A 72089-nucleotide genomic window follows, 5' to 3' on the forward strand; every position below is an offset into this window, starting at 1 on the left:
AACTACATATAAATTATCCTTCTATTAGTTACACCATTAGATATAACATGAAACAACACGAAGAAGCCCAAAATGTTACTACAAATGAAATTTAGGCATGTCTTGAGTGTATTATGATTTTTAAAAGTAACTATAACATTAACTATGGAACTCTCATTTTTCATTCATTTTGCTACTTATATCTCTACCCTCTGGTTCATATATACTTTTTAAGTGCAAACATGTTAAATTAAGTAATTGAAGGCATCGTGGGCATATAAATAACAATTGGGACCTTCTTAAATAGAAAGTAGAGTTTACTTTTGTTTTGGATCACTACTATTCATTGGATATATTTTTCTATAATTTAGAGCTTGTTACATTTACCCTTCACTTGCTATATGAGAATTTTTCAATTTTTTCCCAGGTCTTGTCGGATTGTCAAAACAATGGTGAACTTTTGAACTATGTTGCACTTTTCACATGGTTCATGAACTCATCAACCATATGTGATTTAAAACTTAACCACTTCCTCCTTCATCCATTTCGTTTTATTTGTCTAGTATTTTGATAAGTTTGGCAACCTATTAACACACCGACACCCACTAATGGCAAAAATGGTAGAAATGGTTGTCACCGGCCTAAAAATACAAATCTGGAACAATGTCAAGTTGTTTGTTCTACAAGATGTACGTGTAATTTGAGGAGTGAGAGAATTTTGGCCTATAAGATAACTAGGCAATTTAAAACGTTGGTAAATTGAGCTCATATGATTACAAGTCGATTCAATGTCCCACCAAAATATGTTTTCATACATACATTTTTTAAAGATTAGTAAATTGGTTTGAATTTTTAAAAAAACGTCACCATGAATTTTTTTAAATAAAGTCAAAACAAATTTAACCGTTGTACCAAAACATTAATTAATTCCCAACAAATAATTGTTAAAACCATAGAACATTCATGAAAATAATCTAAAAATAAAAAGTGATGTCGTGCATATAGTTTGTATACCAATATATGTATAGAGATATTTATAGTTAATTATACAAAATTTTATAGGGGATTTTCAAGACCCACATAAAACCTTGAATTTATAGTCTCTATTTTAAAATTTGGTGAGGCACTCTTACAACTTTAACACATTCTATCTATGTAATTGTAATTTTATTTTTGTATGAAAATATACGGTCATTAAAAATATCAAGGCTAAATCTCTTTAATATTAAATAGAAAATTACTAATCTAGAGGTCTAAATTCATGTTGGAGGTGATGATTAAACCCTCGACGAACTTAAAGCATCACCTGCAATCAAAAAATCATACCATGCAAAAGGGAATTAGTTGATTTTATATAAATCCTAACATTTATTGAATAAAACCCTCATTATACAGAAAAGGATAAATCTGTAGATAAGGGTATAATTAGATCAATGATATTTGTCCCAATCCTATGACTTGAGAGACAAGGGATAGAATGTCCTAAGATATATTTGGCATGCTAGTGTGGACTGGGCCTATTAAGATCTAATTAAGTGATCTACCTTTATACACCAACATGTGGATCACACACATGAAATAAATTTATTAAAAACTTACCAAGGTTGTTCATCCTATTATTTTTATGTGGATCCGTCGATTTCAGATCCCCAAAATTTAAACCTAAAGTTTTAGCAAGGGAACAAGTATGACCATTTACAAAATATTTGATAGCGAATCTTGTAGTCTTAGATATATGGCCTTGAGATCAAACTAAATATTTGATAAGTCAACCAAAACATATAATTAGTTGATTTGGTTAATTGATGTGTTGATATCATTGTTAACGTGTATGTGTTAGAATAATAGAAATAATTGTCAAATTGTTTGAATTGATTTATTATTCTATATATTAGTCTCGAGGTTAAGAAACTCTTGTTATTCTCATTTTTCCTTTAAGTCATTTTGGTTCTATTCATGGTGGGATCTTAGATACAAACATATTCATGTGGTCAACTAAATTAACTAATCCTTTAAGCATCATTTTCTTAACCTTGAGACTAATATATAGAAGCGTGAGCTCATTCAAATTCACTAGTTATCTATGCTATTCTATATGCATAATTTAACCATGATATCAACACATCAGTTAACTAAATCGATTATAGATTTGGCCTAAGACAATGTGGCCCAGAAATCCCAAAAGCCTATTATAAATGAAATCTATGCATGGATTGATTATTAGGTTTTGTAAATGTAACTGTGAATTCAGTTTTTAGACTTTTCTTTTTCAGCCATTATCAGTACTTAAGTTTGTGCCCTTTTGATTAAAATATTCTTTCAAGGTGCAAACACGTTACATCGAGTAATAGTAGGAGTTGTAGGCATATTAATCACATTTTGGGAATTTTTAGAGGGCAAGTAAATTTTCCTTTTGTGTTTGCATGCTACTATTCATTAGATGCTGTTTTCTATAATTTAGAACTCATTAAATTTGCCCTTTAATTGTTATATCATATTTTTCTTTTTTTACAAACCATTAAGATCACACCATGAGTTGGACCAAAATGATTCATAGGAAGATTGAGCATAACAAGTTTTTTTGTTAACCTTTGCACTAACACTTAGAAGCGTGAACTTTAATTAAAATAAATTGTCAATTGTTTATGTCATTCTCCACGTATAACTTAACCATGATATCAACACCTCAATCAACTAAATCAACTAATTCAATTTAATATTATAATAAAGCATATGCACATCAACAAAATCGACTCATCAATTAAATATTATTATCTTAACCTTAAGACCAATATATAAAAACTTGAACTAATTCAAACCCATATATTGTCTATACTATTGTATACGTATAACTTAATCATGATATCAACACATCAATTAACTACATCAACTATAAATCTAGCGTGACACAAAATGGGGAAGCCCAAAATGACTACTACAGATGACATCTACATGTGGCATGAGTGAATTGGGCAATCCTCGTTATTTTACTATTTGTGGTAGAATTGCTCATTTTTAGTAGCACTTCTTAAGTCTATATTAAAGAAAAGGAGAGACATTTTTTTGTCATTATTGCATCTATATAAGACAATAAAAAGATTGGTAAAATGCAAATTTACAGATATGAGGTATGATATCACTTTACACCTAGAAAAGAAATGTAATTACATGTACCCTCTACAAAGTAGGTCAAGAAACATAAATTTTAACTAGCCAATATAGGTGAATCAAACGTAGATAAAAGTAAGGTGAATGTATTTTAAAAAATGTTTAGCCCTTGCTAATTATGATTTTTATTTCAGACAGATATTTTTAACATTATGAATAAAAAGAACTATTTTTAAAAACATTATATGCCTGCCTTGAGACAAAGTTGGAAGAAATTAAAGGTGGAAGGAGACCAAATTTATGATTGGCACAAGTCGCCTATCCTAGCTCCTGGACACGGTCCTCTCTAAAGCCTTAACACAAGGATCTCCCTCGACAAGAAATATAAACATATCGCTCGTGCGACCTAAAGTTTGGATGGAAATTTTGATTCCCATATGATCAATTAAACAACAGCTTATGCACATTTCGAGAGGAGACATGCGATCCGCAAATTGCAGGCGATTACAAATACAAATGTTGATTAAACATAAACTTTGTAACCTAAATTGGTTGGCCACATGATGTTTAGCTGTGATGCTTACAGTGGTTGAGACCACGGGACAGGCATATCATTAGATTAGAAGCTACAGCACATGGCAAGCATGGGACACCAAAGGAAGCAAGCAGTGGCAGGGGACAAGATACTCGTTTTGAGAAATTAGATGCCTCTGGCCGGGATTCTCTCTTTGTGTCTCCCTCTGTGCCCAGTCATGGTGAGTTGTATAAATCATGCTAATAGCCAGGCACAAGGCTAACACAGAAGCAGCAGCAGCATCAACCTTGAAGGAAACAATACACAACAGAATGAGTATGAGCATTACAGTACCTTCTCTCTCTCGTCTCTCCTCTCTTGGGGTGGCCATGGCTCTGCACTCTCCTCGCAAGCATCACCATAATCGCTCAAAGAGCATGCCCTCCAGGCTGCAATTGCAGGGGCACCCAATTCGCACAGACGAGGTGGAAAGATTGGAGGAGTCTTGTTCTTCTTCCTCATGTTTTGGAACAGATTGGCTTGGCCGAGCATTGGAGATGTTGCTGAATTGCTATTCCGATTTGTCAAACACAAAGATGGACATGGGGAGCAAATGGATGAACGCACATCTGGATGACATACTCCATCTGCTTGAGGTGTTCAACTTGTTGAGGGACAGCATTTCAGAAATCAGAAAGCAGCACGCATGTGTGCAGGTAGCCATTCGCGGCCTTGGCCTTGCTCTCACTCCCTCTGTCTATGCCCTGGAAAGGGCACGCACCACTCTCGCCATTTGGTTGAGTAAGAAGAAGGACACGCAGAGCCAGCTGGAGAAATGCATGTCCATTTTGAGGCGAATGGCAGAGAAGCTCAACGTGGAGAATAAAGCAGGAGTAGCACAGGCTGCCATCAACATCAACCATGCCAAGGCCATCACCATCTTGGTCTGCTCTACCCTTGTCACCGGTCTTTCCTTCAAGACATCCCACATGAGGCTGCCATCTCTTTCTCTTCCGGCGCATTTAACTTCTCTGCAACAAAAGCTCAAGGAGGCATTTGAGATGAGAAAGAGGTCGCCATCATCATCATCATCACCAAGGTCCCTGCACGAATTAGAGGCAGCAGATATTGCACTGGGAAATCTCAACAATCTTCTTAACTCCAAGTCCAAATTGCAGCTTCCGCTTCATATCTCTCCCTCCACGTTGGCTCTCAATGGCTTGGAGACTGCTCTTCCCCTCCTTGAACACAAAATCAACCAGCTATTCAAGTTTCACATCTCTGCCAGGGTTGAAATCTTGAATACACTTTCTTCTCAGTGACTTACTGCCCAAGGAATTATTAACGAGGCGCCCAAGTAGGCCTTTTAAACAGTTTGGGGACTCCAAAATGCATGTAACATATGTGTATTAATACTGCTACGAGGATCAAGGTCGAATTGATCTTCTTCAATACAGAAAAAAAGAAAGTTAATCACAATTTTCCTCTCACTGCGTTTGATAATCATTGCCTGTTTCTTTACAGCTGCATCAATTCACTGTTCAATTAATTTGATTTGCAATAGTTTATTTATTTATTTTCATGTTTGTATGTATTACGTTTCTGTTTGATAAAGAATGTCACTTGAATCCCATGACCATGCATATTCTAAAAGTAATGCAGCACAAGACTATGTATACGTGTGAAAATCTTCTGAATAATCTGGTCTAGTTCGTTCTTCCGGGTTCCTTCAAATTTCGCATGTTACACCAAAATTCTCCCTTCGTCTCGCCCTCGGGCAGCCTCCGGCGTTTTACAAGGCCAAAGATGTGTTTTCCTTAATCAATGTGGCATTCGGCAGCGAGCATGCTTTGAAAGTATGTATAAAAATCTGTTTTCAAGGTTTCTGATGAACTGCATTCGGTAGCGAGCATGCACATGAGAATTGGATCTGGTTTTATGTTTATGTAGATCTGACTTATATGCTCTTACAAATAAATAATGTTGTATAATGTATTAAATATATTAAAAAAATCATGGATATGTGTTTTCCAGTATGATGGATTATTATGGTACAATGACATTTGTGCATTATGTGAAAGTGCAATCCATGGAACAACTATAGATGAATGGGTGAGGAAGAGAATAATCGATAAAGAGGAAGCTAACTAACCAAATATAATCAATTGAAATCAAATGCACATGGATAACAAATATCATTAATGGTTCACAATAGATATAGATATGGGAAGGATAGGGATACTTTCAATTCAAATACTAAACTATATTGGAGTGATCACTTATTTTGATATAGCATGATATATTACATGCTCAAGGGTATGAAAAAAAAAGGTGATATTGTATCGCATGCATAGGAATAACTAGAAAAGAAAAAGTTTAATTAAGCATTTCACAAGGTCTCAAAATGGCATTCTGGCTACATTGTTGGATAACCAATAGAGAGAAGGAATTTTCCATCATAACACAAGGTTGCATGGAGGCTTTAAACAATAAAATGTAGGAGAACCAAACAAATATTCCACACATCAGAATGATAAAATCATCTGCCCATATTGACTACCCAAGACATGTTATAATATAAATAGTGGCCATAGTTTAGTGAACTAGGAAGAAATAAAAATAAAAACAAACAAAATTCAAAAGAAATAATCAATTAACACACACTAGAAGTTCCTTTACCAAAACACTGATGATAGGATAATTCTTTACATGCGAGAGATGATCTATCTTGAAAAGGTAAATGAATGGAAGATATCTAATGTGAAAGGATTTCCCGATGTCGGTTATCATAGTTACTCAAGGATCATGTATAGGAGCAACTTAGGTCATACAAGATTTAAATATCTATCAAGTGCAAGTGGATCCTACGACGAACTGACACCTATACAGAATACAATATAGTGATGTACAAATATATTAATAGAGGATATATATGACTATGTACATTATGGCTAAATTGAACTGATCCCAACCTCATCTATGAGACATTCATCTTCTTTTTGGGACAAAGGGAGTGGTTTATGGTGATACCACTTTGATGAAGCATCCAACTTCTGAAAGTACAATATTTAGGTCCCTGTAAATTTTTGAATCTCTGAAATGGGTGAGAAGATGAAGCTTTATGTTGAGTACTGAATGACCAAGAGGAGAAGAAAGGGTGTGAGGGGAATGAGTTGAGGGCTTGAATGGACAGGACCAAAAGCTTTTTATTAGAAAATTAATTGGATAAGAGGTCTTTACTTTTAAACGTGGTTCTTGTAAATAGGTTCTCACTGTGTTAACTATCCGAAGTTCAACAAAAACTAGTTTTCCCCATAGAATACATTATTTAACTCTATTATTTTTCTTCAATTCACTCACTTTCGATTTTTGAATATAGCTTTCAATGAATAAGGCATAGAATGATTTGAGATCAATGATAATAATTGGCTCATCTAAGGAATTCCCTTCTAGAATGGATTTTTGATATGCACCTAAACCATATTTAGTGGTGATGATATAAGAGCCTAGATGATTAGGATCAAACTTTCCTCTTTTTCCATTTCCTTAAGATTTATTTGACTCACCTTGAGTAATATATGACCAATTTGGAATTCTTTTAGACTTATTTTATTGTTATAGCTTTTAAAAATATGACTTTGATAGGGTTTTAATGGTTAAAAATATTAAGGCACCATCGTTGATGAGCTCTAGTTTATGAAAGCATGCAACTCAAAATTCCTCATCATTAAATAAATTTTACAATATAATTGTATAGCTAGGGAAGCTCAACTTCAATTGTAAAGATAACTTCCACAATTAATACTAGAAAGTATGGAGTAGTGCAGTTGGGTCCATTTATAATGTTATGGATATAAATTATCTTATATCACCACTAGAGGTGCTAGATGGGTCTATATATTATTCTCTTTAATGTACATGAGCAAGGCATCCCCAATGGAAATTTTCTCAAGGATGAAGGGGTTCCACAATACGTTTCTCTTTGAGGCATATACCTTTTCTTTCGTATTCAATGTCCTTAGTAATATCTAGAGGAATGGGATATTTTTATTTGAAGCATTCAAGGAGAGTGTCCAAATCACCTGTCTCAAGCAACGCATCTATACTTTTACTCAATATGTTGAACCTCAACTATTCGTAGTGACCGAAAGATAGGCCCATATTTCCGTGTTCAAGCTAATTGTTTGCACATGTGCCCATTGTAAGGGTCAGCCATTCGTGTGAGGAGAATGGGGAATTGTGCTAACAAATAAAATCATACTTTATCCTAAAACAATCATCCTCAATAAAACCACGATTTTTTCAAACATTAATCATACACGCTCAAGTAAAATATCAAGCATGCCTAGCTGCGTAACAGAAGTTGAAGCAACATAAATCACCCAGTGTAACACAATGCACAACATGATGCTAAATGATGAAATCTGACTATAACTCATCTATGACTAGCATTGTGCAATAAATACGATGCATAATCAATAGGTCTTAATGATGAATTAAATCTAATATTCATACATAAAGCATCAAAGTAGTGAAGTTGAAATATTGTAATAATATAAACATATAAAAGAACAGAAAAATCAATCCATAATCTAGATGTCCAAATAAAGATTCGTCAAGAATACATCTATCATCATACAATAAATCCTATAAAATTATCCATATTATACAATCAAAAAATATTGTTAGTACAACAAGGCCTTATCGAAGAGTTTCATAGAATGGATATGTAATTTCATACAAGTGACCCACAATTTCACACTCCCCTTAGAAATTTCTTTTTTTTTCTTTCCTCTAATCATTTTAAGACCATTTATAGACTTTAATTTACCCACAACTTGAGTGAATGCGTCCTATTCTATTTTAAATATTCATCATTTTATTATGCACATAATCCCTCATCAAAACCTAAAATTACGATCAAATCTAATATCATAAGATTTGATTCTTGCATCCCCATTTTGGATAACCTATTTTTTCTTTCACCTTATTCCTACCAAAATCTCTCAAAATTGTAACCATTTTAAGTTTTAGCCTTGATAATGCAACATCTCATCTTGGTTTTCTTATTTGATCGCTTTGTTGGATTTTTATAAAAAATTAACCATTCAAATCATATATAAGCTAGTATATTTTCCCATTATGATACATGATTTAAATGATAAGTAAGATTTACTAAATTGATCACTCAACTTTTCAAATGTTAAGCATTATCTAAAATCTCAATGTTTCAACACTGATTATTCACCATTATTGCTAGATGATTTAAGCTTCAAGGAAAGTTGGACAATAATAGGGATTACAAAATGATGATTAGAATGCATTGCTCCTAGAGGATTTGGTATGATTCTATGTTGCTCTCACAGTTCTTATTTTTTATCTTCTGAGTTAAAATTTACAATCACATTTTTATAATTCCTTGTTTTAAGTTTGTTTTAATTAGGTTTTTCAGCTGACGAAAACACTCAATCTACTAATTCTAAATCTGAACATTTATTGTAGTTACATAAATTCATGAAAGGGGTAACCAAAGAATTAGTCAGGCATAAAAGTTGTCTACATTCAACTATAGGAACACCTCTATGTCTCTATTCCATTTCAACTACCATTAGTTGCTTCTTGTGTATCTATATTTTCCTTCGTTACTTTATATTTTAATTTTTACATGTTTATAGACCTAATTAAATCATGTATTAGTTATTCAATCCATCTTCTTTGGAACAAAGTTATAGAAATGGGGTTTTCTTGGCTCCCTTGGAATAGTTAGCCAGATTAAACACCTTTGGTTATTTTGATTTCCTGTGTTTTATGGAAGAGAAGTTGCTTCACTGTAAATTACAAGCTAGTTTCATTCATTTCTTTTCTATATCAAATATTTGGTTAACCCCAATGCCTTTTACATGTCTTCTAATAATAAATGGTATGAAATATGATTTACACGCACTATTTATATCTTATATGGTGTTTACATAATTACTTAATTAATTGAATGCCTTACAAGTTCATTAGGTTACATATTTTCAAACATTGGTTAAAACAAGTTTTTCTTCTCTTAGATTACCAAACCAAAACTTTTAAAATAAATTTTGTGTCCCCTAAATATAAATACACATCTTGTCATCACTTTCTTCTAGTTTTGTTTATTATACTATCTTTTATCACCACGTATGTAACAGAAAGTAACCTTATAAAAAAATGGTGGATCCCTTTTAATAATGTTTTTATTGATTTTATGAGTCATTTAGTAGTAATGATTTTGATATTTTAAATGATTCCCTCAATAGATTCGTCTCAATTGATTCATCCTCTACATCTCCAAAACCATCCCTTTGTCAATAATTAATCAACATGATTTATGTCGCTAGTTCTAATGATGGACCTAAGAAACCTAAGATTGTTAGGTACAATCACATTGTCTATTATGAGATGAACTATAAATTTACTCACACCTATCCATCTCATGGTCGATACTAAAACATCAAATTTTATTCTAGGTAAGCTGTCGATTCAATTTTTATTATCATTTTCATAGATTGAGAAATTATGTTTTGTTAGAATACAATTTAGTAATTCACCTAGATCATATAAGTTAGGTTGATATATTCTATTTATTCAAATAAATTTTTTAATTAATTAAATCGAATAATAACCTGAACCCCTTCATAGTTGACAACTGGTGGAAAACAAGCATCTCACGAGAGATGAAACAACCCAGCATTATGGGCCGACAACTGAAAAAACCAAAACCAGATAAAAACCAAAAGGAATTAAAAAATAAAAAACACAGACCTCGAGAAACAACGACTAATTTCCTATTAGACTAGGGCCTTTCACAGCCTACCACTCATGACTAAAAACAGTTAGCTACTCCCAAAAAGAAAAAAAGCTAACTTTACTTATCACCTTGGCAAGATTAGTATCTAGGGAATCAACGTTAACCTTAATGTTTCTAGTAGATTTATCCAATGCACAAGCATCAACCTCAATAGAACTATTGTGCTTGGCATGCTTCCTTCCAAGTTCCTATTACAACACCTGCAACGATACAACAATCTTGTTTGCCATTTTGCTTTTGACAGAAACATTTTTCTCTATTTTTTTCATCAAAACATCTTGCTTAGCCTCGAGATTAGATACAGACATCTCCATGCACTAGCTTCAGTCATACGAGTGTTAACATCACATTGATATATAATTAAACATGTGTACATTAAATAGTCATTTATTGTATCTAACTAGCCACTTTTTATAACTTATTTAATTAAATCACATTTTTACACAAGTATCAATTAAACCATTGTAGTATTTATTAAGAAATCTCATTAGCTTATTAATTCATTCACAATTATGTTCAATTTGAGATAAATGTTCATTTTATTGTTTTCCTTAGATCTTTGTCCCATTTAATTAAAGTAGTATAATAGATGTGTTGGCATTAAATGACAAAGTGGCATCTACTTCAAATATTTCTAAACGTAATAAACATCATGATTTTCTACAAATAATTATTCAATACAAGATATATACATATATAGGAAAATCACCACTCAAGTATATTGCGATATACAATAAAAATAATATTTTTCATCACCCTATGGATGGTGGCTATATAACCTTCTGGTGCTAGTGGTGCCCGTGTGATGGAGGAATGTATATGTGACGTTAAAAAAATTGATTAACTCCCAAAGCTACTTTGTGTGTGTATTCATTGAACAAGGCCTCTGAGATACATTGCCTTGACACTAGCACTCATGTATAGAGAGCTATAGGTGATATCTCTCATCTTGTTTGCACTCCACCTTAGTCTATAGGGACTCCAAGTGAGCATAGTCTACCACAGACTCATTATACGCTTGTCTAAGTTTTGTGACAAGCTCAAAGATGTCCATGTTTCATCTTTAACCACTCAGAGGCATATAGTTATCCCTTATTGATCATTGAAATATCTTAATATTTCACCATTTTTTTGGCACATTAGAAGCCTCTAAGTACCTGAACTTTGACTGAATATTTATAAGATCTTTTAAAAATGAAAATAATAATATCTCACGAATCAAAAATATTATTGAAGTAATCTCTTCACCATTAGTTTCTTTTCAGCATTCTAGAGGTCCATGTAAGATTTTGTGTCCATACATGCAAAAAAGCCACCTTATTTAAAATAGTAGCCCTACCATTTTTACCCCTTACTGAAAAGAAATAATTTTTTTATGTGATACAAGATTGCTCTTACATATTGTATTCATCAGAATAAACTTTTTTAGTATCATAAAATAAAAATATCCATAGATAGGTCCTTGGTGCAAGGCCTAATGAGGTGCCCATATATAAACAAATAAATCTAACAACTTATGTAAACGAGAAAAACTTATGAATCAAAACCACACTCCAAAAGAGAGAGAAATGTAAACTATCTTGCATATTTTAGAGATTAAACGACTGAACATGACCCCTCCATATGTTTATTTATCAAAAATATATAGTATATCTCCTTACATGAGAAATATTGTGATGCAATGACCCCTCCACATAAATAAGTAGCTCATATTCCAATGATGAGAGCTTACAGACATAAAATGATCAGCTACATATAAATAATATGTATCCCCTTATTAGGAAATACATCCATTAAAGATTATAAAAGTCATCCCTATGATCTACATATATAAGAAATTCAAATCCAAATGTATGTTTTTAATGCCACTTTAATTTCCTTGTGTTGGATAAATATGTAACCTCAAAAATATAAAGTATATGACTAATCAAAGCAGTAAACCAAGAGAAGGTAAAATCAAAACTAAATCTAGAGACAATAAATACGTGATGATACAACTACCATCAAAATGATAACTCAAATACTCTAGTGTATCGTTGAAATATACAATATAAAAGTCCACAAATAAATATGATGTTTGATAGATAGGCATTTAACTTAGCTATATTTGGAAGATAAAAAATGTTGTATTCTACTAAATTAATAGGATACATAGATGTAGCGACACGTTTCTCGTTAGGAGAAATGTAAGATGATTATATGATCCTTATAAGAGGATAAGAACCGAGGGAGAAGTTGTTGTGTTATCAAAATATGCAAGACTTGCAATATATTTAATATCCTCTAGAACATGATTGGAAAGGGGTGTACTATTAACATCATTAATTGGTATGATGAATTCTGTGGTATAATATGTTAGGACCCAAAATTGTACCTCCACAAGAATATTAACATAGTTTATCTCCCCTAAAATGCCAAGGTATTATCTTCAAGAAGGTTTAAAATGAGATCTCATCAACAATTTGAGAATGGTCGAAGACCTAGAACAAGAGCTAGTTTGTTTATACTTTTATTCTATACTTTTATTCAATATGTTGATCCTCAACTATTCTTAGTAACCAAAAGATAGGCCCATATTTCCGTGTTCAAGATAATTGTTTGCACATGTGCCTAGTGTAAGGGTTAGTCATTTAGGTGAGGAGAATGAGGAATTGTGTTAACAAATAAAAACATACTTTATCCTAAGACAATCATCCTCAATAAAACCATGATTATTTGAAACATTATCCATACACGTTCAAGTAAAGTATCAAGCATGCCTTGCTACGTAATAGAAGTCGAAGCAACATAAATCACCCAACGTAACACAATGCACAACATGATAATAAATGATGAAATCTGACTATAACTCATCTATGACTAGCATTGTGCAATAAATATGATGCATAATCAGCAGCTCACAATGATGAATTAAATCTAATATTCATACATAAAGCATCAAAGTAGTGAAGTTGAAACATTGTTAAAATATAAACATATTAAAGAACAAAAAAATTAATCCATAATCTAGATGTCCAAATAAAGATTCATCAAGAATAGATTACAATAAATCACATAAAATTATCCATGTTATAATATAAAAAAATATTGGTAGTACAACAAGGCCTTATCGAAGAGTTTCATAGAATGGATTTGTAATGTCATACAAGTGAGCCACAATTTCACACTCCCCTTAGAAATTTCTTTTTTTTCTTTCCTCTAATCATTTTAAGACCATTTATAGACTTTAATTTACCCACAACTTGAGTGAATGCGTCCTATTCTATTTTAAATATTCATCATTTTATTATGCACATAATCCCTCATCAAAACCTAAAATTACGATCAAATCTAATATCATAAGATTTGATTCTTGCATCCCCATTTTGGATAACCTATTTTTCCTTTCTCCTTATTCCTACTAAAATCACTCAAAATTGTAACCATTTTAAGTTTTAGCCTTGATAATGCAACATCTCGTCTTGGTTTTGTTATTTGATCACTTTGTTTGATTTTTATAAAAAAAATAACCATTTAGTTCATATATAAGCTAGTATATTTTCCCATTGTGATACATGATTTGAATGATAAGTAATATTTAACAAATTGATCACTCAACTTTTCAAATGTTAAGCATTATCTAAAATCTCAATGTTTCAATAGTGATTATTCACCATTATTGCAAGATGGTTGAAGCTTCAAGGAAAGTTGGACAATAATAGGGATTATAAAATGGTGATTATAATGCATCTCCCCTAGAGGATTTGGTATGATTCTATGTTGCTCTCATAGTTCTTATTTTTTATCTTCTGAGTTGAAATTTACAATCACATTTTTATAATTTATTGTTTTAAGATTATTTTAATTAGGTTTTTCAATTGACGAAAACACTCAATCTACTAATTCTAAATCTGAACATTTATTGTATGTACATAAATTCATGAAAGGGGTGCCTGAAGAATTAGTCAGGCATAAAAACAGTCAACATTCAACTATAGGAACACCTCTATGTCTCTATTCCATTTTATCTACCATTAGTTTCTTCTTGTGTGTCTATACTTTCCTTCGTTACTTTATATTTTCATTTTTACATTTTTATAGACCTAATTAAATCATGTATTAGTCATTCAATCAGTCTTCTTTGGAACAAAGTTATAGAAATGGGGTTTTCTTGGCTCCCTTTGAATAGTTAGCTAGATTAAACACCTTTGGTTATTTTGATTTCGAGTGTTTTATGGAAGAGAAGTTGCTTCATGGTAAATTACAAGCTAGTTTCATCCATTTCTTTTCTATATCAAATATTTGGTTAACCCTAATTCCTTTTACATGTTTTCTAATAATAAATGGTACAAAAATATGATTTACACGCACTGTTTATGTCTTATATGGTGTTTACATAATTAATTAATTAATTGAATGCCTTACAAGTTCAGTAGGTTACATATTTTCAAACATTGGTTAAATCGAGTTTTTCTTCTCTTACATTACCAAACCAAAACTTTTAAAATATATTTTGTGTCCCCTAAATAGAAATACACATCTTGTCATCATTTTCTTCTACTTCTCTTTAATATACTATCTTCTATCAACACGTATCTTACAAAAAGCAACCTTATAAAAAAATGGTGGATCACTTTTAATAATGTTTTTATTCATTTTATGAGTCATTTAGTAGTAATGATTTTGATGTGTTAAATTAATCCCTCGATAGATTCATCTCAATTGATTCATACTGTACATCTCCAAAACCATCCCTTTGTCAATAATTAATCAACATGATTTATGTCGCTAGTTCTAATGATGGACCTAAGAAACCTAAGATTGTTAGGTACAATCACATTGTCTATTATGATAGGAACTATAAATTTACTCACACCTATCCATCTCATGGTCTATACTAAAACATCAAATTTTATTCTATGTAAACTGTGGGTTCATTTTTTATTATCATTTTCATAGATTGAGAAATTATGTTTCGTCAGAATACAATTTAGTAATTCAGATATCATATAAGTTAGATTGATATATTGTATTTAGTCAAATAAATTTTTTAATTAATTAAATCGAGAAATAACCTAAACCCCTACATAGTTGACAACCAGTGGAAAACAAGCATCTCACGAGTGATGAAACGAATTCGCATTATGGGTCGACGACTGGAAAAACCGAAAACTAGATAAAAACTAGAAGGAATAAAAAAATAAAAAACACAGATCCCAAGAAACACCAACTAATTTCCTAATACACTAGGGCCTTTCACAGGCTACCACTCATGACTGAAAAATAGTTAGCTACTCCCAAAAAGAAAAAAAAAAAAATTTACTTATCACCTTGGCAAGATTAGTATCTAGGGAATCAACGTTAACCTTAATGTTTCTAGTAGATTTATCCAATGCACCAGCATCAACCTCAATAGAACTCTTGCGCTTGGCATGCTTCCTTTCAATCTCCTATTTCAAAACCTGCATGAATACAACAATCTTATTTGCCATTTCCCTTTTGAATGAAACATTTTTGTCTTTTCTTTTCATCAAAACATCTTACTTAGCCTTGAGATCAGATACAAACATCCCCATACACTAGCTTCAGTCATACGAGTGTTACCATCACTTTGATATATAATTAAATATGTGTACATTAAATAGTCATTTATTTTATCTAACTGGCCGCTTTTTATAGCTTATTTAATTAAATCACATTTTTATAGATATTTGTCCCATTTAATCAAAGTAGTATAACACATATGTTGGCCTTAAATGACAAAGTGGTATCTACTTCAAATATTTCTAAACGCAATAAACATCATGATTTTCTACAAATAATTATTCAATACAAGATATATACATATATAGGAAAATCACCACTTGAATATATTGCGATATACAATAAAAATAATATTTTTCATCACCCTATGGATGGTGGCTATATAACCTTCTAGTGCTAGTGGCGCTTCTGTGATGGAGGATTGTATATGTGATGTTAAGAAAATTCAGTAATTCGTAGAGCTACTTCATGTGTGTATTCATTGAACAAGGCCTCTGAGATACATTTCCTCGACCCTAGAACTCATGTATAAAGAGCTATAGGTGATATCTCTCAGCTTGCATGAACTCCACCTCAATCTATAGGGACTCCAAGTGAGAGTTGTCTACCACACACTCATTATACGCTTATCTAAGTTTTGTGACAAGCTCAAAGATGTCCATGTCTCATCTTTAACCACTCTAAGGCATATAGCTAGCCCTTATTAATCATTGAATATATCTTGATATTTCACTAATTTTTTGGCACATCAGAAGCCTCCAAGTACCTAAAATTTGACTGAATATTTATAAGATCTTTTAAAAATGAAAATAATAATATCTCATGAATCAAAAATATTATTGAAGTAATCTCTTCACCATTAGTTTCTTTTCAACATTCTGGAGGTCAGTGTAAGAATTTGTGTCCATACATGCACAAAAGGCAGCTTGCTTAAAATAGTAGCCCTACCATTTTTAGCCCTTACTGAAAAGAAATAATTTTTTTTTGTGATACAAGATTGCTCTTATATATTGTATTCTTCAGAATAAACTTATTTATTATGATAAAATAAAAATATCCATAGATAGGTCCTTGGTGCAAGGCCTAATGAGGTGACCATATATAAACAAATAAATCTCACAACTTAGGTAAACGAGAAAACCTTACGAATCAAAACCATAATCCGAAAGAGAGAAAAATGTAAACTATCTTGCATATTTGAGGGATTAAAGGAGTGAACATGACCCCTCAATTTGTATATCTATCAAAAATATATAGTATATCTCCTTACATGAGAAATATTGCAAGGCAATGACCCCTCCACATAAATAAGTAGCTCATATTCCAATGATGAGAGCATATAGACATAAAATGATCAGCTACATATCAATAATATGTATCCCCTTATTAGGAAATACATCCATTAAAGATTGTAAAAGTCATCCCTGTGAACTAGATGAATAAGAAATTCAAATCCAAATGTATGTTTTTAATGCCACTTTAATTTCGTTGTATTCGATAAATATGTAACCTCAAAAATAGAAAGTATATGCCCAGTCAAAGATGTAAACCAAGAGAGGGTAAAATAGAAACTAAATCTAGAGACAATAAATACGTGATGATACAACTACCATCAAAATGATAACTCAAATACTGTAGTGTATCTTTAAAATATACAATATAAGACTCCACAAATACATATGATGCTTGATAGATAGGCATTTAACTTCGCTATATTTGGAAGATAAAAAATGTTGTATTCTACTAAATCAATAGGATACATAGATGTAGCGACTCGTTTATCATTATGAGAAATGTAAGATGATTATATGATCCTTATAAGAGGATAAGATCCGGGGGAGAAGTCTTTGTGTTATCAAAATATGCAAGACTTGCAATATATTTAATATCTTCTAAAACATGATTGGAAAGGGGTGTACTATTAACATCATTAATTGGTATGACGAATTCCATGGTATGATATGTTAGGACCCAAAATTCTACCTCCACAACCTTATTAACATAGTTTATCTCCCCTAAAATGCCAAGGTATTAGCTTCGAGAAGGTTTAAAAGGGCATCTCATCAACAATTTGAGAATTATCGAAGACCTAGAACAAGAGCTAGTAATCACTCATACTCTTCAAACACGTCTCACAAATGGGAATGAGTTCTTAGAGGTCTACTTATTAGGTTTTTACATAAAAAATAATGTATTATGGCTATAATAATCTATAACTACACCTAGGTATACACTTGTCCTATAATTATCAATGGGTGAAGATAAAATAGCTACTTATAGTGTCATAAATTGTACTGCTTAATTGTGAGTCCAGTTTAATATTCCCCTTACAACTCATTTAGTGTCGAATCACCTACACATTTTTAGGACCATTGTTAGGATTGCTAGGATAATCGACAACATCAAGTAGTTATCAAATGTTCACTAATTATGATCCATCAATATGAATGGTTAAAGGAATGATGGAGGATGATTTAATACATAAGTATGATTTAACTTCCTTGAAACTTTGAAAAACTCATGGAGATATATAGTTACAATAATGTACATTGTGAATCCTTTACTACACTATTCAAAAGTGTAGTTCTTCATTTATAGCTTAGAATTTAAAACTTGGTTGCGTAGAATGCTGCACAAAAATTTCCAAACCAAGAAATTAGTTCAACGACCAACCCTTTTGATGGAAAATGCAGTAGTTTATATAAATATATAACCATGCCCTAGAGTCTAATAACTTGCAAGACATTCACTATTGTAAAAAAAAAAAATATTTTGGCAACCCAAAGGACCATACTCATTGTCCTTGATTCTTTGGCAATGTCATCCCAAAAATTCATGAACTGCCTATAAAATATCCTTCTCTTAGTAACACCACTAGATATAGCATGGAACAACACGAAGAAGCCCAAAATGTTACTACAAATGAAATTTAGGCATGTATTGAGTGTATTATGATATTTAATAGTAACTATAACATTAACTATGGAACTCTCATTTTTCATTCATTTTTCTCCTATTATCTCTACCCTCTGGTTAATATATACATTTTAAGTGCAAACATGTTAAATTAAGTAATTGAAGGCATCGTGGGCATATAAATTACAATTGGGACCTTCTTAAATAGAAAGTAGAGTTTACTTTTGCTTTGGATCACTACTATTCATTGGATATATTTTTCTACAATTTAGAGCTTGTTACATTTACCCTTCACTTGCTATATGAGAGTTTTTCAATTTTTTCCCAGGTCTTGTCGGATTGTCAAAACAATGGTGAACTTTTGAACTATGTTGCACTTTTCACATGGTTCATGAACTCATCAAACGTATGTGATTTAAAATTTAACCACTTCCTCCTTCATCCATTTTTGTTTTATTTTTCTAGTATTTTGATAAGTTTTGCAACCTATTAACACACCGACCCCCACTAATGCCAAAAATGGTGAAAATGTTTATCACCAACCTAAAAATACAAATCTGGAACAATGTCAAGTTGTTTGTTCTACTTGAGATGTACGTGTAATTTGAGGAGTGAGAGAATCCTGGCCTATAAGATAAGCCCCATAGGGCAATTTAAAACATTGGCAAATTGAGCTCATATGATTACAAGTCGATTCAATGTCCCACCAAAATATGTTTTCATGCATACATTATTTATAAATTAGTAAATTGGATTGAATTTTGAAAAAATGTCACCATGAAAATTTTTAAATAAAGTCAAAGCAAAATTAACCATCGTACCAAAACATTAATTAATTCCCAACAAATAATTATTAAAACCATAGAACATTCATTAAAATAATCTTAAAATATAAAGCGATGTCGTGCATATAATTTGTATACCAATATATGTATAGAGATATTTAAAGTTAGTTATAAAAAATTTTATAGGGTATTTTCAAGACCCACATAAAACCTTGAATTTATAGTCTCTATTTTAAAATTTGGTGAGGCACTCTTACACCTTTAACACATCCTATCTATGTAATTGTAATTTTATTTTTGTACGAAAATATACGGTCATTAAAAATGCATGTCCATTTTGAGGTGCCCATATATAAACAAATAAATGTCACAACTGAGGTAAACGAGAAAATCTTACGAATCAAAACCACACTCCAAAAGAGAGAAAAATGAAAACTATATTACATATTTCAGGCATTAATTGACTGAACATGACCCCTCAATGTGTTTATTTATCAAAAATATATAGTATATCTCCTGACATGAGAAATATTGCGAGGCAATGACCCCTCCACATAAATAAGTAGCTCATATTCCAATGATGAGAGCTTACAGACATAAAATGATCAGCTACATATAAATAATTTGTGTCCCTTTATTAGCAAATACATCCATTAAAGATTGTAAAAGTCATCCCTGTGATCTACATGAATAAGAAATTCAAATCCAAATGTATGTTTTTAATGCCACTTTAATTTCTTTGTGTTGGATAAATGTGTAACCTCAAAAATATAAAGTATATGCCCAATCAAAGAAGTAAACCAAGAGAGGGTAAAATCGAAACTAAATCTAGAGACAATAAATACGTGATGATACAACTACCATGAAAATGATAACTCAAGTACTCTAGTGTGTCTTTGAAATATACAATATAAGATTTCACAAATAAATACGATTCTTGATACATAGGCATTTAACTTCGCTATATTTGGAAGATAAAAATTGTTGTATTCTACTAAATCAATAGGTTACATAGATGTAGTGACACGTTTCTCATTAGGGGAAATGTAAGGCAATTATATGATTCTTATAAGAGGTTAAGAAACAAGGGAGAAGTTGTTGTGTTATCAAAATATGCAAGACTTGCAATCTATTTAATATCCTCTAGCACATGATTGGAAAGGGGTGTACTATGTTACATTAATTGGTATGACGAAATCCACAGTATGATATGTTAGGACCCAAAATTGTACATCCACAATCTTATTAACATAGTTTATCTCCCCTAAAATGCTAAGGTATTATCTTCAAGAAGGTTTAAAATGGGATCTCATAAATAATTTGAGAATTGTCGAAGACCTAGAAAAAGAGCTAGTAATCACTCATACTCTTCAAACACGTCTCACAAATGGGAATGAGTTCTTAGAGGTCTACTTATTAGGTTTTTACATAAAAAATAATGTATTATGGCTATAATAATCTATAACTACACCTAGATATACACTTGTCCTATAATTATCAATGGGTCAAGATAAACTAGCTACATATAGCGTCATAAATTGTACTGCTTACTTGTGAGTCCAATTTCATATTCCCCTTAGCACTCATTTAGTGTCCACTCACCTACACATTTTTAGGACCATTGTTAGGATTGCTAGTATAATCGCCAACATCAAGTCATAATCAAATGTTCACTAATTATGATCCATCATTATGAAAGGTTAAAGGAATGATGGAGGATGATTTAATACATTAGTATGATTTAACTTTCTTCAAACTTTAAAAAATTCATGGAGATATATAGTTACAGTAATGTACATTATGAATCCTTTACTACACTATTCAAAAGTGTATTCCTCCATTTATATCTTAGAATTTAAAACTTGGTTCCATAGAATGTTGGACAAACATTATGAAATCAAGATATTAATTCAATGACCAACCCTTTTGACAAAAAATGCAGTAGTTTATATAAATATATAAAAATGCAGTAGTTTATATAAATATATAACCATGCAGTGAAAATATAAAATATTTGGAGAACGCAAAGAACCCTACTCACTGTCCTTGATTCTTTGGCATTGGCATCCCAAAATTTCATGAACTACCTATAAATTATCCTTCTATTAGTTACACCATTAGATATAGCATGAAACAACACGAAGAAGCCCAAAATGTTACTACAAATACAATTTAGGCATCTCTTGAGTGTATTATGATTTTTAAAAGTAACTATAACATTAACTATGGAACTCTCATTCTTCATTCATTTTGCTACTTATATCTCTACCCTCTGGTTCATATATACTTTTTAAGTGCAAACATGTTAGATTAAGTAATTGAAGGAATCGTGGGCATATAAATAACAATTGGGACCTTCTTAAATAGAAAGTAGAGTTTACTTTTGTTTTGGATCACTACTATTCATTGGATATATTTTTCTACAATTTAGAGCTTGTTACATTCACCCTTCACTTGCTAAATAAGAGTTTTTCAATTTTTTCCTAGGTCTTGTCGGATTGTCAAAACAATGGTGAACTTTTGAACTATGTTGCACTTTTCACATGGTTCATGAACTCATCAACCGTATGTGATTTAAAACTTAACCACTTCCTCCTTCATCCATTTTCATTTTATTTGTCTAGTATTTTGATAAGTTTGGCAACCTATTAACACACCGACACCAACTAACGCCAAAAATCATGGAAATGGTTGTCACCGGCCTAAAAATACAATGTCAAGCTGTTTATTCTACAAGATGTACGTGTAATTTGAGGAGTGAGAGAAATTTGGCCTATAAGATAATTGGGCAATTTAAAACATTGGCAAATTGAGCTCACATGATTACAAGTCGATTCAATGTCCCACCAAAATATGTTTTCATACATACATTATTTAAACAATAGTAAATTGGTTTGAATTTTAAAAAAAACGTCACCATGAAATTTTTTAAATAAATTCAAAACAAAATTAACCGTCATACCAAAACATTAATTAATTCCCAACAAATAATTGTTAAAACCATAGAACATTCATGAAAATAATATAAAAATATAAAGTGATGTCGTGGATATAGTTTGTATACCAATATATGTATAGAGATATTTATAGTAAATTATACAAAAATTTTTAGGGGATTTTCAAGATCCACATAAAACCTTGAATTTATCATCTATATTTTAAAATTTGGTGAGGCAGTCTTACACCTTTAACACATTCTATCTATTTAATTGTAATTTTATTTTTGTACGAAAATATACGGTCATTACAAATATCAAGGCTAAATCTATTTAATATTAAGTAGAAAATTACTAATCTAGAGGTCTAAATTCATGTTGGAGGTGATGATTAAACCCTCGACGAACTTAAAGCGTCACCTGCAATCAAAAAATCATACCATGCATAAGGGAATTAGTTGATTTTATATAAATCCTAACATTTATAGAATAAAACCCTCATTATACTGAAAAGGATGAATCTGTAGATAAGGGTATAATTAGATCAATGATATGTGTCCCAATCCTATGACTTGAGAGACAAGCGATAGAATGGCCTAAGATATATTTGGCATGCTAGTGTGGACTGGGCCTATTAAGATCTAATTAAGTGATCTACCTTTATACACCAACATGTGGATCACACGCATGAAATAAATTTTAAAAAAACTTACCAAGGTTGTTTATCCTATTATTTTTATGTGGATTCGTGGATTTGGGATCCCCAAAATTTAAACCTAATGTTGTAGCACGGGAACAAGTATGACCCTTTACAAAAAATTTGATAGCGAATCTTGTAGTCTTAGATATATGGCCTTGAGATCAAACTAAATATTTCATAAGTCAACCAAAACATATAATTAGTTGATTTGGTTAATTGATGTGTTGATATCATGGTTAATGTGTATGTGTTAGAATAATAGAAATAATTGTCAAATTGTTTGAATTGATTTATTATTCTATATATTAGTCTCAAGGTTAAGAAACTCTTGTTATTCTCATTTTTCCTTTAAGTCATTTTGGTTCTAGTCATGGTGGGAGCTTAGGTACAAACATATTCATGCGGTCAACTAAATTAACTAATCATTTAAGCATCATTTTCTTAACCTTGAGACTAATATATAGAAACGTGAGCTCATTCAAATTCACTAGTTGTCTATGCTATTCTATATGCATAATTTAACCATGATATCAACACATCAATTAACTAGATCGACTATAGATTTGGCCTAAAACAATGTGGCCCAGAAGCCCCAAAAGCCTATTATAAATGAAATCTATGCATGGATTGATTATTAGGTTTTGTAAATGTAACTGTGAATTCAGTTTTGAGACTCTTCTTTTTCAGCCATTATCAGTACTTAAGTTTGTGCCCTTTTGATTAAAATATTCTTTCAAGGTGCAAACACATTACATCGAGTAATAGTAGGAGTTGTAGGCATATTAATCACATTTTGTGACTTTTTAGAGGGCAAGTAAATTTTCCTTTTGTATTTGCATGCTACTATTCATTGTATCCCGTTTTCTATAATTTAGAACTCATTACATTTTCCCTTTAACTGTTATATCGTATTTTTTATTTTTTACAAACCATTAAGACCCCACCATGAGTTGGACCAAAATGATTCACAGGAAGATTGAGCATAACAAGTTTTTTTGTTAACATTTGAACTAACACATAGAAGCGTGAACTTTAAATAAAATAAATTGTCAATTGTTTATGTTATTCTCCACGTATAACTTAACCATGATATCAACACCTCAATCAGCTAAATAAACCAATTCAATTTAATATTATAATAAAGCATATGCACATCAACAAAATCAACTCATCAATTAAATATTATTATCTTAACCTTAAGACCAATATATAAAAACTTGAACTAATTCAAACCCATATATCGTCTGTACTATTGTATACGTATAACTTAATCATGATATCAACACATCAATTAACTACATCAACTATAAATCTAGCATGACACAAAATGGGGAAGCCCAAAACGACTACTACAGATGAAATCTACGTGTGGCTTGAGTGAACTGGGCAATCCTCATTATTTTACTATTTGTGGTAGAATTGCTCATTTTTAGTAGCACTTCTTAAGTCTATATTAAAGAAAAGGAGAGACATTTTTTTGTCATTATTGCATCTATATAAGACAATAAAAAGATTGGTAAAATGCAAATTTATAGATAATAGGTATGATATCAGTTTACACCTAGAAAAGAAATGTAATTACACGTACCCTCTACAAAGTAGGTCAAGAAACATAAATTTTAACTAGGCAATATAGGTGAATCAAACGTAGATAAAAGCAAGGTGAATGTATTTTAAAAAATGTTTAGCCCTTGCTAATTATGATTTTTATTTCAGACAGAAATTTTTAACATTATGAATAAAAAGAACTCTTTTTAAAAACATTATAGGCCTGCCTTGAGACAAAGTTGGAAGAAATTAAAGGTGGAAGGAGACCAAATTTATGATTTGCACAAGTCGCCTATCCTAGCTCCTGGACACGGTCCTCTCTAAAGCCTTTCCACAAGGATCTCCCTCGACAAGAAATATAAACATATCGCTCGTGCGACCCAAAGCTTGGATGGAAATTTTGATTCCCACATGATCAATTAAACAATAGCTTATCCACGTTTGGAGAGGAGACATGCGATCCGCAAATTGCAGGCGATTACAAATACAAATGTTGGTTAAACATAAACTTTGTAACCTAAATTGGTTGGCCACATGATGTTTAGCTGTGATGCTTACAGTGGTTGAAACCACGGGACAGGCATATCATTAGATTAGAAGCTACAGCACATGGCAAGCGTGGGACACCAAAGGAAGCAAGAAGTGGCAGGGGACAAGATACTCGTTTTGAGAAATTAGATGCCTCTGGCCGGGATTCTCTCTTTGTGTCTCCCTCTGTGCCCAGTCATGGTGAGTTGTATAAATCATGTTAATAGCCAGGCACAAGGCTAACACAGAAGCAGCAGCAGCATCAACCTTGAAGGAAACAATACACAACAGAATGAGCATGAGCATTACAGTACCTTCTCTCTCTCGTCTCTCCTCTCTTGGGGCGGCCATGGCCCTGCACTCTCCTCGCAAGCATCACCATAATCGCTCAAAGAGCATGCCCTCCAGGCTGCAATTGCAGGGGCACCCAATTCGCACAGACGAGGTGGAAAGATTGGAGGAGTCTTGTTCTTCTTCCTCATGTTTTGGAAGAGATTGGCTTGGCCGAGCATTGGAGATGTTGCTGAATTGCTATTCCGATTTGTCAAACACAAAGATGGACATGGGGAGCAAATGGATGAACGCACATCTGGATGACATACTCCATCTGCTTGAGGTGTTCAACTTGTTGAGCGACAGCATTTCAGAAATCAAAAAGCAGCACGCATGTGTGCAGGTAGCCATTCGCGGCCTCGGCCCTGCTCTCACTCCCTCTGCCTATGCCCTTGAAAGGACACGCACCACTCTCGCTATTTGGTTGAGTAAGAAGAAGGACACGCAGAGCCAGCTGGAGAAGTGCATGTCCATTTTGAGGCGAATGGCAGAGAAGCTCAACGTTGAGAATAAAGCAGGAGTAGCACAGGCTGTCATCAACATCAACCATGCCAAGCCCATCACCATCTTGGTCTGCTATACCTTTGTCACTGGTCTTTCCTTCAAGACATCCCACATGAGGATGCCATCTCTTCCTCTTCCGGCGCGTTTAACTTCTCTGCAACAAAAGCTCAAGGAGGCATTTGAGATGAGAAAGAGGTCGCCATCATCATCATCATCATCGAGGTCCCTGCACGAATTAGAGGCAGCAGATATTGCACTGGGAAATCTCAACAATCTTCTTAACTCCAAGTCCAAATTGCAGCTTCTGCTTCATATCTCTCCCTCCACGTTGGCTCTCAATGGCTTGGAGACTGCTCTTCCCCTCCTTGAACACAAAATCAACGAACTATTCAAGTTTCTTATCTCTGCCAGGGTTGAAATCTTGAATACACTTTCTTCTCAGTGACTTACTGCCCAAGGAACTATTAACGAGGCGCCCAATTTGGCCTTTTAAACAGTTTGGGGACTCCAAAATGCATGTAATATATGTGTATTGATACTGCTACGAGGATCAAGGTCGAATTGATCTTCTTCAATACAGAAAAATAGAAAGTTAATCACAATTTTCCTCTCACTGCGTTTGATAATCATTGCCTGTTTCTTTACAGCTGCATCAATTCACTGTTCAATTAATTTGTTTTGCAATATTTTATTTATTTATTTTCATGTTTGTATGTATTACGTGTCTGTTTGATAAAGAATGTCACTTGAATCCCATGACCATGCATATTCTAAAAGTAATGCACCACAAGACTATGTATATGTGTGAAAATCTTCTGAATAATCTGATCTAGTTCGTTCTTCCGGGTTCCTTCAAATTTCGCATGTTACACCAAAATTCTCCCTTAGTCTCGCCCTCGGGCAGCCTCCGGCGTTTTACAAGGCCAAAGATGTGTTTTCCTTAATCAATGTGGCATTCGGCAGCGACCATGCTTCGAAAGTATGTATAAAAATCTGTTTTCAAGGTTTGTGATGAACTGCATTCGGCAGCGAGCATGCTTCGAAAGTATGTATAAAAGTCTGTTTTCAAGGTTTGTGATGAACTTCTGACGTTAAAATTCGATTGATGATGTAAAAAATGTGTGTAATGACATCTTTCTTTAGACAAAATAGAATGCAGCACGTGCATATAGCAGATGGTATTAGATTTAAGAAGAGTTATTGTGTTTTATATATGAAATGTATTTTCATGTTCATTGTCATATATGCGTGTTTTATTTTGACATGTATATTCACATTCATTACCATATAGTTCAGAGTAGGGAACAAAATGAATATTGTAGTGGTAATGCTTTGCTCTTTGCCCATTCCTTTTGGATTCACTCTGACCAATTTGTCTCTACTGCAATTAGTAGTGTATAAAAAATTATGGTTTTCATATAGAACATTGCAAAATAACCAAATCTTGCTCTTGTTTCTATCTACATTATTCTATATGGTACAAGGGTGGATTTACAAAGATCAGATTGAAATTGCAGGGAGAACCTAGGTACCAAAAAATCAACAAACTACATATCTGCTCAAGGTCGAAAACCCAAAATCTCATTGTATATCTAATCTCACCAAACTATTTATCTATTCCTCTTTGGATGTCTAATCTTACCAAACTAGATATCTACAACTATTAGATCCAGTTATTTTGAATAGCTATTGATTCTCACTTTTTGTAAACTATATGATCCCGAGTTAGACATCTCCTTTATAGATTCAAAGAAGAATCTTATGATTATTGTAGGTAAAGGAACGTGATGATAACTGTTATTTTTCTATTTTCTACATTGGTCATATTATATATTTTCATTACAAATTATTAAAAAGTATGTCTCGCAGTACAATAGTCATTATAGTTTTAATTCATAAAGATATTTTTTTAATGCTTAAAATTCTATCATCCTTAGGTTGTTCTCATGTACACATATTTTTACATCCATTAAAATGGAATAAAATGATCGCTTTTGTACATTATTCCACATCACCAAATTGGTAGTGCGGTTGCTCTACCTCCAAGTATTCATCATGGGCGAATTAAGGAGACAACAAATTTAATTACATGATAGGGTGTTATATTCAAGTACAAGCACTATGATTCGTTTAGAAAAACTATTGAATGCAACGAATCAATGCCTTCAAGAAAATTTCATGGAATCTAAAAACAATTATCTTGTGATATTGACAATACATCTACACCTTAGGACATACTTAAACCGTGACTGTTTATCATCCTCCATCTTATTTAAACTCATTGGTTTAGCATCCCTTCCATGGTTGTGGCCCAAAGTAGTCAACTAACCTTCTCATATGCATACTCAAAAGCACACAAAATATTTTTTATCCAAATACCAAAAAATAAGCTTCAAGGCAAGTTGAAAGAAAGCATTGAAATTAAATACTTAAAGTCTATGGTTCTAGTTTAGAAACATGCTCACGGGATCAATTTAATATTCATAAAGGTACCTAGATTACCAAAGAGATAATTTCTTAACTGGGTTGGAGGTGAGACTAGTCAAAGCATTGAGAGAGAAAGATATAATGATATCGACCAGAGATGGGTTGAACAAAGAGAGGGATGCATATTAGGCAGAGCGATATAGTTTTCAATTTGAGAGGGAAAAGTTGTAGACTAAGCTATATATGCTATAGTTAGAGAGATATGGACTATAGATATAGCTCCCAGAAGCTCAAGACAATGTCAGTCGATAAAAACCAACACCAGATAAAAACCAGAAGGAATAAAAAAATAAAAAACACAGACCCCAAGAAAAACCCACTAATTTCCTAATATACTAGGGCCTTTCACAGCCTACCACTCATGACTGAAAACAGTTAGCTACTCCCAAAAAGAAAAAAAACTAACTTTACTTATCACCTTGTCAAGATTAGTGTCTGGGGAATCAATGTTAACCTTAATGTTTTTAGTAGATTTATCTAATGCACCAGCATCAACCTCAATAGAACTCTTGCGCTTGGCATGCTTCCTTTCAAGCTCCTATTACAAAACCTGCATCGATACAACAATCTTGTTTGCCATTTCCCTTTTGAATGAAACATTTTTCTCTATTTTTTTAATCAAAACATCTTGCTTAGCCTCGAGATTAGATACAAATGTCTCCATACACTAGCTTCAGTCATACGAGTGTTAACATCAAATTGATATAAAATTAAATATGTGTACGTTAAATAGTCATTTATTGTATCTAACTGGCCACTTTTTATAACATTTAATTAAATCACATTTTTACACACATATCAATTAAACCGTTGTAGTATTTGTTAAGAAATCTCATTAGGTTATTAAATCGTTCACAATTATGTTAAATTTGACATAAATGTTCATTTTATTGTTTTCCTTAGATATTTGTCCCATTTAATTAAAGTAGTATAACGCATTTGTTGGTATTAAATGACAAAGTGGCATCTACTTTAAATATTTCTAAACGCAATAAAAATAATGATTTTCTACAAATAGTTATTCAATAAAAGATATATACATATATAGGAAAATCACCACTCGAATATATTGCGATATACAATAAAATAATATTTTTCATCAGCCTATGGATGGTGGCTATATAACCTTCTGTTGCTAGTGGCACCCGTGTGATGGAGGAATGTATATGTGATGTTAAGAAAATTGATTAACTCCCAGAGCTACTTCGTGTGTGTATTCATTGAACAAGGCCTCTGAGAAACATTGCCTTGATCCTAGCACTCATGTATAGAAATCTATAGGTGATATCTCTTAGCTTGCATGCACTCCACCTCAGTCTATAGGGACTCCAAGTGAGAGTAGTCTACCACGCACTCATTATACGCTTCTCTAAGTTTTGTGACAAGCTCAAAGATGTCCATGTTTCATCTTTAACCACTCCAAGGCATATAGCTAACCCTTATTGATCATTGAATATATCTTGATATTTCACCTATTTTTTGGCACATCAGAAGCCTCTAAGTACCTAAAATTTGAATAAATATTTATAAGATCTTTTACAAATGAAAATAATAATATCTCACGAATCAAAAATATTATTGAAGCAATCTCTTCACCATTAGTTTCTTTTCAGCGTTCTAGAGGTCCGTGTAAGATTTTGTGTTCATACATGCACAAAAGCCAGCTTACTTAAAATAGTAGCCCTACCATTTTTCAACCTTACTAAAAAAAAAACTTTTTTTTGTGTGATACAAGAATTCTCTTACATATTGTATTCTTCAGAATAAACTTATTTAATATGATAAAATAAAAATATCCATAGATGGGTCCTTGGTGCAAGGCATAATGAGGTGCCCATATAATCTCACAACTGAGGTAAACAAGAAAACCTTATGAATCAAAACCACACTCCAAAAGAGAGAAAAATGAAAACTAGCTTGCATATTTGAAGGATTAAAGGACTGAACATGACCCCTCGATGTGTATATTTATCAAAAATATATAGTATATCTTCTGACATGAAAAATATTGCGAGGGAATGACCCCTCCACATAAATAAGTAGCTCATATTCCAATAATGAGGGCCTGCAGACATAAAATGATCAGCTACGTATAAATAATATGTATCCCCTTATTAGGAAATACATCCATTAAAGATTGTAAAAGTCATCCCTGTGAACTAGATGAATAAGAAATTCAAATCCAAATGTATGTTTTTAATGCCACTTTAATTTCGTTGTATTCAATCAATATGTAACCTCAAAAATAGAAAGTATATGCCCAATCAAAGAAGTAAACCAAGAGAGGGTAAAATAGAAACTAAATCTAGAGACAATAAATATGTGATGATACAACTACCATCAAAATGATAACTGAAATACTCTAGTGTATCTTTGAAATATACAATATAAGACTCCACAAATAAATATGATGCTTGATAGATAGGCATTTAACTTCACTATATTTGGAAGATAAAAAATGTTGTATTCTACTAAATCAATAGGATACATAGATGTAGCGACTCGTTTCTCATTATGAGAAACGTAAGACGATTATATGATCCTTATAAGAGGATAAGAACTGGGGAAGAAGTCTTTGTGTTATCAAAATATGCAAGACTTGCAATATATTTAATATCTTCTAAAACATGATTGGAAAGGGGTGTACTATTAACATCATTAATTGGTATGACGAATTCCACGGTATGATATGTTAGGACCCAAAATTGTACCTCCACAACCTTATTAACATAGTTTATCTCCCCTAAAATGCCAAGGTATTAGCTTCGAGAAGGTTTAAAAGGGGATCTCATCAACAATTTGAGAATTATCGAAGACCTAGAACAAGAGCTAGTAATCACTCATACTCTTCAAACGCATCTCACAAATGGGAATGAGTTCTTAGAGGTATACTTATTAGGTTTTTACATAAAAAATAATGTATTATGGCTATAATAATCTATAACTACACCTAGGTATACACTTGTCCTATTATTATCAATGGGTCAAGATAAAATAGCTACTTATAGTGTCATAAATTGTACTGCCTAATTGTGAGTCTAGTTTCATATTCCCCTTACAACTTATTTAGTGTCCAATCACCTACACATTTTTAGGACCATTGTTAGGATTGCTAGGATAATCGGCAACATCAAGTCGTCATCAAATGTTCACTAATTATGATCCATCAATATGAAATGTTAAAGGAATGATGGAGGACGATTTAATACATAAGTATGATTTAACTTCCTTGAAACTTTGAAAAATTCATGGAGATATATAGTTACAGTAATGTACATTGTGAATTCTTTACTACACTATTCAAAAGTGTAGTCCTTCATTTATAGCTTAGAATTCAAAACTTGGTTCCATAGAATGCTGCACAAAAATTTCGAAACCAAGAAATTACTTCAACGACCAACCCTTTTGAAGGAAAATGCAGTAGTTTATATAAATATATAACCATTCCCTAGAGTCTAATAACTTGCAAGACATTCACTATTGTAAAAATATAAAATATTTTGGGAACCCAAAGAACCCTACTCACTCTCTTTGATTCTATGGCATTGTCATCCCAAAAATTCATGAACTGCCTATTAAATATCCTTCTCTTAGTTACAACATTAGATATAGCATGAAACAACACGAAGAAGCCCAAAATGTTACTACAAATGAAATTTAGGCATGTATTGAGTGTATTATGATTTTTAATAGTAACTATAACATTAACTATGGAACTCTCATTTTTCATTCATTTTTCTCCTATTATCTCTACCCTCTGGTTAATATATACATTTTAAGTGCAAACATGTTAAATTAAGTAATTGAAGGCATCGTGGGCATATAAATAACAATTGGGACCTTCTTAAATAGAAAGTAGAGTTTACTTTTGTTTTGGATCACTACTATTCATTGGATATTTTTTTCTACAATTTAGAGCTTGTTACATTTACCCTTCACTTGCTATATGAGAGTTTTTCAATTTTTTCCTAGGTCTTGTCGAATTGTCAAAACAATGGTGAACTTTTGAACTATGTTGCACTTTTCACATGGTTCATGAACTCATCAAACGTATGTGATTTAAAATTTAACCACTTCCTCCTTCATCCATTTTTGTTTTATTTTTCTAGTATTTTGATAAGTTTTGCAGCCTATGAACACAATGACCCCCACTAATGCCAAAAATGGTGGAAATGGTTATCACCAACCTAAAAATACAATTCTGGAACAATGTCAAGTTGTTTGCTCTACTTGAGATGTACGTGTAATTTGAGGAGTGAGAGAATCTTGGCCTATAATCTAAGCGCCACAGGGCAATTTAAAACCTTGGCAAATTGAGCTCATATGATTACAAGTCGATTCAATGTCCCACCAAAATATGTTTTCATGCAAAAATTATTTATAAATTAGTAAATTGGATTGAATTTTGAAAAAAATGTCACCATGAAAAATTTTAAATAAAGTCAATACAAAATTAACTGTCGTACCAAAACATTAATTAATTCACAACAAATAATTATTAAAACCATAGAACATTCATTAAAATAATCTTAAAATATAAAGCAATGTCATGCATATAGTTTTTATACCAATATATGTATAGAGATATTTAAAGTTAGTTATAAAAAATTTTGGACGGTATTTTCAAGACCCACATAAAACCTTGAATTTATAGTCTCTATTTGAAAATTTGGTGAGGCACTCTTACACCTTTAACACATTCTATCTATGTAATTGTAATTTTATTTTTGTACGAAAATATACGGCCATTAAAAATGCATGTCCATTTTGAGGTGCCCATATATAAACAAATAAATCTCACAACTGAGGTAAACGAGAAAATCTTACGTATCAAAACCACACTCCAAAAGAGAGAAAAATGAAAACTATATTGCATATTTGAGGAATTAAACGACTGAACATGACCCCTCAATGTGTATATTTATCAAAAATATATAGTATATCTCCTGACATGAGAAATATTGTGAGGCAATGACCCCTCCACATAAATAAGTAGCTCATATTCCAATGATGAGAGCTTACAGACATAAAATGATCAGCTACATATAAATAATTTGTTTCCCTTTATTAGGAAATACATCCATTAAAGATTCTAAAAGTCATCCCTGTGATCTAGATGAATAAGAAATTCAAAACCAAATGTGTGTTTTTAATGCCACTTTAATTTCATTGGGTTGGATAAATATGTAACCTCAAAAATATAAAGTATATGCCCAATCAAAGAAGTAAACCAAGAGAGGGTAAAATCGAAACTAAATCTAGAGACAATAAATGTGTGATGATAAAACTACCATCAAAATGATAACTCAAATACTCTAGTGTATCTTTGAAATATACAATATAAGTCTCCACAAATAAATACGATTCTTGATAGATAGGCATTTAACTTCGCTATTTTTGGAAGATAAAAAATGTTGTATTGTACTAAATCAATAGGATACATAGATGTAGCAACATGTTTCTCATTAGGGGAAATGTAAGACAATTATATGATCCTTATAAGAGGATAAGAACCGGGGGAGAAGTCTTTGTGTTATCAAAATATGCAAGACTTGAAATGTATTTAATATCCTCTTGCACATGATTGGAAAGGGGTGTACTATGTTACATCATTAATTGGTATGACAAAATCCACAGTATGATATGTTAGGACCCAAAATTGTACCTCCACAATCTTATTAACATAGTTTATCTCCCCTAAAATGCTAAGGTATTATCTTCAAGAAGGTTTAAAATGGGATCTCATCAACAATTTGAGAATGGTTGAAGACCTAGAACAAGAGCTAGTAATCACTCATACTCTTCAAACGCGTCTGACAAATGGGAATGAGTACTTAGAGGTCTACTTATTAGGTTTTTACATAAAAAATAATGTATTATGGCTATAATAATCTATATCTACACCTAGATATACACTTGTCCTATAATTATCAATGGGTCAAGATAAACTAGCTACTTATAGCATCATAAATTGTACTGCTTACTTGTGAGTCCAATTTCATATTCCCCTTAGCACTCATTTAGTCTCCACTCACCTACACATTTTTAGGACCATTGTTAGGATTGATAGTATAATCGCCAACATCAAGTCATATTCAAATGTTCACTAATTATGATCCATCATTATGAAAGGTTAAAGGAATGATGGAGGATGATTTAATACATAAGTATGATTTAACTTTCTTGAAACTTTGAAAAATTCATGGAGATATATAGTTATAGTAATGTACATTATGAATCCTTTTCTACACTATTCAAAAGTGTATTCCTTCATTTATAGCTTAGAATTTAAAACTTGGTTCCGTAGAATGTTGGACAAACATTATGAAATCAAGATATTAATTCAACGACCAACCCTTTTGACAAAAAATGCAATAGTTTATATAAATATATAGCCATGCCCTAGAGTCTAATAACTTGCAAGACATTCACTATTGTGAAAATATAAAATATTTTGAGAACCCAAACAACCCTACTCATTGTCCTTGATTCTTTGGCATTGGCATCCCAAAGTTTCATGGGCTACCTATAAATTATCCTTCTATTAGTTACACCATTAGATATAGCATGAAACAACACGAAGAAGCCCAAAATGTTACTACAAATGCAATTTAGGCATGTCTTGACTGTATTATGATTTTTAAAAGTAACTATAACTGTAGCATCCTAAAATTGCGACACTTGCAATTTCGACTGCATTTGGGTCTTCACGATGGCGGTGCAACGTTGAACATGAATGGAGACCGCGAAACCTGCTTGCGACATCAAAAACTGCATCTTTCTGTACCTTGGTCTGATCCTCCTTGCACCTTGCTGTCCCGAGAGGTGGGACCATGGCACCCAGCACCCTGGTCCCTGGCCCTATTTTGGGCCCGGACTCTTGTTGGGCATTGGGTCTTTAAGTTTGCAATTTGGAAAATAATGTTCCTAGGTCGGCCTAAGGTCAGAAAAATCAGTCTCCTAACCCTAATTGACAAGTATATAAATTACATTTCCCCTCCCAGAAAGGGTGGTAGGAAAAAAGGAAAGATATATATGTGCAAGAGGCGGAAGTGATATTAAAACATTCAAACATTCAAGCATTCAAGAATTCCTTCAAGCAATTGAGCATTCTAGGTCTCCATTAAGGGCTAGGTGTTGCATTCAAGACAAGGATTCAACCATTGAAGAGGAGATAACCTACAACATACAACATACAACATCATTACACCTTTGCATGTAAGAATACAAACATTCTTACAACAAGGTATCAGTACTTGATTACATTACAAACACTTACATTTACAGCATTCTCATTTCTTGGTTAATTCCAAAACTGGGGTTTGACCTAAAGGCAAACCCCTAATCCCTAACCCCCCAATCGTCCTCTCTTTTCTGTGTGTAGGTTGCAGGTACGCGACTGTAATTGAAGATCTGGAATCCTTGTGTAGAGACGAATAGATCCCCCTTCATTTTGTGGATTTTTCGGAGGACCGTGTGCACTCCGGGCGCCATCGTCCCATCAACTTTCGCTCAAATTTGTAGGACAGTATCGTCTTGACATTTTACTGCTAATTTCAAGTCTGTAGCTTCATCTTGTGTCCCTATCTCCGTCTACAAGTGAATCTTTCTTACTTTACATGCACTCCTAGTTCAACCCTTCTATCTACATTCTTTACAAAAGAGGGTATCCTTGCTATCTCAACCCTTGAAACTCATTTAGAATCCAGTCTTGCATTGTGTGGAATTGGATCTTGTGGGTTTCAACCCTTCTTTTGAATGTAAAGTCTCTCCTAAGTGAAAACCGTCAATCCTAGTGACCTCCTTTCTCTCTCCATGGAGTGGGGGAACACCTAGGGTTCGATTTTCCGCTTTACATTTTGGTGAACCCGATGTGAACATCCTAATTCTGATTATTCATGGTTAGATCTGAAAAAAACAAAATTTGCTTCCTTAATTACATTTCCATGTTTGATCTTTTGCAAATTTTAGAGGTTAATGGCATAAAAACCCTAAATTTTCTTTTTAGCAATTGAGCTTGTGAAATGTTTAATTGTTAATGCTTGTTTCAGATCTACCCTTCTATTGCAAATTATCAATTCATATTTGTGCTTTAATTCTGAAAATTAAGTGGTTAAGTGTCAAAACCCTAATTTTTAAAACCCTCTTGATTCAACCTTTGACTGATGATTTCATTTATCAAAACACCTCCAAGTCAATTGTAACTTTGGATTCCGCAACAAAATCACAATATCTCTCATCCCTTAAAATTTTGAAAAAAGTTGCAAGGACCGTGTGCACCCCGGGCGCCATCGTCCCCAACATTTTTTCTGAAATTTCGGGAGCTAGATCTTACTGTATTTTTCTGCTAAAATCCAGAATCTTGGCTGATTTCATTAATTCTAACACTTTCAAAATTAAAGTCAAAATTGGTCTAGTGATTGCTTGGATTAAGGCTTATAATCATTCAAAAATTGTTGAAATTGAAATTTTGTGTTAAAATTGTGTTTCTTACAGTCTTAAATCTGAAAAGTGTGTTGGCATTCATTCGAAATTTCAGTGCTTTATTCAAATTCTTGCAGTTTGTGACTTTTGAAATTAAGTGTTTAATTGTAACAACTTTGATTTCTGCTTTCAAATTTGAATTCTGCATGAAATTGAGTCAACTTTTAAATTTCAAAGCTTGCAGTGCTTTCAGTATTCCCTCTAAAATCATAAAATTCAAAATTTCAGTTTCCCTCTCTTTTGTAAAATTCAAATTTTGCATTTTTCTACAATCTTGGTAGGGTTCAATTTTGAGATTGCAACTTTAATTTGGCCTATCTACAGATCGTAAAATCATTCAATTTTTTTAGATTAGCTTTAAAATCACCATAACTTTCATCTCTGAAAATTTCGAAAAAAGTTGTGGGGACCGTGTGCACTCCGTTCGCCATGGTCCCCAACATTTTTTCTGAAACTTCGAGAAATTGTCATGATTGCATTTAACAGCTTAAATCTAGGAGATTGGCTGATTTTATTGAAATTTGCTACTTCTAAATTCCAAATCTTCTCTCTCTCTTTAGTGCATGAGTTTTACAACAATAAGCCCTACTTACACTATTCCCGTTAGACAAAGCCTTAGAATTAAGTCCTTCCAAGGTTTAATTACCGAGGAGATGGAACCTAATTTGAACGGCCTTTTTAACGAGGACATGGGTAATTCCTCTAATCCTCTTAATGATGAAGAAGCTCTCCATGAGGTTTCTATAGAACAACTTTCAAAATTGGATAACCAATTTGATGATTTTCAGCAATGGATGTCTCAAGAATATCCCGATAGTCAAGCTCTTTCATTAATTGAGGGTCTAAAATGTATGGTTCAAAGCGATAAGAATGGAATTGATATTTTACGTAGTATTGCACACATTGTGGATTCGAATGTGATGCCTATGAAGAGTTGTGCTGAAACTTTAGGTTATACACAACCTCCTACTCAAGACAATCATTCTATTCCTTTGACAACTTCTATTGCTAGTATACCTACTTTTACATCAAACATAATGACTACTTCAATACAAAACATTCCACCTATGATCACTAGTCATGGGGGCAATCCTTCTTCTTCAATCAACCCTCTCCCTTCATTCAATCCAACTTCCTCATTCATTCCTTCAATGAGTGTCCCTATTACATCTCCACAAATGAACATGACGCAAGGGGGCAATTTGTTTAACCATTCCATTCTTCCTTGTAGTGTTCCTTTTTTCCAATCATCTCCTATGACTAACTATCATAGTGTCCCACCACCTTACTCTCAATCAATACCTTCTTTTCATAACATAATACCTCCATCACAATCTAACACGTCTAATATGAACTCTTTGATTGAAGCGACCATTAACAATCTTGCACAAACTATCTCTTCTTTACAGCAACAAATTGCCTCTATGAATCAATCTAAGTCTAGTGTGCCCACATTTGATGTTGCGAGACCACTTTCTCTTGACATTGTTCGAGCTATCCCCCCTAAGCATGTTGAAATCCCGCAATTGGAGCTTTATAATGGTAAGGGTGATCCTCTAACACATGTTAAGACCTTTCAAACAATATGTACCGATTTTGCTCATGACCAAAGGTTGCTTGCAAAACTGTTTACCAGAACATTAAGAGATAAGGCTCTACAATGGTATTGCTCATTGCCTTCTTATTCTATTACTTCTTTCCAACAACTTGCAAATGCTTTTATTCAACAATTTCAAAACAATATAAGTCCTAAAGTTACTTTGATTGATTTAATGCATTGTAAACAAGGTGTTAAAGAAAAAGTGACTGATTTTATTGGTAGATATAAGCATTTGTGTGCTCAAATTTCTTTTCCAGTACCTGACAATGATATTCAAAGAATATTTATTTCTAATTTACAAAAAGATATTAGAGAAAAACTTCTATTTTCTGAGTTTACTTCTTTCCAATAGTTGTGTGCAACTCTTCACAATTATCAACTGACTGTGAGTCAAATGGAACAAGCAAATCCTATGGCTCCAAGTGATAAGGGTGATAGTAGTCAACAACCATTTGGGAAGTTTAAACCGAACAGAGAGGTCATTAAGTTCAATGAAAACATCATCAACAACAATGTGAATGCAGCATCAAGTGTGAATGATAAAGACAACACATCTGTAGCTCCTCCTAACCAAAATCTTAAGATTTTTACTGATCTATTACCTTCTCATATCTCTAATGTGATTGAGACTAATGATTCCTCTTTCTCACCTGATAGTCTTGTGTCTATGACTCCGAATGTGATTAACTTTGTGGAACAGTAGAAAATCCCTAAAGAACCTTCCATCACATTTGATTCCAGTGAAACTATTAGGGCACCTGATGGTCCTTTATATATAGTTGCAAAAGTCAAGAATACACCTTGTCGTGGAGAGCTTATTGATCCTTCTTGTATGGTTAATGTCATTACTGAAGAATTTCTTTTTACCTTGCGATTGAATCAAGTGATCTATGACAAAACAAATGTGGTTGTGAAATTATTTGATGCATTTTCTTCTCCTGCAATTGGTTCTATTACACTACCTATTGAGGTCCATAACAAATCCCTTGATGTGAGCTTTGCTATTATTCCATCATCCGAACAATTTCGTGTGAAGCTAGGCTATCCTTGGCTATCTTCCATGAAAGATATTGCTTCTCCTATTCACAAGTGTTTGAAATTTCCCCATAATGGTGAAGTTGTTACTGTCAATCACAGTCTCTTTAAACCAGCTGAAAGAACTTCTAGCATTCCTATTGATTATTTTTGGCCTAAACAATTCCAATCTCTTCCACCACGGAGTGATCATCTTTTCAAATCTTATCAAAAGTGGAAAAAAGATATGATCCTATCTCTAAGTGAACCTAGAACACCCAAACTTGATATTCCTATCATTCTTGAGAAGGAAGTTCTTCCTTTGAAAGATAAAACTAATGTCTTTCCTCAAGAAGATTCCCAACCCATCCCTATGGATGTGACTACGTCTATGACTAATAAAATTTCTAAAGGTAGACCTATACCTCCTCGTCATGATGGACTTGGTCTCCTTCCTAAACCAAATATTCCTCCTTTATATGGAGCAGTTCCTCCTCCTTCCTCTTATAGAGAGAAGAGACCTTCCTCTTCTCCTATTATTCAACCTAAGAGACCACAACCTAAACACCCAAGTGATAAGGATGAGAACATTCCTCCTCCTCAATCTTCTCAACTTCCTACTAAGACTAGACGAAATCGTTCTACATGTGAATGCCGACGAAAGCGTCGTCTTAGAGCTTAGGCAGCTGCTTCTCAAACTTTGCAATCCCCAAAAACACCTTCAGCTAGTATTATTCCATTTTCTCCTCAGCTGAAAATTGAGCCAAAATCTCCTAAACATAAGATGCATGATGGTCTTGATCCTGTGCGAGTTAAAGATCCTATTTTTATAGATCTTGATGATGATATAGATGAAAATGTTATTCATGATGAAAATGTTACTCATCTTTCTTCTGATAGTGAATATGAATATGTTGATGTTGATAACCATTTATCTAACGAATTTTCTAAAGCACGTATCCTAGCTCCTAGACAAGAACAACATGGCGTGGAACATGAACATAGCCCTTGTTTGGATCTTGTGATAGCTCCATCTGCTGTGTTGGATGTTCCTCCTCTAGCATGTTTCCTGCCTTCCCGAAATATTGATCAGCAAGATTAGGGGGTGGATGACGTGCTGGACTAGTTTCACTAGCATAGCAGACTCTCTTCTCCTCTCTTGATCTCTTTTGTTACTTCTTCTATGTGTTATTCTCATTCTTCTAATTGTTTTCCTTAGTGTTGTCTACTTGAGGATGATGCAAAGCATTGAGATCTCTTTTGGTCTCTCTCATGTTGACTCAAAAGACACATGTGTTCCCTTCTTCTAGGTGACCTTCCTTGATTGGGGAATGAAGAACAATTATGCATACATACATATGATATGCATGAATTATCATACAGCATACTGACCCCAAGGAAAGCGAAGTCACCTCGTGCTTTGTGTTTTGTGTCTATTATCCTTGGGCTTATCTCACACTTGGGGGCTAAATCCTTGTGATAACGTGCTCCTTTCCCTTCTCATTTCTTATATGTATCACTACCTTAAAGAAATCACCCCTGATGAGGCGTGTGCGATCGCTTTAACGTAGGGGGCATACACTCTGTTCATATTTCTTCAAGATACTTGAAAATTTCTTGGCGAATTTAGCTTTGCCTTGAAAATTTTTGGTATTTTTCTTGTATGACTCACAATGAGGGAACCTTACTACTGATAGTCATGGTTCTCCCTCATAATCTTCCCTTTTACTTTGTCAATCGAAGTCATAAGATCCTTAGTCCACTGGGGGCTTGCTGTATCTAGCCTCCTTGACGTGGTGAAAGTTTTTCAATGTTGTTTCCTTGTACTTTACTGGAAGTATGGGCATACGCTTATACTCCCGCTAAAGTGGGGGCTAAATGTAGCATCCTAAAATTGCGACACTTGCAATTTTGACTGCATTTGGGTCTTCACGATGGCGGCGCAACGTTGAACCTGAATGGAGACCCCGAAACCTGCTTGCGACATCAAAAACTGCATCTTTCTGCACCTTGGCCTAATCCTCCTTGCACCCTGCTGTCCCGGGAGGTGGGACCATGGCACCTAGCGCCCTGGTCCCTCAGGACCATGGTACCCAGTGCCCTAGTCCCTGGCCCTATTTTGGGCCCGGTCTCTTGTTAGGCATCGGGTCTTTAAGTTTGCAATTTGGAAAATAATGTTCCTAGGTCGGCCTAAGGTCAGAAAAATCAGTCTCCTAACCCTAATTGACAAGTATATAAATTACATTTCCCCTCCCAAAAAGGGTGGTAGGAAAAAATGAAAGATATATATGTGCAAGAGGCAGAAGCGATATTAAAACATTCAAACATTCAAGCATTCAAGCATTCCTTCAAGCAATTGAGCATTCTAGGTCTCCATTCAAGGCTAGGTGTTGCATTCAAGACAAGGATTCAACCATTGAAGAGGAGATCACCTACAACATACAACATACAACATCATTACACCTTCGCATGTAAGAATACAAACATTCTTACAACAAGGTATCAGTACTTGATTACATTACAAACACTTACATTTACAACATTCTCATTTCTTGGTTAATTCCAAAACTAGGGTTTGACCTAAAGGCAAACCCCTAATCCCTAACCCCCCAATCGTCCTCTCTTTTCTATGTGTAGGTTGTAGGTACGCGGCTGTAATTGAAGATCTGGAATCCTTGTGCAGAGATGAACAGATCCCCCTTCGTTTTGCGGATTTTTCGGAGGACCGTGTGCACTCCGGGCGCCATCGTCCCATCAACTTTGGCTCAAATTTGCAGGACAGTATCATCTTGACATTTTACTGCTAATTTTAGGTCTGTAGCTTCATCCTGTGTCCCTATCTCCGTCTACAAGTGAATCTTTCTTACTTTACATGCACTCCTAGTTCAATCCTTCTATCTACATTCTTTACAAAAGAGGGTATCCTTGTTGTCTCAACCCTTGAAACTCATTTAGAATCTAGTCTTGCATTGTGTGGGATTGGATCTTGTGGGTTTCAACCCCTCTTTTGAATGTAAAGTCTCTCCTAAGTGAAATCCGTCAATCCTAGTGACCTCCTTTCTCTCTCCATGGAGTGGGGGAACACCTAGGGTTCGATTTTCTTCTTTACAATAACATTAACTATGGAACTCTCATTTTTCACTCATTTTGCTACTTATATCTCTACCCTCTGGTTCATATATACTTTTTAAGTGCAAACATGTTAGATTAAGTAATTGAAGGCATCGTGGGCATATAAATAACAATTGGGACCTTCTTAAATAGAAAGTAGAGTTTACTTTTGTTTTGGATCACTCCTATTCATTGGATATATTTTTCTACAATTTAGAGCTTGTTACATTTACCCTTCACTTGCTATATGAGAGTTTTTCAATTTTTTCCCAGGTCTTATTGGATTGTCAAAACAATGGTGAACTTTTGAACTATGTTGCACTTTTCACATGGTTCATGAACTCACCAACCGTATGTGATTTAAAACTTAACCACTTCCTCCTTCATCCATTTTCATTTTATTTGTCTAGTATTTTGATAAGTTTGGCAGCCTATTAACACACTGACACCCACTAATGCCAAAAATCATGGAAATGGTTGTCACCGGCCTAAAAATACAAATTTGGAACAATGTCAAGTTGTTTGTTCTACAAGATGTACGTGTAATTTGAGGAGTGAGAGAATTCTGGCCTATAAGATAACTGGGCAATTTAAAACCTTGGCAAATTGAGCTCATATGATTATAATTCGATTCAATGTTCCACTAAAATATGTTTTCATACATACATTATTTAAACATTAGTAAATTGGTTTGAATTTATAAAAAAACATCACCATGAAATTTTTTAAATAAAGTCAAAACAAAATTAACCATCATACCAAAACATTCATTAATTCCCAACAAATAATTGTTAAAACCATAGAACATTCATGAAAATAGTCTAAAAATATAAAGTGATGTCATGCATATAGTTTGTATACCAATATATGTATAGAGATATTTATAGTTAATTATACAAAATTTTATAGGGGATTTTCAAGACCCACATAAAACCTTGAATTTATCGTCTTTATTTTAAAATTTGGTGAGGCACTCTTACACCTTTAACACATTCTATCTATGTAATTGTAATTTTATTTTTGTACGAAAATATACGGTCTTTAAATATATCAAGGCTAAATCTCTTTAATATTAAATAGAAAATTACTAATCTAGAGGTCTAAATTCATGTTGGAGGTGATGATTAAACCCTCGATGAACTTAAAGCGTCACCTGCAATCAAAAAATCATACCATGCATAAGGGAATTAGTTGATTTTATATAAATCCTAACATTTATAGAATAAAACCCTCATTATACTGAAAAGGATGAATCTGTAGATAAGGGTATAATTAGATCAATGATATGTGTCCCAATCCTATGACTTGAGAGACATGAAATAAATGATCTACCTTTATACACCTACATGTGGATCACACACATGAAATAAATTTAAAAAGAAACTTACCAAGGTTGTTCATCCTATTATTTTTATGTGGATCCGTGGATTTGGGATCCCCAAAATTTAAACCTAAAGTTGTAGCAAGGGAACAAGTATGACCCTTTACAAAAAAATTGATAGCGAATCTTGTAGTCTTAGATATATGTCCTTGAGATCAAACTAATTATTTGTTAAGTCAACCAAAACATATAATTAGTTGATTTGGTTAATTGATGTGCTGATATCATGGTTAATGTGTATGTGTTAGAATAATAGAAATAATTGTCAAATTGTTTGAATTGATTTATTATTCTATATATTAGTCTCGAGGTTAAGAAACTCTTGGTATTCTCATTTTTCCTTTAAGTCATTTTGGTTCTATTCATGGTGGGATCTTAGGTACAAACATATTCATGCGGTCAACTAAATTAACTAATCATTTAAGCATCATTTTCTTAACCTTGAGACGAATATATAGAAGTGTGAGCTCATTCAAATTCACTAGTTGTCTATCCTATTCTATATGTATAATTTAACCATGATATCAGCACATCAATTAACTAAATCGACTATAGATTTGGCCTGAAACAATGTGGCCCAGAAGCCCCAAAAGCCTATTATAAATGAAATCTATGCATGGATTGATTATTAGGTTTTGTAAATGTAACTGTGAATTCAGTTTTGAGACTCTTCTTTTTCAGCCATTATCAGTACTTAAGTTTGTGCCCTTTTGATTAAAATATTCTTTCAAGGTGCAAACATGTTACATCGAGTAATAGTAGGAGTTGTAGGCATATTAATCACATTTGGGGACTTTTTAGAGGGCAAGTAAATTTTCCTTTTGTATTTGCATGCTACTATTCATTAGATCCTGTTTTCTATAATTTAGAACTCATTATATTTTCCATTTAATTATTATATCATATTTTTCATTTTTTACAAACCATTAAGATCCCACCATGAGTTGGACCAAAATGATTCACAGGAAGATTGAGCATAACAAGTTTTTTTGTTAACCTTTCAACTAACACATAGAAGCGTGAACTTTAATTAAAATAAATTGTCAATTGTTTATGTTATTCTCCACGTATAACTTAACCATGATATCAACACCTCAATCAACTAAATCAACTAATTCAATTCAATATTATAATAGAGCATATCAACATCAACTAAGTCAACTCATCAATTAAATATTATTATCTTAACCTTAAGATCAATATATAAAAACTTGAACTAATTCAAACCCATCAATCATCTATACTATTGTGTACATATAACTTAATCATGATATCAACACATCAATTAACTAAGTCAATTATAGATCTAGCATGACACAAAATGGGGAAGTCCAAAACGTCTACTATAGATGAAATCTACGTGTTGCTTGAGTGAATTGGGCAATCCTCGTTATTTTACTATTTGTGGTAGAATTGCTCATTTTTAGCAGCACTTCTTAAGTCTATATTAAAGAAAAGGAGAGACATTTTTTTGTCATTATTGCATCTATATAAGATGATAAAAAGATTGGTAAAATCCAAATTTATAGATATGAGGTATGATATCACTTTACACCTAGAAAAGAAATGTAATTACATGTACCCTCTACAAATTAGGTCAAGAAACATAAATTTTAACTAGGCAATGTAGATGAATCAAACGTAGATAAAAGCAAGGTGAATGTATTTTAAAAAATGTTTAGCCCTTGCTAATTCAGACAGAATTTTTTAACATGATGAATAAAAAGAACTCTTTTTAAAAACATTATATGCCTGCCTTGAGACAAAGTTGGAAGAAATTAAAGGTGGAAGGAGACCAAATTTATGATTGGCACAAGTCGCATATCCTAGCTCCTAGACACGGTCCTCTCTAAAGCCTTGCCACAAGGATCTCCCTTGACAAGAAATATAAACATATCGCTCGTGCGAACTAAAGTTTGGATGGAAATTTTGATTCCCATATGATCAATTAAACAACAGCTTATGCACGTTTGGAGAGGAGACATGTGATCCGCAAATTGCAGGCGATTGCAAATACAAATGTTGATTAACCATAAACTTTGTAACCTAATTTGGTTGGCCACATGATGTTTAGCTGTGATGCTTACAGTGGTTGAAACCACGGGACAGGCATATCATTAGATTAGAAGCTACAGCACATGGCAAACGTGGGACACTAAAGGAAGCAAGCAGTGGCAGGGGACAAGATACTCGTTTTGAGAAATTAGATGCCTCTAGCCGGGATTCTCTGTTTGTGTCTCCCTGATGTGCCCAGTCATGGTGAGTTGTATAAATCATGTTAATAGCCAGGCACAAGGCTAACACAGCAGCAGCATCATCATCAACATTGAAGGAATCAATACATAACAGAATGAGTATGGGCATTACAGTACCTTCTCTCTCTCGTCTCTCCTCTCTTGGGGTGGCCATGGCCCTGCACTCTCCTCGCAAGCATCACCATAATCGCCCAAAGAGCATGTCCTCCAGCCTGCACTTGCAGGGGCACCCAAATCGCACAGACGAGGTGGAAAGATTGGAGGAGTCCTGTTCTTCTTTCTCATGTTTCGGAACAGATTGGCTTGGCCGAGCATTGGAGATGTTGGTGAATTGCTATTCCGATTTGTCAAACATAAAGATGGACATTGGGAGAAAATGGACGAACGCACATCTGGATGACATACTCCATCTTCTTGAGGTGTGCAACTGGTTGAGGGACAGCATTGCAGAAAGCAGCACGCATGTGTTTAGGTAGCCATTTGCGGCATTGGCCCTGCTCTCACTCCCTCTGCCTATGCCCTTGAAAGGGCATGCACCACCCTCGTCATTTGGTTGAGTAAGAAGAAGGACACGAAAACCCAGGTGGAGAAATGCATGTCCATTTTGAGGCGAATAGCAGAGAAGCTCAACGTTGAGAATAAAGCAGGACTAGCACAGGCTGCCATCAATATCAACCATGCCAAGGCCATCACCATCATGGTCTGCTCTACCCTTGTCACTGCTCTTTCCTTCAAGACATCCCACATGAGGATGCCATCTCTTCCTCTTCCTACCCATTTCACTTCTCTGCAAAACAAGATCAAGAAGGCATTTGAGATGAGAAAGAGGTCATCATCATCATCATCATCGAGGTCCCTACACGAGTTGCACTGGGAAATCTCAACAATCTTCTTAACTCCAAGTCCAAATTGCAGCTTCCGCTTCATCTCTCTCCCTCCATGTTGGCTCGCAATGGCTTGGAGACTGCTCTTGCCCTCCTTGAACAGAAAATTAACAAGCTATTTAAGTTTCTCATCTGTGCCAGAGTTGAAATCTTGAACACGCTTTCTTCTCAATGACTTACTGCCCAATGAATTAATAACGACGCGCCCAAATTGGCCTTTCAAACAGTTTGGGGCCTCCAAAATGCTTGTAACATATGTATATTAATACTGCTATTCGGATCAAGGTTGAATTGATCTTCTTCAATACATAAAAATTGAACAATCATCATAATTTTCCTCTCACCGCGTTTGATAATCATTACTATTACTGGTTTCTTTACAGTTGCATCAATTTACTATTAAATTAATTTGTTTTTCAATAAATTTTTTATTTGTGTCAGTTTGATAAAGAATGTCACTAGAATCCCATGACCATGCATATTCTAAAAAGTTATGTAGCATAAGACTATGTATACGTGTGAAAATCTTCTGAATACTCTGATCTAGTTCGTTCTTTTCGGATCCCTCAAATTCCCCATGTTTCACAAAAATTCTCTCTTTGTCTCGCCCTTTGTGCAGCCTTCAGCGTTTTACAAGGCCAAAGATGTGTCTTCCTTAATCAATGTGGCATTTGGCAGCGAGCGTGCTTCCGAAGTATGTATAAAGGTCTGTTTTCAAGGCTTCTGATGAAGTTTAACGTTGAAATTTGATTGTTTTGTATGTTGATGATGTAAAATATGTGTGTAATGACATCTTTCTTTAGAAAAAATAGAATGCAGCACATGCATATAGCATAAGGTATAAGGTATTAGATGTAAGAAGAGTTATTGTGTTCTATTTTTAAAATTTATTTTCATGTTCATTGTCAGATCATGCATGTTTTATTTTGACATGTATAGTCATGTTCATTATCATATAGTTAAAAGTAGGGAATAAAATGAATGTTGAAATGTGCATACTTTGTTCTTTTTCCATTCGTTCTGGACTCACCCTGACCAATTTGTCCCTAATGCAATTAGTAGTATATAAACCATTATAGTTTTCATATAGAACATTACAAAATAACCTAATCATGTTCTTGTTTCTATCTGCATTATTCCATTTGGTACAAGGGTGGATGTGTTGGAATCACCATTGTCGTTACACCAAAAGCTCGAGCTATCAGTGAACGGGAGAGCGGCTAGAGACAAGGATCCACGGGAGGTGGGAGGAATTCATGTCGCGAACCCCAAGGAGGTGCTGACCACCAAGTCAACAATCCCCCCCTCAGCACCGACTGAGGGTTCCGCACCGACGGAATGAATGGGACCTCCTGGGATTCGAACCCATAACCTAGTGCTCTGATACCAATTGTTGGAATCACCGCTGCCATTACACCAAAAGCTCAAGCTGTCAATGAATGGGAGAGTGGCTAGAGACAAGGAATCACAGGAGGCAAGAGGAATCCATGTCGTGAACCCCAAGGAGGTGCTAACCACCAAGTCAACATGATGTACAAAGATGAGATTGAAATTGTAGGGAGACCCTGGGTACCAAAAAATCAGCAAACTAGATATCTGCTCAAGATCAAAAACCCAAAATCTCATTGTATATCTAATCTCACCAAACTATTTATCATATGATATACAAGAGAGATGGGTTGAACACGGAGAGGGATACATATTAGGCAGAGTGATATAGTTTTCAATGGGAGAGGGATAATTTTTAGTCTAAGTAATATAGCCTATAGTTTTCAGTGGGAGAGGGATAGGTTTTAGACCAAGTGATATAGTTACAATGATATAGTTAGAGTGATATAGCCTATAGTTAGAGCTACAAGGAGCTCAGGGCAATGTCAGTCGGTGGACACAAGGACAAGACATTGCAAGAGGACTACCAGGTCTACAAAAATTCCCGCATGCATTTTGGGAGATTCGTAGTGTAGGATGTAGCTTAATTCTTGCAGGAGGTGGGGTAATTTAGAGATCTTTATGTGAGTAGTACAAACATTCTAGGTAGTTCAGATAAATCAATTCTTGTTAGATTAAAACTATTAGTGGCGACAGAACTGATACAACAACTTTAGCTCAATCACTACTTACCAATGCTCAAACACTATAATCATATCTCCCCCTTTGACAACAATGTCAAAGATTCATTTCAATACGCTTACAAGAGTGCTCCCCCTAACTGGAGTAGTCCACACTTATCAATCTAGTCTTAAAAAAATTGAAATCATACAAGATTGATATAGAGCCCTTTTTGCTTACTTTACTGCAGGTAGGGGCATAACCCCCAACTTACCTCTAAGATATGCAAAGGTGTCCTTCTATAGTGGCTTGGTGAAGATATCAGCCACCTTCTCTTTTGTTGGTATATGCTCTGCAAAATCACTTCCTGTATAGTGATAAGTTTTCTACTCAAGGAATCTGATACCTTGTTTAGCTATCCCTTTTTGTGCTTGATAGTGAATGTGTATGCCTACAGGTATTCTATCCATTTGATGTGTTTATTGCTCAACTTTTCTTGGGAATTGATAAAACTCAAGGCTTGGTTATTTGTAAACACTACAAATTCTTTGGGCAAGAGATAATGCCTCCACTTCCTAAGAGCTTGCACTAAGGCATAAAACTCTAAGTCATAGGATGAGTATCTTTTCTTAGCTTCATTCAACTTCTCACTATAGAATGCTATTGGTCTTCCCTCTTGGTTCAAAACAACTCCTACTACTATATGACTAGCATCACATTCTAAGGTAAATAACTTATCAAAACTTGGTAAAACTAGGATAGGTTGGGTATCTATCCTCTTTTTGAGCAACTCAAACCCTTGGTCGTCTTGTTTAGTCCACCTAAACTTAGTTTTCAACCCACCCTTAATTGTATCAATAATAGGAGCACAAATTTCACTAAAACTTTGAATGAACTTCCTATAAAATTGGGCAAGTCCATGAAAACTTCTTACCTTAGTAACAGTTTTCAGTATAGGCCAACTCTGTATTGCTTCCACCTTGCTAGGATCCATTTCCAAAGTATCTTGGGATACAAAAATACCCAGATAAATGAGTTCTTGTTTCATGAATTCATATTTTTCAAGGTTGATTGCCAACTCTTCCTCATGCAATTTCCTTAATACATTCTGCAAGTGTTCAAGATGCTCTTCCTCTATTTTGCTGAATATGAGGATATCATCAAGGTATACCACTACAAATCTACCTATGTAGTCCTTCAACACCTCATTCATCAACCTCATGAAGGTACTAGGGGCGTTAGTAAGCCCAAATGACATAACTAACCACTAATATAACCCCTATGTAGTCTTAAAAGTTGTTTTCCATTCATCCCCTTCTTTAATTTGGATTTGGTGATATCCACTCTTTAAATCCAACTTAGTGAAATACTTTGCTTCTCCAAGACAATCCATTAAATCCTCAATTCTAGGGATAGGAAATTTGTATCTTATGGTGATTCTATTTATTGCCCAAGAATCAGTACATAATCTCCATTTACCTCCTTTCTTGGTTGCTAACACCACTAGTACAACACATGGGCTTATACTTTTTCTGATTAGACCTTGATCAAGCAACTTTTGTACTTGTCTTGCCACTTCTTTGTTTTGTTCAGGAGTCAAATTATAGGTAGCCTTATTTGGTAGTGATGCTCCGGGTATAAAGTCTATCTGGTGACTTACTGTTCTAGGAGGAGGTAGCATTGTGGGTGTTCCATCACTCACAATGTCCTTGAATTGTTCTAACAACTACTGAACCTATTTAGGTAAAATTTCTTGTTCAGTCTTCTTTTCTTGACTAGGTTTCACTAAGAGAGCATAATGTTCTCCATCTCCTTTCTTGAGATCTCTCAAAAATTCTTTTCCTCAAGCCAACAACACATTAGGACCACTAGCCTTGATTCCTTCATCCTCTACCAAAGATTGAATCTTGTATGTCACCCCTTCCTTTGTGAATGCATACGAGTTATTTTCTCTGTCATGGATAACTTTTCTATCAAATTTCCTTGGTCTATCTAGCAACAAATAACAGGCATCCATGGGTAGAACATCACATAAAATTCTATCCGAGTATTTCCCAATTGCAAATTAAACCCATACTTGTTCATTTACTAACACATATTGTCCTTTACTCAACCATGTGACCTTGTAAGGATGACTATGTGGCATGCTACTCAACCCAAGTTTACTTATTGCTTCTTCGAAGATGATATTGTCAGTTGATCCTGCGTCAATGATCACTTTACAGACCTTGCCAAGTATCTTGCACTTTACTCTGAAAAGAGACTTCCTCTGTTTAGGCTCTTCCTTAACCAGTTCCCTAATTAGCACCCTTCTAACCATCAAATTCTCACCATTCTCTAAGTCAAGGTTTACTTCAGGAGACTTCACACTACTAGAATCCTCTTGTACATAATTAATTCTTTTCTCTGAACACGATGAGGTTGCCTTCTCCGGACACCTATAGGAAGGATGACCAAAATTACTACAGTGGTAACACTTCATGTTTGCAAAGTATGAACCTCCACTAGAACTTCTAGATCTACCTCTGTTGTTGTTATGACCTCTTCCTCTACTATAATTTCTTCTTCCACTAGATTAATTATTCTGCCAATCACTTTTGACTCTCCTTGTGGTCCCATTTCACTTCCTCTGTCACTGTAGCTTCCTTTATAACCTTTTGAATCTCGGCCTCTACCTCTGCCTCTACTAGTATTTTCATGTTTCTTCTTATTCTTTTCTTCTACTTTTAGGTCTAATTGATAACATTTGTGAATGGTATTTGGACTCCACAGACTTAACTCTTCTTGTATGTTCCATCTCAGACCATTAAGATACCTTGCTACGCGAATGCTTTCATCCTCCATCACTTTTGACCATAGACACAACTTTTGGAACTCTTCGGTGTAGGTACTTACATATAACTCCTTTTTCCTTAGGTTTTGTCTTTTCCTATGCAACTATACTTCATAATCCTCAGGAAGATAAGTCTCTTTGATTTTTCTTACCATCCCTTTCCAAGTAGAGATGGAGATCTTACCTTTTCTTTCTCTCTCATTTTGTATAAACTTCCACCAAGTAACGACAACATGGCCCATTCTTGACTTAGCCACCTTAACCTTTTAGGCCTTAGTCACACCTTCACACTCTAAATGATTTTCCATACCCCTATCCATTCCATTACCGACTCTGCTTCCATCTTGCAACTAAATAGTGGTACTTCTTCCAAAGAATTTCCACTCATTGCCTTCAGAGCCTTCAAGAATGGTTCTTGATCAATAATAGGGTTTGGGGTAGGGACTTCATTCTCTATTGCCAATATTTTAACCTTCTCATCTATCTTCCCACTCACTTCTATTGTCTTGACTTCCACCACACCTAGTTTTTGCTCCAACTTCTCCACCTTTTCTTGAGAAATCAGTTTTCTTCTTCTTGGTCAGTGACTTGCTTAGCCAATTCTGCATTGGTCACCATATTTACTCCTTCTTCTGATACTAGATCAGTCTTACACTCTTCACCACAAATCTTTAACTAGCTCTAATACCAATATGATAGGGAGGATCCTAGATTGCTTGAGTCATCTTGACTCACACCAAGGCTTTCTTCCTAGCCTAACCCGAGAATTCTCCTCTCACTATTACCCTAATCCACTCTAGGTCCTCACTACTGAGGTTTGATACTCTACTCTGTGTGAATTCACTTTTGTAAATCCACCAACTCACTAATCCACTGGATCTCACCAGCCACCTTGTAGGGTTTTCTCTACCATGGGTTATACCTACAACTTATGCTAAGTTGTTTTCCTCCTCATGCTTGGGTCTTCTCTCCCTTTGATCCCATCTTCCTCTGGTCTGAGGCTAACAACCTAGAATCTAGCCTACCTTGCAAGTGACTCCTCTTGGTCACTGATACCTAGTCGGGTAATCATCAAGCTCGCCTAGGGCCAGTCTGCTAAAATGGACAATGCCATTCCTTGTTCTGCTACATATAGAACTCTATTGTGCATGGTTGTCCCTTCTTGACAACCTCCAATGCTCGTGTAGATCCCACAATGGAGAGTCAAGACAAAGCCATGTTCACAAATGTGAAACATAAATAGAAAACAAGAGTACAAAAGGTGATTTTATTTATAGAGCCGAGCTTGGCACACATGCAACTTGGAATTCAGAAAACAAGGAAAAACCACATTTACCCTATCCACATTAGCACTTAAGGATTTAAGTCATGTTTACAACAGAAAACAAAACTCTGAGAAAATAACCAAAAAATAATCTTCCAATTGTTATTACAAAGAAGTTTGTTTTTGTGGAACTAACACATCCAACAATCCCAATCCAACCTCCTTCTAACCTCTTCACAAAATGCCCATTGGGTCTTTTATAGCCTCCTACGACATGTCATGAAACATCCCTAACAGATGAGATCAAACTTGACACAATCGGTTTCCTATTGTAACTGTCTTTTCATTTTCATCGGGTCATCAAGTTAGCATCGCTTTCCTCATCAGGTCATCGGGTTATCACTGAAACACTTACACCGACGTCTGATGGTAGTTTACAACTCACTTCCCTTTCTATCGGGTCATTGGAGTAGCCTCAAAATAGTTATTTCGATGTCCGATGACATTTTACCAATTACACACTTCCTCATTGGTTTCCATCGGGTCATCGGAGTAACATTAAAATACTCTTACCGATGGCCGATGGTGAACTCCCAACATTATGCTTTCCCATCGGGTTATCGGCATAGCCTAAAACACCTCCTGTCGATGGTGCGTTCTAGACTGTATGCATTCCCATCAGGTTATCGAGTGACACAAAAACTAATTATGCCGATACCTGATGGCTCCACTTTGACTCGCTCCACTCGTTGACTTCTTGCTGGGTCCCACCATGGTCGCCAAGTCATGGGAGATAAACCTCGTGTAGCTTGCCATAGCGGTATAGCGATCGACGTTGATCAACCCATGACTTTCTCACTCGTTAGCTGGTGGTTTCATCAGGTTATTCGGGTAGGTGGAAAACACTCCCACTGATATCTGATGTTTCCACTTTGACTCGCTCCAACCCCTGGTGACTTCATCGGTGTAGGTTTTGCCAAAAATCAAAACTTTCACAAAGAAGATAAAAATGCACTCCAATCTCCAAACATACCACCTAATGGACTCGAACCAATCCTTATGCCAAAATTGCCAAAATTGAAAAGGGAACTTGCTCACCCTTAGGTGTTCCTGCACCACTATCCTTCCCATATCCATATTCGATGTGAATAATTTTGCTGAAAAATGTGAACTATTAATAATATTTGTTATCCATGTGAATTTAATTTCAGTTGATTATCTTTAGTTAGTTAGCTTCCTCTTTGTCACTTATTCTCTTCCTTTCCAATTCATCTATAGTTGTGCCACAAATTGCACTTGCACATAATCCACAAATTTCATTGTATCATAGTAATCCATCATACTCCCAAATGCATATCTGGATAAATATTTTAAAAATTTAATCCATTGTATATCCATATTTGTTTGTCTAACCATCTACATCAAATCAACATAAAAATAGAACCAATCTAAATCCATCATAATCATTCATATACATCATGTCATCCATCAATGTGCATCATAAATCCATAGACATACATCACACACATCAATCATATGATATATATTAACAATAGAATGTCATTATACAATTGTCTTATGTATACATAGAAACAAAATGTATGTCAATTCTAGAAAGAAGAAGAATATAGATATATACATTATGTTGGCATCGACAAAACCGGTCAATCCAGAGAACCAGTATATGAGCTAAGATTTGTCATTGATGTCTAACACTGATCGGTGAAGTGGTATCGGTAGAGTGGTGTATTTCAGTAAGCAAAGGTGATGACTTGCAAACACATGGAAACAACATTGGAAATAGATGAAAAAAGTTCAATCAGCTCAAGGGAAGATAGACTAAGCCAACCGGTCTGTCATTCAAGAAGATTGGTCATTCTCATGTTAATGAAGTCACAAAAGATGACTCAGGCAAGAAGACTTGAGGTTGTATGCAAACTGGAACCTCATTAGCAAACATGGAAAGACACTTGATGCTAGCACAACAAACCAGCAATAAAAGGATGGACTGGTAATATAGAAGTGCAGTGGTATACTGGTACACCGGTATGACAGAAGGAAGATAGGTGATCACCATAAATCATGGAGCAATGATCGATTATTCAGTTGTGGTGCAAAAAGGTGAGTTGGTGAGCTTGTATCTATGCCAAATCACAAGTTGGTAAGGTCAACTTTAGCTATCATGCAGTCAAGCCATGATTACCTATGGATTTTTTTGGTTCACACTTAAATAACTGAACTTGACCAAGAAGTTACTATTTTTGGGAGATGCGGTGGCAGAATTCGTTGAACACTTGGCATAATTGTTGTAGGGCGTGCAAAGAAAGAGTGGGAGATTTTGAATTTGAAATATTTTGAAGTCTGCGATTGCTTTTATTGAGGAACACCTGAAGGTGAGGTCAGAAAATGTATAAAGTATTCTTGAGTTCATTCAGAAATTCTTGATCGTAAAACTTGCAAAAGGAAGATCTTGTAGAAGGTGATCCAAAGTGAAGAGAAGAGTGAGAGGAAGTGCTAAAAGGATTTAGCAGAGTAGAGGGTGTTTGAGGTAGACCAACTGAGTGTAGAGCTGAGAAACAGAGAACCGATAGAGTGTAGAGCCGAAGGTCAGAGGATCGACAGAGTGCAGAGCCGAGGGATAAAGGATCGGTAGAGTGTAGAGCTGAAGGTGTAAGAAGAAAACCAGTGTGAAGAGAAGAAGCAACCAGTGTGGATAGAGTGTGATTCTCATTGTGATCTGATCAAGCTATCAGTAACTAATTCAACAGATCATCCATTTGTTGCTTTCTAAGAATTGCAAATTAAATCCCTTAACCGAGTGGAATTTAACAGGTTCCTTTTGTTAAATCCCTTAACCGGGTGACATCTTAATTGATGTTCTTAAGTCCTTTCATCAGGCTACCTTTAATAGGGTAAAGGCACTAACATGCCTTAAACAAAATCCCTTAACCGGGTGGCACCTAATAGTGTCTTTGTAATCTCCTAATAGGGATGGCTCCTCACTGGGCGCACTCCAGAAGAGTACAAATTTTGTGAGTTCCTACTCACACCATGGTTTTCTCCCATTTGGGTTTCCATGAAATAAATCTTGGTGTCACTGTCAAATTTTCATGCATGCATATTCTACTTCAGTGATTAAGTATATTGATGAATATTAAATAAATTCAGATTAGAGTTAAAAATTTTAATTGTGAAAAATAGATCAAGTGTTCATTCACCCCTCCTCTCTCAGCATCTGTTGGGACTAACAATTGGTATCAAAGCATCAGGTCCTTAGAATCAGAAGAAGCTTAATCAACTTAAGGAAAGATCCAAGATGATGTGAAAGGAGGGTCCTAAGTTCTCTAAGGAGAATTACACCTTATGGTGTGGAAGAATGAAACTTTATCTAAGATCCCTAGGAGAACATTACTGAAATCATGTAATCACAGAGTACATTGAACCTTCAGGGACTCTCACTCCAGATTAGATCAAAGAAAGGCAAGATAATATTGCTGCTATGGATCTGATTGTCAGCACTCTTTATGATATTGAATTTGTTGAGGTTCAAGATTTGAAAATAAATTTTCATAAATGGAATAAGATAAAGACAGTCTATGGGGGAGATCCTCATGTTTGAAAGGCTAAAGTAGACAGCCCGAGAGGAAAATATGATGAGATGAGGACGTAGGAAGGAAAAAACTTAGAGAAGTATAGAAAGAGAATAAAGGATGTAGTAAACTCCATTAAAAGTGTGAGAGGAAAGCTTGAGGAGGATGATGTGGTTAGAAAAATCCTAAGAATCTTGCTACCACAATATGCCATAAGGGTCTCTACTATCCAGGAACCCAGATCCTTGGGAATAGTTAATGTATCTCTTGACTCACCGATCGGTAAGTTGACTACTTTTGAACTGAGCAATTATGACAACAATGTACCAAAGATTGATGCTTCTTTCAAAGCCTCCATGATGCATGCATCAATAAGGAGAAGAAAAGAAACTGGAAGTAGTTCTACTAAAAGAATTGGTCATTCTCATGAAAGTGACAATTTGTTATCCAAGGAACAAGAGCAAGATGAAATTGAAGCTCTACTGGCAAGAAGATTTCCAAGAGGAAAAGGAAAGTATAAAGGTAAATTACCCTTAAAGTGATTCTCCTATAATAAGATAGGTAATATTTCTTCAAGGTGTCCTAACAATGATGGAGACAAGAAGGATAATTTCAGAAGCTATAGGAACAAGAGCAAGAAGGAGTGTTATATTGCAGAAGGAGTCACTAATGAAGAATCAGAAGGATATGATGGAGATGGAATTGCATTTGTGGTAGTCAAGTAGGATAGCACAGAGGAAGGAGATATGGCATTGATTTCTAGTACAAACTGGTGTGGAGAATGGGTGATTGATAGTGGTTGCACTCACCACATGACCGGTGACAAACAAATTCCTCAGCATGGAGGATTGCAATGGAGGAACTATGAGATTCGGAAATGATGCTCCTTGTGTAGAAAAAGGTAAGGGATCTATATCCTTGAATGATAAAATAAATTGTGATGATGTCTATTGGGTAGAAGGGCTAAAATATAATTTGTTAAGTGTTGCACAACTTAACAATAAGGGTTACCAGTTAGAATTCAATGAAGGAATATGTAAAATAAATTACAAATCAGGAAGTCTGATTGCTACTGGTAAACAGTCAAGAGGCAACTTGTTTCACCTAGACACCACCATAGGTAGTTGTCTAATGGCTAAGGTAGAAGATAGTTGGATGTGGCACAAAATACTATGTCATGTGAACTTGATAGCATAGCAAAAGTCAGTAAGACAAAGTCTCTCAGAGGTATGCCTAATATAGTGAAACCTGAAAAATGATATGTGCAAAGAATGTCAACTAGGAAAGTTGACCGGGTCTAGTTTTAGCAGTAAATCCTTTTCATCTGAAAATGTGCTGGACTTAGTTCATATAGACCTGTGCGGTCCTATGAGAACCAAGAGTTTCTATGGAGACCCGTATTTTATGTTTTTTGTGGATGATTTCTCAAGAATGACGTGGGTTGTATTCTTGAAGGAAAAACCTGAAGCCTTTCACATGTTTAAAGTTTTTAAGTCTTGAGTAGAGAGAGGAACTAGTAAGAATCTAAAGTGTTTGAGATCAAATATAGGAGGAGAGTTAACCTCTAAAGAGTTCATGAATTACTGTGAGGAAAAAGGGATTATGAGATAAATGTTTGCACCTAGAACACCTCAGCAAAATGGGGTTGTTGAAAGAAGAAACATAACTCTTATTGATTGTGCAAGGACTCTGATGATACATAAGGAAATTCCACATATTTTTTGGAGAGAAGTAATAAGCACTGCTGTATACAACTTGAACCGGATACAGTTAAAGAAAGGGAAAAATAAAACTCCCTATGAATTATGGTGTGGATACTCACCTAATGTTTGTTATTTCAAAGTATTTGAAAGCAAGTGCTATATCAAGAGGGATGAGTACACTGGAAAATTTGATCCCAAAAGTGATGAAGGAAGCTTCTTGGGTTACTCCAAAAAGAGTAAGGCATACCAATGTTTGAACAAAAGTACTAGCAAGATTGTGGAAAGTGCAAATGTCAAAGTAGATGAGTACTCTGAGAAAAATGAATAGGATAGCAAAAGTGAACCAGAGAACTATAAAGGGTTCGAGTACAATGTACCGGTGGAACCTGCTGAAGAAGATCTTGTTGAAGTGACAAATGAAGAGGCTTATGAAGTAGAACCTACACAACCAATAGAAGAATCTCCAAGAAGTGAATCGATATTGGCTAAGTATGTCAAAAACAATCACTCTGCAAAAAATGTCATCGGTGACAAAGATGCAGGAGTTCTAACCAGGAGAAGAGCAAGAGAGAATGATTGTATGCTCTCCATAATTGAGCCCAAAATAGAAAAGGAGGCTCTAAAAGATGATGACTGGGTCAAAGCCATGGAAGAAGAATTGGAGCAAATTGAGAAAAATGAAACATGGATCCTAGTGCCTAGACCAAAAAACAAAAATGTGATAGGCACTAAATGGGTGTTTAGAAACAAAATGGATGAAACTGGTAAAGTGATAAGAAACAAAGAAAGATTAGTCTGCAAGGGCTATGCTGAGGAAGAAGGTTTGGACTATGGAGAAACCTTCACACCGGTGGCCAGGCTGGAAGGGGTCAGAATTTTGCTGGCCTATGTTGCTTACAAAAATTTCAATGTTTATCAAATGGATGTCAAATTGGCATTCTTAAATGGTGTGTTAGAGGAATAAGTATACATAGAGTAACCAGAAGGGTTTGCATCTAAAGATGGAAGAAATATGGTATGCAGGTTGTAGAAGGCTCTATATGGGCTGAAACAAGCACCAAGAGCTTAGTATGAGAGGTTGCACCCATATCTGCTAAGCACAAGGTTCAAAAGAACCAGTGAAAATAGTAACCTGTATCTGAAGAGTGGAGCTGAAGGAAAACATCTAATTGCTGAGATCTTTGTAGATGACATCCTATTTGGAGGAGATGATGAGATGAACATAAGTTTTGTAGAACAAATGAAGCAATAATTTGAGATGTCCATGATTGGCGAGATAAAGTTTTTTATTGGCCTGCAAGTCTCACAGCTAAAGAATGGCATCTTCATCAGTCAGACTAAGTACATAAGGAAAATTCTAAAAAAAATTGGAATGGAAGATTGAAAACTTGTTGGAACTCCAATGGTTACAGGTTTCAAGCTCTCTGAATATGATGAGGCTAAAGAAGTGAATGAGACACTTTACCAGTCCATGATCGATAAGTTGTAGTATGCAGTTCATAGTAGACTAGACATGGCACAAGCTATTGGCTTGGTTGCCAGATTTTCTACAAATCCAAAAGAGACTCACATGGTGGTAGTCAAGAGAATATTTAGATACCTCAATGGGATTTATGAGTATGGTCTCTGGTATCCACATAAGGGATACTTCAGCTTAAGTGTCTTTACTAATTCAAATTGGGTAGAGAACATTGATGACAGAAAGAGCACTAGTGGAGGTGCATTCTTTATTAGAGATAGGATTGTGTCTTGGACAAGCAAGAAACAAAACTACATATCTCAATCCACAGCTAAGGCTGAGTATGTAGTTGTTGCAATCAATCGCACACAACTAGTTTGGATCAAGCAACTATTGGAAGGTATCCAAGAAAAGGTGATTGGACCGGTAGTGATTCATTGTGACAACACCAATGCCATTGACATATCCAATAATCCGGTGATGCAATCCAAAACGAAGCATATAGCTATAAAATATCACTATCTAAGGGAACAAGTTCAAGAAAAGGAAGTAATGTTGGAGTAATAGGTGTGGAGAGTTTCAAAGAGCTTTACAGAGAAGAAGAAGACTTTTCTGAGGTATACAAGGTAAGCAATGAGTTTAATAATAATTTCAATAGCCAATATGCAGATTACACATTGCAAAGTGGTCTTTTGTTTAAGGGATGTCAGTTATGTGTGCCAAAGGCATCTATGAGGGAAAATCTCATACAAGAAAAACATAATGGAAGTCTTAGTGGATATTTTGGTCTGAATAAAACACTTGAATTGTTGCAAACATTTTATTATTGGTCAAAAATGCATAAAGATATCAGGAAGTATGTTGAGCAATGTATTGTGTGTCAGAAAGCCAAGGGTACTAGTTCAAATGCTGGACTATTACAACCTTTACCAATTCCCAAACGACCATGGGAGTGCATCAACATGGATTTTATTGTGGGTTTTCCAAAAACCAAGACTCGCCTGGATAGTATTTTTATCATTGTTGACCGGTTTAGTAAAATGAATCATTTTGTTCCATGCAAGACTACGCATGATGCTAGTTACATTGCACATTTATTTTTCAAAGAGGTGGTAATAATTCATGGGATGCCTCTCAGTATAGTTTCAGACAGGGATGTGAAGTTTATGAGACACTTTTGGAAAGCTCTATGGACAAGACGGGGAACTAACATTTCTTTTGGTTCTGCGTACCATCCGCAGACAGATGGTCAAACTGAGGTCATTAACTGAGTATTGGGTAATCTTCTGAGGTGTCTGACAAAAGAATATGGATAAATGTGGGATCAAGTTCTACCATAGACAAAATTTGCATATAATGACAGTGTCAACAAAACTATAGGTAAGAGTCCTTTGAGATTGTTTATGGACTCTACCCACGCGATGTTTGTGAACTTCAAGATTTGGGAAGCCTGGAAGGAAGAAGTGTACATGTAGAGGATTTCACTCAGTCTATGAACAAGTGTAGAAAACCTTGATCGACGCTACGTAGAGAATTAAGGCTAAAGCAGATGAGAGGAGAAAAGACATTCAATTTGTAGTGGGAGACATGGTTATGGTACATCTAAACAAGGAATGATTGCAGAAGGGAGTCCCTAGTAAGCTTCAAATAAGGAGAATAGGACCTTGTAAAATTTTGGCTAAGTATGACCCTAATGCTTATAAGATAGATTTACCTGTAGATTTGGCATTTTCCCCTATGTTTAATGTCCAAGACTTGGTTCAGTTTAAAGGTCCCGTAGCAGTGCCAGATGGATCGAATCTAGGAGAGGAAACTACTCTCAGTGATATTCCAATACCACCTATTTATAAACCAAAAGCATAACAGATTTTAGATTCCAGGGTGAAGAAGCAAACGAGGCATGGCGTGTAGATGAAACACTTAATCAAGTGGCGCAACTTACTTGACACCAAAGCCACTTGGGTTGCAGAATCTGATTTCAAAAGACTAGGCATTGATGTCGCCTTGTTGCCCCCAGGGGGGACTTGATTTTTTGTGTGGGGAGTATGGTGTAGGAGCACCTAAGGGTGAGAAAATACCCTTTTCAATTTTGGCAATTTTGGCATAAGGACTGATTCAAGTCCATTAGGTGGTATGTTTGGAGCTTGGAGTGCATTTTTATCTTCGTTGTGAAAGTTTTGTTTTTTGGCAAGACCTACCCCGATGAAGTTGCCAGGGGTTGGAGCGAATCAAAGTGGAACCATCTGATATCGGTAGGAGTGTTTTCCACCTACCCCGATAACCCGATGAAACTGCCAGCTAACAAGTGAGTAAGTCATGGGTTGATCAACGTTGGTCTCTATACTGCTATGGTAAGTTGTATGAGGTTTATCTCCCTTGACTTGGCAACCATGGTGGGACCCGATGAGAAGTCAGCGAGTCGAAGTGGAGCCATCGGGTATCAGCATAACTAGTTCTTGTGCCGCCTGATAACCCAATGGGAAAGCATACGGTTTGGAGTGCACCATCGACCATCGGTAGGACATATTTTAGGCTACATTTATAATCTAATAGGAAAGCATTATGTTGGGAGCACACCATCGGCCATCGGTAAGAGTGTTTTAATGCTACTCTGATGACCTGATGGAAACCAATGAGGAAGTGCGCAATTGGTAAAATATCATCGGATATCTGAGTAACTGTTTTGAGGCTACTCTGATGATCGGATAGAAAGGGAAGTGAGTTGTAAACTGCCATAGGACGTCAATGTAAGTGTTTCAGTACTAACTCGATGACCCGATGAGGAAAGCGATGCTAACCTAATAAAAATGAAAAGATAGTTACAACAAGAAACCGATTATGTCAAGTTCGATCTCGTCCATTAGGGATGTTTCATGACATATCGTAGGAGGCTATAAAATACCCAATGGGCATTTTGTAAAGAGGTTAGAAGGAGGTTGGATTGGGATTATTTGATGTGTTAGTTCCACAAAAACAAATTTCTTTGTAATAACAATTGGAAGATTATTTTCTAGTTATTTTCTCAGTTTTATTTTCTATTGTAAACATGGCTTAAATCCTTAAGTGCTAATGTGGATAGGGTAAATGTGGTTTTTCCTTGTTTTCTGAATTCCAAGTTGCATTTGTGTCAAGCTCAGCTCTGTAAATAAAGTCGCCTTTTGTGCCCTTATTTTTTTGTTTGTGTTTCACATTTGTGAACATGGCTCTACCTTGACTCTCCATCATGGGATCCACACGACCATTGGAGTTTTTCAAGAAGGGATAAACATGTACAATAGAGTTCTATATGTAGCAGACTAGGGAATGGCATCAGTTGTTTCAGCAGACTGGCCCTAGGCGAGCTTGATGATAGCCTAGCTAGGTATCAGTGACCAAGAGGAATCACTTGCAGGGTAGACTGGAGTCTAGGTTGTTTGCCTTAAACTAGAGGAAGATGGGATCAAAGGGAGATAAGATCCAAGAATGAGGAGGAAAACAACTTAGCAGAATTTGTAGGTATAACCCATGGTAGAGCAAACCCTGTAAGGTGGATGGTGAGATCCGGTGGATTAGTGAGTTGGTGGATTTATGAAAGTGAATTCACATAGAGCAGAGTATCAAACCTCGGTAGTGAGGACCTAGAGTGAATTAGGGGAATAGTGAGAGGAGCATACCATGGTTAGGCTAGGAAGAAAGCCTTGGTTATTCAAGCTGACTCAAGCAATCTAGGATCCTTCCTATCAGATAGGGATACTTTGAATGCAAATATTAAACTGTAATGTAGTGATCGCTTATTTTGATATAGCATAAGATATTACATTCACAAGAGCATGAAGAAACAAGGTGATAATGTACCCCATGCATAGGACTAACTAGACAAGAAAAGGTTTAATTAAGCACTTCACAATATCTCAAAATGCCTTGGTAGTTACAATATTGGATAACCAATAGATAGAAGAATTTTCCATCATAACACAAGGTTGCAAAGAGGTAATAGATAAGAAAATGGAGGAGAATCATACTGTAAATATACAATACATCAAAATTATAAGACCATGTGCCCATATTGACTAGCCAAGACACATCGTGGTATAAACATTGACCATAGTTTAGTGAAATGAGAGAAAATAAAAATAAAAATAAACAAAATTCAAAATAAACAATCAATTTACACACACTAGAAGTTCCTTTACAAAAGGACTGATGTTAGGACAAATCTTGACATGTGAGAAACGATGTATCTTTAAAACTTAGATGAATGGAAGTGATGCAGGAGCATCCCTGGTTCTTGGCAATCATGCATCAACCAAAAACATTTATTTTCAATTTGTTTTCTATTTCGTAGTTTTAGCTTTTTTTTCTGCATTTTCTTGCATCATCTCATCGGATCTTGAAGAGCTATATTTTGCTTGTAAACATGATCATATTCCTTTTCCCAAATCCACGGGATGTTTGGATCATTTTCTGGCAAGTCATCGCTTCTGGATTACAAGATAGTTTTCTGGCTCAGAACTTTGAAACCGTTTGGACATATTTGCTATTGGTGAATCTTGTGGATTCTCTATGTAGTTTGTGGAGATTTAGTTCATTGATTCCAATGTTCCTTGGTGTCTGGCTGGCCTTCCCTTTGATCCGCACTTCATGCTTTGGATTTTTTAGAGGATTCTCTTTGGCGGAGGCCAACCTGGTGGTTTTACACATTTCATCTTGTTCTTCAGCATTTGATCCCCCTTGGGCCAACACGGATCTCTCTTGAGCATATAAATCAATGTAATTAAGCATCATAATTCATTCTAGAGATTATAGGAGATACATATTAAGATTTAGAGGTTTGGAGTTGACCAGTTCTATAATTGAGCATGTATGTAGTAGGCTAGTGAGCCGAAACTTGTAACTGGAATGTTACAAGCCTTTTGTAACTAGTTATCATGATCTAATTCATTCATTTCTACATTTGCTCCATCATATTGTCTTGCTTTATTTGTGTTTTACTCTTGTTGTATAGTTCGGATAGATCTCATTGAGGTCCCTCCTAACTGTGACTGCACCAAGTGGTATTAGAGGGAGATTTTATCTCAAAATTGCATTCTCGTGAAGATTTTGTTGTAGGGTGGCGGACAGTGGATCTGACCTACAATTGTAGAGGACTACTATGAAGATGGCATGAAGAGGAAATAGGAATGGTGGAGCACATGGGAATGCAGACCGTGTTGTGATGGAAATGTTGAGAGAAATTGTATTTCGATTAGAAGTTGTTGAAACAGCCTAGAGAAGAGGTCTACATATTGAAGATGTGAGTGAAGATGAAGAAGAAGAAGCATCGGAAGAACAAGTAGCAAATCCACCGATGATTGATCTGGATGAAGAGGGTGTTGGAAAATGCACACTCCAATGAGAAATTATAGGTGATTGAAGGTATTGTCATTGATGGCAACCTTACAATCATATGATATCGTCAGGCACCGGCACTAGCAGACTCTACACCAGCATAAAGTTCACCAGCACTGAAAAGATTACCGGCACCCTGGCCGGCCGACAGGATTTTTGTTTAATTATATTTTGTATTTAATTGTAAAATCATTATGTAAGCCAACATGGCGGATTGTAATATGACTCATATAAGTATGACATCTTGTAGATCATTTAAAATGTATGTATGGTCAAATTATTGAAGATCTAATGTGCGAATTGTAAGGCAGATTTTGGATAAGGGTTTATGATTATTACAGAGCTTAAACCGGTACTGAACCCGGCATAGAAGATGTTGATCTGAAGCAGTACATGACATTGGATTTGTATAATCCATTTTTGTAAGTCAATGAGACTTCTTTTGTAACTGAGTAATGAGCTCTAGACACTTGGCCTTCCTGCATGTGCAGGCCCCTATTGTAACAATAATATCCTCTTATTGGCCAGTAAGAGAATATTGTGAGTCACAAATCCCACTGAGGTTTTTCCCACACCCATTTTCCTCATTAAAAATATTGTGTTATGGTGTATCTTTCATTTTATTCTTATTGTTCTTATTTGTTGCATTAATTTTGGTTAACCGATGCACAGTTTTGGAATTCTTTTCATATAATAAGTTCAAAAAATTCATCAACCGATCAGATACTGATTCACCCCCCCCCCCCCCTCTCAGTATCTTGGAGAATCCTAACAATTGGTATCAGAGCCTAGTCCTCTGTTTTCAAAAGCCTAACCACTTGAGGAAGATCCTAACACTAGTAGAGATGGAAAACTTGAGAAAGCAATTAGAAACAACTCTTTCAGACTATGATGCAGAAAAAGTGAAGAATATCAAACTTGAAGATGATTTGAAGGCTACACAGGATATCATTCAAGGACTTCAAGAGAATCTCACTATTGCAAGGAACAAAAGAAGAGAACTTTGTGAAAAGATGCAAAATGATGATGATGAAAAAGAAACTCTTAATGATCTGGTGAACAAACTGAGATGAGAAAACAATGAAGAATGAGATGCGGGATATGACTATGAGATTTTGTAAAGAGACTGAAAATCGGAAGAAGAATGAAGATGACTTGACTAGAAGAATAAATGATGCTGCAAATGAAAATGTAAGACTCAGTCATGGGAATGATATGCTAAAAACAAATCTAATTCACTTAGAACATGACAAAACTAAACTCATGAAACATAAATATTTCTTGGAAAATGAGTTGGCTACTGCAAATCAACACAAGGAGAAATTCAAGAAAAGTTGAGAGGAACTTGATGACATGTTGAAGAAATAGAAACCTAATGGTGATACAAATGCCCTTGGCTTTGAAGTTGGTGAAAGCTCTGGTACTGCAAACAATCATGATCACAGCAAACCAATAAGACAACCTAATGCTTACAAATTTAATAGGAAATGCTTTAACTGTAACAAGTATAGTCATAGAGAAAATCAGTGTAGATCTAGAGATTACCAAAACACTAATACACCCATTGGTCAATGTTCTAAATGCAACAAAGTTGGTCATAATTCAGAAATTGCAGAATGAATGTAAGATGTTATGTTTGTGGAAGATTTGGACATCTATCTAATCAATGCATAACACATATTGGCATAGGATATGGGAAAGCTATTTAGAAAAATAATGTGACTTGTTATGCTTGTAACAAGATTGGACACATTGCAAAATTTTATAAAAGTAAGGCATCACCAGCAAACAACAAAGGACCCAACTTGAAAGGAAAAGAAAAGGTTGAAGAGGTAAAGTAAGAATTTTCAAAACAATGGATTAGGAAGTCAGATCATAATGTTGATGGGAATACTTCTCCACCGGCAAAATGGAGTATCACTCCACTGGAAGGAGATTATTCATATAACTAAAGAAATATCCATTGGGGGTATGGCAACAAAATGAAAAACATGCTAGTTTACCCTTAGTTGATGGTGAAAAGTTGAGTTACTTCTTTATCAGCAGATGAGTTAAGTTTGACTTAACCGGTAGGCATTAAATGTGGTAGTTGAAGGTTATAACACTATAAAAAGAAGTGTTTTGGTTCTTTTTCATTCACCAAACATTCAAATCTCTAGAAAGTGTGAAAATCTTGAGTGAAGGCATCCATAGCGTAAAGTGAAGCAAATCATCCAAGCAAATCATCCTAAAGGCAGTTTAAGGTATTTATAACAATGGCTTCCTCCTCTGCACCTAAATTTATTGCAAACCCTATTGTGATTGAAGTTATCAAGCGCCCTAGACCCGTGTTCAAACTTATTCCCAAAATTGCTAAGAAAGATGATGCCCTAGGAGCATTTTCAAAAATACCCAAGGGAGTAGTTTATGCAGAGGATCCTAGAATATATATATATATATACATTGTCATATTGAGGAACTAGGAGATGATGAAATCAAGAACATGTATAGGACTGTAATTTGTGATGTAAATGGTAATATTAAACTAGAACACAAGGTAGTAGAAACCCTAGGTTTTGTGGACATTCTTAGCATCCCTGATTTTCCTAAAGATGTGATAAGGATAGTCCTAAGAAGAGTCCATGGTGAATTCTTTTGGTTAGATTTCATCCACAAGATCACTAAAGAAGCATTTAGGGCAGTGACAGGGTTACCTTCCACCGGTAGCAGGCCTGATAGATCTAAAAATGTCTCAAATGACACTGTGATGACCTTAACTAGTGCAACATTTGACAAAAGATCCCTAAGAGTCAATGATGTGAAGGAAATCAATGTTACATTTGTTAGTATGATTCTTGGTTACAAGGCTACACATGCAAATAGATTAAACTCAGTATCCATCTTATGTATTAAAACTGCATATGACATGGTGAATGACAATGCAAGAATTTATGTGTGTGAATGGCCTAAAGATGAACTGATAGACAACCTAAAGAAAATCAAAGGTAATAAGAAGGGAACTTTCAAATTTGGTAACTTGCTTGTATGCTTAATGCTATACATTACCAAGGAAGTACCCGATATTGGTAAGAAAGACTTTGGTTTTGATATACCGGCAGGAAAGCAACTGTTAGACATATTAAACAACATGGGAGAAGACAAAGAGAAAAATATAAATGAACATTTTCAAGCACTCAATGCTAGAATGAAGACAAGAATAAGGCCATCTCAAGCAATTGTTGATAAATATCAAAAAGAGATATGCTTTGTAATTAAGAAAGATGAAATCTGGATGGAGGTAGTTGTCCCTAGTACTATTTGGGTTACCGAGATGGGATATGAGACAGATGATAATGAAAAAGGGAACCAAATAGGCAAGAAAATTGAACAGATAGTGAAGAAGGGAACCAGATAGGCAAAAGCAATAAAAGAAGATGTATTAAAGAAAACTGGTATTAAGGAAAGTGAACTGGAAAGACTTCAACCGGAAGCACATATTTCACCGGTTGCAACTTCTTCTGACAATGAGATACCAGTTGAGTTCAAAAAGGTAGAAAGGAAAAGAAAACACTCACCGACACCCTCTCTTACACCCAGAAAGACAAGAGAGAAACAACAGGCAGTAAGGCCCCTAGCTAAAAAGATGACACCTAGAAAGAAAAAGAAAAAATAGGTGATTCCTTCTCTTGACAACCTATTGAATGAAATAACAGATGATGGAAACTTATCAAATGTAAGTAAATTGTATGATACTTTTACAAATGAGGAGAAAGAAAGCATAGAAAATAGTATCATCTTACACCTAGATATTTATAAGAAAGTTTTGATAGAGGTTGTAGATGATTTGCCTAGTGATCTATATAGGTAGCTTGATGCTAAAAGATTAGCTATTATGGAACTAGAAAAGAAAATCAAGATTGAGAAATTGCTAGTTGTTCATCCAGTGAAATCAGTTTGGGAAATTGATGAATTGATCAGTGAAGCAAATAGGACAGTCTTTTCTAGTGGTCACCGGTATGTAAGTCTAATGGCTAGTAGAGAAAATGAAATCTCTGAAGAAACAACTGATAAATGGGACATCTTCTTTGTGGAGAAAGAAAAACAAGAAGAACTAAAAAGACCAAAACCCTTTAAGGTATACCAAAAGGATAAGGACAAAGGAAAAGGCAAAATAGGTGGACCACCAAATATAAAAGTGACAGACAATTTGACACCACCTTCAGTCACTCCACCAGTACTAATTGATAGTTCACTGGCTACTGAGAATATGGAGACTCCTCTTGAGGATACAAATCCTGAGTTTGAAATTTTGTATACCATGAACATAGACACTCAGGAGGTCAATATTGTGGTTGATAAAGAGACCACTAAAGATAAGAAGAAAGAAGTGGCTACTGAGCCACCGGCTGAAAATATTGAGATTTGGCTTAGTGATATTGTCAATGCAAGCATTGAAAAACCAACACAGACAGAGGAACCGGCAGTGGATACCACTGGAAATCCATCAAAAACGCGAGTAGAAAACACTGAGAAACAATCAGAAAAACCGGCAAAAGAGAGCACAGTGAAACTGACAAAGACAAAAGAAGAGAAACAATTAGAGTCACAGGTTCAAATAGAGATAGTTCCACCGTCAACTGCAGAAAAGCCTAAACCTTTGATTGTTGGCATTTGGCATTATAATAGACAATGAGAGATTGTTGGCATTTCAATAAGGATATTGAGAAGGTTGTTGATGATTATGGATATAATTGATTAAGGATGATTTACTATCTTAATATTATTATTTTGTCATTGATGTCAAGAAATTGATTTTCTAATTCAGTATGATGTTGCCATATCTTGAGAAGTATGATTTGATGAGTATAAAGATGTCGGTAAAAGACACAGAAAGAATATGATGAATAAGGGGATGAATAAGGTATTCAATGGGCAACTATTACCGAGTCAGACAATGATGAGATCATGATTTTTAGATTGTTTTAACATCATACATATGTTGTAAATTGTAAGGTTAATACTATACTATGTTACCGAGCAAAGAACCTAGTCGGTAAACCCTAAGGTTATTGCTATTGGTTAATGAAGGCAGTAGTATTTAACGAGTTATTATCGAGTTGTAACTAAGCTGTAACAGAATACATTAAATGGTTACATGTATTATTTAATGAAGGAAGCTGATGAGCTGAAACTGATTAAATGATTGGTATGGTGTGCATAAAGTTTGTTAATGAATCTATGGCAAAGGAAAATTGGCATGAACATCTACAGTGCAGATTGAACCGCACTACCCTAGCACAAGTTCCAAGAAATGTATGCAAGTTCCTAGGTGGGGTAAAACATTTTTTAGATCGAAGGATACATTGAACCTAGATAAGATTGAAGATCTGATGGCTATGATTGATCATGGGAAATGTGATCAAAGAGATTAAGTGGTTAGATAATTATTTATAAATAGGGAGTTGTTGATAAGCAATGTATGCAGGCAAATGTATGCATAGGGATGCTAGATAGTGATTATCGAGCACAAAAGCTTGAAGACCTATTTGAATAATAGATTATAGAAGCCCAGCAGATGGACAAGATTAGTTCTATGTCTAGATTGTATTGAGCAAAAAAGAATTTTCTTTATCATTTTAGATGTGAAGTTGCAGATAGATTTTATTACTGTTATTTTGTGAAAGTGATAGAAAATCTCTTAACTGAGTGGACTTAACAATCTTATTTGTAAAACCCTCTAGCAAGGTGACATTCTAATTGATTGTTTGAAATCCTTTAATAAGGTCACTTCTAACAAGGTGAAGATCCTAACAGATCTGAGGGAAATCCATTAACCGGGTCACATCTAGCAATGTGTTTGTAATCTTTAACAGGATTTGCTTTTAACCGAGCATACTCTAAAAGAGTATATTTCTTAGTGGGTCTGAAATCTCATAGTGGTTTTTCCCTATTTGGGTTTCCACTTTAAATCTGGTGTTATGAGGTTTATGATGTTAATATGCTTTTGAGTTTGCATGTTTAGCATTTTTGGTTATATTATTGAAGTATATGTTACCAAGGTTGAATCTGATGTTTTCATGGAAGATTAAGTTTGTATGATTCACCCCCCACCCACTCTCATCTTGTTGGCTATTGGATCTGTACTTACATTAAGTATCAGAACTATCAATTGGTATCAGAGCTTTGGACTCCGAAAGAAAAGTTTAAAGGTACTTGAGGCAAAGATCCAAAGATGTATAAGAGGGATGCACCGAAGCTGAACAAGTCAAGTTTCTCTACATGGTAGAAAAGGATGAAGCTGCAACTATCAGGAGTTGGAGAATATGTTGTATATGATTTGGAGAATGATTTCATCACACTGACAACCTATCCATTGACTATGGAAGAAATAAAGGCAAAGCAAGAACATATCCAAGCAAT

General features: G+C 34.8%; 1 protein-coding gene across 1 annotated transcript; it reads left to right on the forward strand.

The window, feature by feature from the left end:
* The first annotated feature begins 25721 nt into the window (after positions 1-25721).
* Positions 25722-26654, forward strand: LOC131067611 (uncharacterized). The gene has a single exon (XM_058002686.2). The coding sequence runs from the start codon at positions 25722-25724 to the stop codon at positions 26652-26654; it is 933 nt and encodes a 310-aa protein (XP_057858669.2).
* The last annotated feature ends 45435 nt before the right edge of the window (positions 26655-72089 follow it).

Source organism: Cryptomeria japonica, chromosome 5 (assembly GCF_030272615.1).
Source record: "Cryptomeria japonica chromosome 5, Sugi_1.0, whole genome shotgun sequence".
NCBI lineage: Eukaryota > Viridiplantae > Streptophyta > Pinopsida > Cupressales > Cupressaceae > Cryptomeria > Cryptomeria japonica.

Bases quoted from the DNA above. Each gene is read 5' to 3' on its own strand.
- LOC131067611 (XM_058002686.2), top strand. From the start codon at position 25,722: ATGGCCCTGCACTCTCCTCGCAAGCATCACCATAATCGCTCAAAGAGC.